The 55,538-nt window shown below is 34.5% G+C and overlaps 7 protein-coding genes across 7 annotated transcripts; all 7 read left to right on the forward strand.

Annotated features, from left to right (window-relative positions):
- Positions 1 to 5,611: 5,611 nt before the first annotated feature.
- LOC109804841 (wings apart-like protein 1) lies at positions 5,612 to 14,845 on the forward strand. The gene is made up of 13 exons (XM_020366720.3): positions 5,612 to 6,356; positions 7,554 to 7,653; positions 7,777 to 8,113; positions 8,736 to 8,848; positions 9,413 to 9,541; positions 9,715 to 9,808; positions 9,951 to 10,061; positions 11,144 to 11,712; positions 12,069 to 12,331; positions 13,128 to 13,278; positions 13,978 to 14,075; positions 14,161 to 14,242; positions 14,461 to 14,845. The coding sequence occupies exons 1-13, from the start codon at positions 5,932 to 5,934 to the stop codon at positions 14,542 to 14,544; spliced, it is 2,556 nt and encodes an 851-aa protein (XP_020222309.1). The 5' UTR covers positions 5,612 to 5,931; the 3' UTR covers positions 14,545 to 14,845.
- Positions 14,846 to 16,137: 1,292 nt separating this feature from the next.
- LOC109804678 (cytochrome P450 736A117) lies at positions 16,138 to 18,885 on the forward strand. Its single transcript, XM_020366509.3, has 2 exons — positions 16,138 to 17,447; positions 18,058 to 18,885. Exons 1-2 carry the CDS (start codon positions 16,563 to 16,565, stop codon positions 18,667 to 18,669), a joined length of 1,497 nt encoding a protein of 498 aa, XP_020222098.1. The 5' UTR covers positions 16,138 to 16,562; the 3' UTR covers positions 18,670 to 18,885.
- Positions 18,886 to 30,276: 11,391 nt separating this feature from the next.
- LOC145955107 (UPF0481 protein At3g47200-like) lies at positions 30,277 to 31,939 on the forward strand. Its single transcript, XM_083069809.1, has 2 exons — positions 30,277 to 31,269; positions 31,859 to 31,939. Exons 1-2 carry the CDS (start codon positions 30,277 to 30,279, stop codon positions 31,937 to 31,939), a joined length of 1,074 nt encoding a protein of 357 aa, XP_082925935.1.
- Positions 31,940 to 32,796: 857 nt separating this feature from the next.
- Positions 32,797 to 35,231, forward strand: LOC109810477 (epoxide hydrolase 2). Its single transcript, XM_020373951.3, has 5 exons — positions 32,797 to 32,980; positions 33,055 to 33,269; positions 33,985 to 34,152; positions 34,409 to 34,644; positions 34,790 to 35,231. Exons 1-5 carry the CDS (start codon positions 32,812 to 32,814, stop codon positions 35,034 to 35,036), a joined length of 1,035 nt encoding a protein of 344 aa, XP_020229540.1. The 5' UTR covers positions 32,797 to 32,811; the 3' UTR covers positions 35,037 to 35,231.
- An 11,028-nt stretch (positions 35,232 to 46,259) lies between these two features.
- LOC145955108 (uncharacterized) lies at positions 46,260 to 47,006 on the forward strand. The gene has a single exon (XM_083069811.1). The coding sequence runs from the start codon at positions 46,260 to 46,262 to the stop codon at positions 47,004 to 47,006; it is 747 nt and encodes a 248-aa protein (XP_082925937.1).
- Positions 47,007 to 47,965: 959 nt separating this feature from the next.
- Positions 47,966 to 49,597, forward strand: LOC145955109 (uncharacterized). Its single transcript, XM_083069812.1, has one exon. The coding sequence runs from the start codon at positions 47,966 to 47,968 to the stop codon at positions 49,595 to 49,597; it is 1,632 nt and encodes a 543-aa protein (XP_082925938.1).
- Positions 49,598 to 53,709: 4,112 nt separating this feature from the next.
- On the forward strand, positions 53,710 to 54,868 carry PELPK1 (hydroxyproline-rich glycoprotein family protein). Its single transcript, XM_020373950.3, has one exon. It carries the CDS (start codon positions 53,783 to 53,785, stop codon positions 54,569 to 54,571), a length of 789 nt encoding a protein of 262 aa, XP_020229539.1. The 5' UTR covers positions 53,710 to 53,782; the 3' UTR covers positions 54,572 to 54,868.
- Positions 54,869 to 55,538: the final 670 nt, after the last annotated feature.

Raw genomic sequence — 55,538 nt, forward strand, 5'->3', positions numbered from 1 at the left:
ATTTTTTTTTTCACCCTAATTTTTGCCTAGGATGCCCTTTACGGGTTTTCATCCTAACGGGTTTTTGTATGCAATGTCTTTATTCTTCAATTGAGTTTTGTCTTGTAATTCCCTAAAAAGCAAGGATTCGTCCATTCTTGATCATTCCTCTTATCCCGGCAATTATTGTTTCCGCATGAAAAAGTCTCGATGTTTGAATCGCCAATTTGGGCGTGTGATGCCCCCAATTACTGATAAGTGTTCCCCGATTTGATGTGTCAGGTTTGCATTTGATTACAGTAATTTCCATTATCCGGCTAACACGCACAAATTAGATTTCCCTTTTTATTCTTATTTATTATTTACAAGGAAGGCATGTTATTTATATGAAACATAAAATAGGATGCAAAGACATATGAGAAATTCAACGGATATCATTCTCATTGATTTTTGTTTAGAGAACATTCTTTGCATACTATTATATGTGCCTTCCATTTCTAATGAATGTATGCTAATGTACTATCCTAGGAGATGCATGATATTTATTTTCTGCCTAAATTTTATCATGTTTTTGGCTAAAGGTTATGATGCATGATTTTTTGTATATATTTATTTGTCTTTGTTGTTGTTTTTTTTTTTTTTTTTTTTAAATTAAACTATCCTATATGATGCTTTGAGGTTTAGGTATATAGAAGGGAGTTAAAATTTTTATCATTTTTTTTAATATCTATTTGTTTGTAATTCTTACCTATTTGAAATAAATAAACACAAACAAATGCAACACACATATGCTCAAACAAATGTACACCCACGAACAGTCACGTTTAAATCCTTGGTCTGTGGTCCCTGCAAGAAAAGTGCATTGTATAGGACAATTCTAATCTCACTGGTCTTAAGGCCCCCAAGGTGCCCCCATTATAGGGACTCAGTATCTCTGTCGCCGTCACCTGGCAAACTCTAAGGTCTATCGCAGTATTTCAGGCTAGAGTAACCGGTTATCACCTTGAGTGTGATTTCCGACAAGGCTCGCAGGCTCCAAGGCCAAACTTGGGCCGGTCGTACGTCAACCACTCCCTATGTTTATTACCCTCATGCCCCCGGGTGTAGGGGGAACTGTTGTGTGCAAAGGATTGTGTATAGTTTTATTCAAACAGGTGCAGAATTTAAATAAACAAACAAACAGATATTAAAGCCAAACAAATAAAATAAAGGGGAAAAAATATTTAAATTATTATTTTTATTTTATTTACTTCATCAATTAAATGGGCCTGACCCTCTTTAAACGTCCCTAGTGGAGTCGCCATCTGTCGCAACCCGAAAATTTCCGATCTCGCGGCTAATGGTTTAGACATCCTTTTAAAGATCTCATCAATTAAGGAATGCCCGGACACCAGACTAATCCTTAATTAATGATTTTGAAAAATGGTTCATGGAGTCGCCACCAATGTTTTACTCAAAACATTGGAAAAAGAAAAAGTTTTTAAAAAGAATCCAATAATGGCCTTGATAACCAGAATTGGGTTCGGGGGTCGGTTACGTGTAGGGAAGGTATTAAGCACCCCTACAGCGCCCTAAATCGGTACCCTATGATGAAGTTAACGTAATAAGAAATAATAAATTAAATATTAGTTCCCCTTTTATTAATAATTATTTACATGTTTGAAATTTAAATTATACGATTGACCCTAAAATGTCTACATGATTATTTTTATTATAAATAATATTTATTAAAAATAAGAAATAAACGAGAGAGAAGAAAATTAGCTGAAATACCTCTTGAACGAGCTCTATTAATCTTCAAAGATGGAGATTTGGGTGCTTTTTGGCAACCCTTCACACTACAATGCCTCACAAAAATCTCAAGAAATACAAAGAGAGGGGGAGAGAGAAAAAAAGAGAAATTTCGTGCTCTAGGGAGTCTGGACGAAATTTTGGAGTTCTGAGAAATGAGCCCCAGCAGTCTATTTATAGACTTCAGAAAGGGTCCAGAACGGCCCGTTCCAAAATCGGAACGACCCGTTCTGGATATGGCCGTTGTGTGTTAATTTGTACCCTAGAACGGCCCGTTTTGAAATTGGAACGGCCCGTTCCGGGAACCAGAACGGCCCGTTCCGAAATGAGAATGGCCCGTTCCGAAATGAGAACGGCTCGTTCTGGGTTACAAATTTTAGCCCCCTTTTGATACCTCAAAACGGCCCGTTCCGGTTCAGATTTTTGTAAGCCTTTTTAGGTTTGGAACGGCCCGTTCTAGCCTATTATTTTTAGGCCTTTTGCCTGGTTTGGAACGGCCCGTTCCAGACTAGGTTTTTAGGCCTATTTTGTGACTTAGAACGGGCCGTTCCGATTTTGGAACAGCCCATTCCGGGCCACTTAAACCAATGTATTTGGGCTTTAGGCATTCTGATGTCTTGTCTTGTTGTTTGCATGCTTGGGAGCTCCAATTCTTTGATGATAGATGTCCATATCTTTGTTTGTATGCTCCCAGACGAAATTGGGTGTCTACACTCTCCACACTGAAATTTTGACTGGGGCAAATTGTGGACCAGGATTGATTTCCTTTAGACTTCTTAATATAGAACATCGTCTCAATTTGGAGGAATTCAATGCTATCTTTGGATTTCAAATTGGAGGGGAAAAAAGAAACCCAACATCATTTAATCCATATATGTTTTGGAGGGCTGTAACAGGTCACAGACAATGGTTGGCTGGTAAATGCAATTCGTCTACATTTCGCCACCCTGCCATTAGAATTATGCATAGGTTTATTGCATCTACTATTCTAGGTCGTGGCGACTCAGAGGGAAAGGTACGCCTAACTGATTTACTTTTTATATGGGCAATGATGAAAAATAGGGATGAAAAGATCAACTCTGATGCATATTTGGCTAGACAATTGCAAAGCATTTCAAACACTAGATTTGACAATATTGTCAATGGGGGCTTGATAACTACAATTGCTAAAAATTTGGGCTATAGCGAATTTCTGGACCATTTGCAGGATATCGGAGCTCCTAGAAGGATTAATTTTAATACTTGTTATGCAATGTATTGTATTACTAAGGACAATGATGACAAATTTTATTTCATTGTTAGCCAAACTAGAGTGCACCACTTACTACCAAACCGACAGTATACACTCAAGGATGAAACCACATGGTGTTTCCCCTTGCAGTCATTGACTGATGTACCCGAGCAACAACCTGTTCCTCAGGAGGTAGCACTTGAAGCAGAGGAAGCGGAGACAGAGGACCAACATTTCACCACACAATCATATGTACAGGTAGACAATGCTGATATCCTATCTGTCATTCAGTGTATGGATCGTCGACTACAAGAGATGGATGAACGTCAACAGCACTATAATTATATGCTAGATAAGATGTATAATTGGCACCTTCAGCGTTATTCAGATGATTTTCCTCCTCAGTGATTTCTCTAAATCATATTGTGTTAGCACAAGCAATTTATGTTATGATTTCCTGTTGTTTACTCTTTGAACTATCTTAGCATATATATTTATCTCTTTCAAATTTCAGACCATATGTATTCAAGTCTTTAAAAACTTAGACCTTAATATATCTATGTTTTTATGATTATTAGTATGGTTTGACGTTCATATTTGGTGCATGATAATTTTACTCTTCAAAACCAACTGTTAAATTTCAACTTCAGGCAATGCTTCAATACTAACATTACTAATTGTTGATAATTCTATTGCGATTAAACCAACATTACAAAAATATCCAACAACAACATCCCAAAAGTTGTCATTAATTTATATTAATTAAATTACATTTTAATTTTAAAAATAACTTATATAAATTTGAATTTCACTTTGCATGATTGTGTTAAAAATAATCTATATTAATTGAAATTAATTATATTACATAGTCTAAATAAAATTCATGTTGCTGAATTATTTATGAAAAAATAAACTATGTGAACCAAAACAATATGAACAATCATTATTTTTTTTCTTCAACAATGATGAATATTAACTATTTTTAAAATTTGATTTCTTAATTAATATAAAAAGAGATTCTTATAAAAATTAAATTTTGAATATGAAAATATCTTAAAATCAAATAACAAATTTTATTGTCTTTCTTGAATCAATTAGCAGCACACAAATTCCTCCTCTCAACCATTTTTTTATGTAGTTCGTTGATGCGTCCGATGAATTACAAGAGAACATCTTATACTTCGTATAAATCATGCAAACAAAAAAAAAAAAAACAAAAACTTAGCATGAACACGGAATTCTTTTGAAGGTGAACCTTTTATGAGAGAATCAACATAAGGTAACATATTGTAGAATGAAGCGTGCAACGACGACAATTAAAGGAAGAAAAAACCAAAACCAAAACAAATATATAGACGACTCTTAATATCTTAAATTGCTATTATTATGTATTTTATGAATTCAAATAAAATAAAATTTTTGGTGGTATTGCAAAATATTTTTTATTTATTTATTATATATAATAGACTTATAGGATTTTCACATCAACAAAAATTATACAAATAATAAATTAGATGATAAATAACAATAAATTATGTTTTCTTTTATATATTTAAATATATTTTTAGTTCTTATATGATGAATATGTTTTGATTTTGATATTTATACATTTTTTTTCTTTATTTTCCATCATTTGAAGATTTAAAATTATGATTTTAGTCTATATTATTATGTAATTCTTTTTAACTATTTATGCAATTGAAATATTATGTGATTATTTTAAGTGATATCTATAACTTTATGTGATATTTTATTTGCATGTAAGGTTTTTAATTTTTTTTTATATATCCTTAAAATAAATGTTATATATCTATACTAATATATAAAAGGATATTCTTTCTAATAACTATCTTGGTTTTCACATTTTGTTGACCATTATATTCTTATATTTAAAAAAAAAATATTTTTAATCAAATTCAAGAACTTGAAATTAATGAACTAATTATAATACCAGTTTGATCAATATACTTTTATTACTTAATTTTTATTTTTATTTTATCTTTATCTTTAGTAAAGACACGAAGTGTCTTAATCCCACTAGTTATAATAATAATAAAATAAAAATTATTCAAAAAGTGAGAATAGTTTGAAGAAAAAATATAAATTACTCTATTTTGTCTCCATATAATTTTGACAATTTTATCTTTATAACTATTTCAACTACTCTTTTTTCTCACCATTTTTATTTTTATTTTTCTTTTTTCTACCATTTAAAATCCTTCAAAAACTAGGTAATGGATCACTATACTCCTTGAATGTAAAAAAATAAATTATATCATTTCTGAATAACTATCTACAACTTCTAATATTTATTTGTGTATAATTATTAGAGATACGAATTGCTTCAACCCATCTAATATACTTTAAAATGATTATCAAAGATGAAAAACAATAATTTAAATTTTGGAAGAACTAAAAATAAAAAATATTTATGAAGACAAAAAAAGATTACTTATTTTATAAAGACTAAAATAATGTTGATAAATTTTAAAATAATAAAAATAAGTTTTTTTATAATAATGAAAATCAAAACTTGATGGTGAGAATGAAAATATATATATAAATAGTAGGCAAATAATGTTTTTGGATCACACTACAGACTATACAGAGAAAGGATTTGCGAAATATTTGAAATGGCGAAAGTAACCTCCCAAAGGGTTTACATTTGTAACCGGATAAAATAAACCACACTGGCCCATGGATTCAAAATGAAAATCGCACGGAATTTGATAAGAAGAACAAAACAATTGAAATTGAGGCAACAGCACTTCCGATTCAATTCAATTCAATCGTTGGACTGAAGCAGAGGCAGCTGAAATCCTCCTTCACCTAATTCCAATTTCAATTTCCGAAAAAGCCCCTTTCTTGAAGATGCCCAATTCCTCCTCCACCTAGCCAGCCGCCACCAACCCCATCGATCTCCGCCGAAGATGATCGTCCGCACCTACGGCCGGCGCAAGGGCTCCATTTCGGGAACGTGCTCCTCGCTAAACGACGACGTTTCGCTCTCGCAGGACGACTCCGACCCTCTCTGCGGCTTCGCCTTCTCCTCCTCGCAGGACTCCTCCTCGCACCATTGGCCGCTCTTCGATTCCGAGATCCCCGATTTCGGCGCCGCCGCCGGAGGGAGGGAGTCCAAGCGGCCGAGGCGCGCCGCGCCGGAGGGGATTACGGCCACCTCGACGCTCATGGAGGCGCAGGAGTTCGGGGAGATGATGGAGCACGTCGACGAGGTCAATTTCGCCCTCGACGGCCTCCGCAGGGGCCAGCCTCTGCGGATCAGAAGGGCTAGCTTGCTCTCCCTCTTGTCCATCTGCGCCACCATGCAGCAGAGAAGGCTTCTCAGGACTCAAGGGTGTGTCACTTCTCTTCTTTTCTTTTTGAATCTTTAACGTCTTAATTTGGTCTTTTGAATTCTTTTGTGGGTTGGGTTTCCTTCAAAATTTTGAATTTGGGCCGGGCGGTGTCGTGGGGTGTTTTGTGGGTCGTCGCCGGATGTGTCTGGTTTTTGAATTTCTTGGCGCTGTTGGATTTTGGAGCTTTAAATTTCTTTCTGGATTTGAATTGTTCCGTTTATGATTCTGGTATTAACGTTGCCGTGTGGGTAGATTTCATCGTGAGATCTCTTTTTAAGTAGAAATGTGGCTTGCTTAGATATTTTAGGGTGCTCAGGGATTGCGCTTGTTTATTTCACTTATGGGACTTTGTTGCCGTTTTTTTTTTTTTTTTTTTCATACCCCTTTTGTGTGTGAAATTAATCAATTGCGGACCTCAAGTTTGCTTCCTACTCGAGCTATCCGCCGTGCATGACTTTTCTGCCATTTGATATATAGTTTAAATAATGTAAAATATTCCATATCAGGATTCGCAAGATTATAAAGATTCATGATATTGCTGTTATCGTTTGCCTAAGTATTATGCAATTGACCTAGTATTCAGAGATTAAAAAGATTCATCCGTTGTGAGTGTGGCAGGGTAGTATTTTCTAGAGAAAACCCTCAATTAGGTCTTCCAAAAAAATTAGTTGCGATATTAGTCCCACAAGATTTTTTTTTCTTTTTTTTTTCTGTGAACACTTTAGTACCTCAAAGATTTATTTATTTATTTGTCATAGCTCTAGCCCTTCTAAGATTCTATCGCCAAATTGATCCTTTTATGATTTAATTGCCACCAAATCATTAGTCCCTCATAGTTTCTTTGTACACCTATTTTTTGCCATAGGGATGATATTTTAGATCTGCGAGGAACTAATTTTGTAATAACTGATAAGATTAAATCTTTGAAGGACTAACTTGGTTACAAAATCTTTGGAGGACTAATATGATGAAGACTTAAATCTTAGGGACTTATTTGGTCACCAAAAGGTTTGGAGGACTAATGGAGTGACGAACATAGTGTTTTTGAGGACTAATTTGAGTGTGTATTCCATTTCTGTAAATCTTCATTCAAATTTTATTTTTAAACTGAGTACATGGATTGAACTCACTCTTATATAGGAAATATACAAGTATCGATGTTTAGCTGATAAATCCCAGATTTTTATGCTTTCTAGGCTGGCAAAGACAATAATTGATGCTGTTTTGGGCCTCAGTCTTGATGATTCTCCCAGCAATCTTGCAGCTGCAACCCTTTTTTACATTTTGACCAGTGATGTAAGTCTTCTTTTGTTTGTGGAATTGCAGTCAGAGAATTATGATTATGAATAATAAGAGAAGCATTGGGAAATATAAGCATCACAATAATTGTGTAATTTACTGGGTATGCTTTTGTTTCAGGGCCAAGATGATCACCTCCTTGAATCACCTAGTTGTGTTCAATTTCTAATCAAGTTGTTAAGACCAATTGTCTCCACAACTATTAAAGACAAAGCACCAAAATTTGGCTCTAAACTTCTATCATTGCGTCAGAATGATGACGTGCTAAAAAATATGACGGGAAGATTGGACTCCAGCTCTATGGAAGTTTGTTCTAAAGTTCAAGAAATTCTAGTAAATTGCAAAGAGCTAAAAACATGTCAGAATGACAGTAGGGTGGAGAGACCAGAGTTATGCCCAAAATGGTTAGCATTGTTGACTATGGAGAAGGCTTGTCTGTCTGCCATTTCTCTTGATGGTATTGTAAAGAACATTTATTTCCACAGTATTATAGGCTGAAGATGTTCTTTTCCCTCTATTATATCATGTTCAAAAAAGTAATAAGAGAGAATCAAATCTGCTAACATATACTGATATATACTATCTTTTTAGTAAAGCAATATGCTAAAGAACACATTACTTACAACTTATGAGTTTATGTAACAGTCTTATTCATTTTATTTCTTCCCAGTTTCCAAAGGTGTCATCTTGATTTTGACATGCTAATAAAATTTGAGTTCTCTGCACAGTGGTGCTTAATTTGATGGAATCTGCCTTTTTTTTAATGTAAATTCTAGGGGGTAAATATGTTCTGAATTTTATAGTGGGTATTTTTATGTGAATTTCCATCCCAAATTAATCAAGATTTTACTGTTTTCACCTGTAAATTATGATTTCTGTTGTATTCTTTCTCCATAAAAAGTTATAATTCCTACAAGTAATTTTTGATGCTTCTAGTTGATCAGGAACTAACATCATTAAAATTTGTAATGTTCTGTGGTCCTGCTGACTATATATTCTGTTATGGAACGTCTCTATTGAAACAACTTCAGAGTATTCTTTTCTAACTTTTTTTGGGATGTTATGGGCTTTCTTTTCAGAAACCTCTGGTGCTGTACGTAAGACAGGTGGAAATTTCAAGGAAAAATTAAGGGAGCATGGAGGACTTGATGCAGTCTTTGAAGTCACCATGAATTGTCATTCAGATTTGGAGGTGTGAGCTTGTATGTTAGTTCTCATATATGCTTTACTGTACTTGCAGTAGACATGACGAGACTTTGGCAAAAAGAAATTGACAGAGATGGTCTAAAACAGTAATTTCTGATAGTTTTTTCTTTATCTGACTTGAGATATTGTATTTTGCTGATTCATCACCAATTATTTTATTAGTCTTTTTGGTATGTTCTCAAAATCACGTTTTGTTGATAAAAGAACAATTTTGATAGTAACATGAATGTTTGGGTAATTTTTTAGACTCGATTAATTATGCTATAAGTCAAATAGGGTTTAATAGAAAGATTTTTTTTAGCTTTTCTGTTAAATAGATTCTTGGTGTGGGACTCATAAAAATATTTATATTTATTCTTCAAGAATGATTGTACTTTTTCATTCAAACAAAATCAATTCTTTTTAACCTACTTTTAAAATATCATTCTTAAGCACAAATAATGTTTTAACCTTAATTCTTAGATAATATTTGATCAAATGCCTCTATATTTGCTGCCTCAAATGAGAAATTATAGTAGCAATTGCCTTAAAGCTGTCATTTGTCTTTCAGAATTGGATTAGCAATGGTTCTCTCTCTACCAAAGATTCAAGACATGACAAACAAATGAAGAGCCTAACCTTGCTTCTCAAGTGCTTGAAGATAATGGAAAATGCTACTTTCCTAAGCAACGACAATCAGGTTGACATGTGTTCTTTGCCTGTTTATTTATAAACTTACTTGTTTATTTGGAATTTTACTTGTGTGACTTTCTCCACCTGTATTACATGATGCATAGGTTTGTTGCATTTCTAGCTTGGTGAACTTGTTGATTTATCAATCAATCAATCTTAACATTTACTTTCTCATTATAGACTCATTTGCTTGGAATGAAACGAAAATTGAGTTCTCAGGGCCCCCCAATATCATTTACAGAGCTGATTATAGCTATCATAAAGATCCTTTCAGGTAATGACCACCAAAAGGGATAATTTCTGGCTTTTGCTGCCTTTTTCTTTTTAGTTACTTTATTTTCCTTTAATTTATGTTTTTGATGGTTCTAAGCTTTTCCTCCCTCTTTCATCCCTGCCAAAAATCTTCTAACTTGTAGATCTATGTTTACGTCGGAGTGCCTCTGCTGCATCCAATGATAGCAAGATTTGCGATCCCTTCTCTATGGTCAGTCATGATTCTGAATTGGATCAGCTCAGAGACTATAAAGGTACTAGATTGTTATTATTGGTTGGAGTATGCAGAAATCTGCCAAACCACTGTAGAACATTTATACTCCTCTTTTCACCGAGACAGGATCTATTTGTAGAATTGTCTCCCTCTTTTAGGAGATAACTATTATCTCTTGCTCTGTTTTTATTAACCTTTGGAGATTGATAGGCCCCTATTACTGAGGCATATGGTATTTGCAAAGACATGGGAAGTAAAAGGTTAACATAGCCTTTTGCTTCCCATCTCTTTTAATGAGGCATATGGATGAAGAGGAGAGAACAGTCATTATATGGAATATTCATGTTGTTAAGTCTGGAGCATAACCGAATGCTGGACTGGCAAGGAATAGTGAGAGGTGGGAAATCTGTTGGGGAGAAATGAGAATATAACAGGGAAGGATAGGTGCTACATGTAGGCATGACACTAGATTTATCTGAATGGCCTGGGGATTCTGTACATCTGCAGAACTCTAGATTTATCTTTTAATTTTCACCATTTTGTGTTATTGTATTGTAAGGAGTTAATCTCCCCCTTTTTTTTTTTTATTTATCAGAAATTCAGTTTTTATCAGTAAGAAATGCCATTAGCTTTATTATTGAGCTTCACAGAGTTACTATAAGGGTTTACTGTTAAAAATTGTCATCTCTAAACCCTTGATTAAATTTTGTTGTCTCTGCTGGGAAGAAAATTATTGTTTTAATTCAAAAGAGAGTGAGCATTATTAGGGTTGGATTGCAGATTTTTCAGATTTCTTGTTATGCCTATAATAGTCCACTCTACTGGTTGAAACTGAAGTTTGGAGTCATGGATCTCAGCTGATGATCATGTGTGGACTTTGACACAGAATTTACTCTGTCTAGACTCCAGCATATCTTTCTCATAGGTTGAATGTTTTCATAGAGCAAATTTCTGAGAAAATGTAGTTTTCTGAGAAAATGTTATCAAGATAATTTGTTTCTTCCCATGTATTTGGGTTATGTGCTGTAGTCACATTCTAAACGAATAATTGGTGGTGACTTGCTATTGTAGAAATAAGTTAGTCTTCAGATTTTCTGAATGCTCCTTCATTTGAATTTGTAGAGAATGAGACTCTATCCATCAGTTCCAGTAGAAAGTACCATGGTGCAGAGAGAGCCTCTTCTATTAAGAGTTCTAATGCTTCTCAGATCAGCCGAATATTGACATGTAATCGGTTGGAAAGTTCGCTATCCATTTCTGAGACACCCAGCACTTCAACTACTGATACTCATTCACTAAAGATGAGGGTCAGTTCTTCCACATCTGGGTCTTGTAGTGGTGCATCAAAGAGTTCATATTGTAAAACATCCACGATACAAAATAGTTCCAGGAAGAATGTTCGCTTTATGGAAGGTACCCCAGTTGTAATCTTGGATGATAGCCAAGATCCCTTTGCATTTGACGAGGATGACATTGCACCCTCTAAGTGGGACCTATTATCAGGAAAAAAGAAAAAGTCTCATTCTAAAAAGCATGAGGTAGCAATCAGTGAGTTTGAAAATGAATGTCAATCTCACATCAATGTGATCCAACAAGAATTAAGTAATGGAGACGTCAATTGTTCCAGTTCTGATGTTGGTGATGAAAAAGATTCCAGCCTTCTAACTGACTGCCTTCTTACTGCTGTAAAGGTATTTTATTTGATCTAGTTTGTTCAATGTATCATTTAGATACACTTATTCTCATATTGTTTGGGTAATTGAGTGAAGGTTGAGGTCTGGAGAACTTGCTTCCCTGTTAGACCATTTGAGAGTTTTTGTTTAATGTGTGGTTGCAATCTTGAATTTTCAATGTCACTGTTATATGCTATACTATTCTTTTAGAGAAGTATTTGCTGGATATAATTCTTGTTTTGTTTATATATACTGATAGTCTTATCTGTAAAACTAAAATTTTTTATGTCCTCTTTTTATTAGATCCTATCAGGGTTTTTCTCATGCAGAAGTTAGTTGCAATTTATACACTAACTAATGTTGTCTTATTTTAGGTGCTGATGAATTTGACCAATGACAACCCTGTTGGTTGTAAGCAAATTGCAACCTATGGAGGACTGGAGACCATGTCTATGTTAATTGCTGGTCATTTCCCTGCTTTCAGCTCATCGTTGTCCTTTGCTCAGATAAAAGAAAATGCTGCAGGAACTACAAAAAATCATCAATCTGATAAGCATCTGACTGATCATGAGTTAGATTTCCTTGTTGCTATTTTGGGTCTGCTCGTCAACCTGGTTGAGAAGGATGGTCATAACAGGTAAGTTAAACAACTTCTGGACTGGATAGAGCTGCATTAACTAGAGATTTATTTGTTTTCTTCCTTGAGTGGTTTTTTCCTATTTTAAGCTTTACTTCAAACAATTGAAGGGATCCACTTACGTTTGAAGTAAGTCTTGGGCACTTGTTCCACTTAATAACTTTTTATATGTATGTACGTATGTATTTAGAGAGAAAACTATACAAAATATACATGGATGGTCATGATCGAAAATTAATTAGTCACACGATCATTAAAAAGTTGTCATTTTTATGTTTTAATCCTGACCTTTCATGATAAGATCTAATGGTCAATATTTTTTCTTCTCACTCACTGAAAAAGGTTTTCTCATTTTATGTCTCTTACATCGCCTACCTCAATTTTTTGAGTGCAACTTATATATCTGTTTGTATCTGGATTTTGTGTTTCTGAATCACGCTTTTATTCAGCCTTTTATAATTATAATGTAGAATTAAGATTTGTATCTTCTTTGGTCCTTTTATAAATGTCTTATCATAGTACGCAACTATGAACTATCCTCTTTTTACTAATAAAGTCTAAAATGTAATCCATTTGATTTATTTTATGTTTATTTAATGAATGGAAGAAAGAACATAATGTCTTCTCAATCACTTAAACCTCGTATTATTTTTTGGATTATATATACGATTGACAACATGTTAAGGAGAAACAAATTTCCAAAGAAGCTCTTGGCATTATAATATAAAGTGCATCTCGTTAATATTGTATTTTTTTTTTTCAAAACCCTTTCAAACATGCTGTTGGTTTTCTGCAGATCACGGCTTGCAGCAGCCAGTGTTCTGCTACCTTCCTCATCAGGCTTGCACCAGGAGGTTCGGAAGGATGTTATTCAATTGTTATGCTCCATATTCTTGGCTAACCTGGGTGAAAGTGAAGGAGCTGGGGAAGATAAGCAGTTTGTACTGGTGGGTAGCATGTTCTTAGAAATTTTGTGACAGTTCTTATGTTTATTCACATTTTCTCTCTAAGTGGAAAATATGGCTAATTCTCCCAACTTGTTTACCATATCATGTATGAATAATTATGAAGAGTTGTGTTAGTTACTTTAACTGAAATAGTTGCAAAAGAAAAAGAGAAATGCTAGCAACACCCTACATGACACACTGTTTTAAACACACTGCAATTGGTTGAAATTTAGTGGAAAACACAAAATTTAACGAGTCTCACACCCTATTTAATGACCCTCTCTCGATTGTGTAGTTTTCAACAAATTCTAACTAATGAGAGTGAATGTGTTAAGAAGAGTATATTAGAGTGTTGTTAACAATCCTCAAGAAAAAAAAAATGCCGTCTATTCAAATGAACAAGCAATAGGTAAAGAAAAATGGAAGTTGCAATGTGCTCAACTTGATTGTGCTCTGAAGTGGATAATGCAATTGGATGAATATGAAAACAACTAAGGATTATCTTGAAACTTCCAAGATATTGTTATGTTCTTGTAGGTCTCATCTGATGTATAGTAACCATTGTACTTGTTTAGTTGTTTATCAATACTAGAAACACTTAAATGAAAGTTGGTGTGACTTCAAGACTTTCTGTAGGGGGAAAATATATGAAATTTGATTGCCATTGATGTATCTTGAATATTATGTTTCATCATGCAGAATGATGAGGCAGCTGTTCTACAAGGTGAAAAAGAAGCTGAGAAAATGATTGTGGAAGCGTATTCTGCACTGCTTCTAGCATTTCTTTCCACTGAAAGGTTGATTTCTTATCAATTCTCAATTGTTTGATTCAATTGTTGTGACATATTTTAAGGCTGATAATGTACTTTTCTTGGTCTACAGTAAGAGCATCCGTGCAGCAATTGCTGACAATCTTCCTGACCAGAACTTAGCAAGTCTTGTACCTGTGTTGGACAGATTTGTGGTAATGTAGCTTGGGGCAATTGTTTATACCTTTGGGGATGAAAATGTGAACTTGCTTGACATATTGTTTGTTAGACACTAAAATGTGTTGGGAATGGTAACTGGGGTTTCACCTTAATCATTTTCGATACCTGGGGCACCTTTACCATTTTTGCTTTTGAAACTTTTATACACACAATTGATGGCCTTTTAAACTCATAAATCCGTCTTCAACTGCAGGAATTTCATCTATCATTGAACATGATTTCGCCTGAGACTCATAAAGCTGTTAGTGAGGTCATTGAATCATGTAGAATTCGATGATAGCTCAAAGGGAAAACTCTGTACAGCCACAGCTTAATTTAGGGTTTGTTATTCTGGAGGAAATGGGGACTGCATTACGCCGAGTCTGATCAACTTTTATTCTCTGCTCACAGCGCTTTATACCCTTATTTTTATTTTTATATCACCATGCTGGTGATGATGTTGAGTTGCATGTATACAAAAATCAGTAGTGAGATTCGTATCTAGCATAGTTTGTGTGTAAACAATAGTGGTAATTTTTTTCAATATTCTTGTTTATTCATTCATTTTCTTGTATCGGAAGCTTATATCTTTTGTTTCAGGCCCCCACGTCCATTGTTTCTCTCCATCTTTAAGTCAGCTAAAGCTGGATTAGTTAATCTTGTTTAATTTTAATAGTGGATATTTGTGCATTACATGCCTCGTTCTAAACCAAGTTTTGTCCACATTCAACTTTGGGAATTGTCTCCACAATTTTGAAGTATGTGTCAGTTCTCATAATTGACTTTGTCTCCTGAAAATAATAAGTAGACCTCTTTTCGCCTGTCTATCTATTGAGAAAGTGGTATTAACATATTTTCTCATAAATTTTCAACATCTTTAATTTTTTTTTATTTTTAATAAATCTCAATTATTAAGAATGTCGAAAAGAATGTGTAAATAATGCATTTCCAGCATTTTTCCATGTTTGCTCAAGTGTAAAAAAATATAAAAAAATGTGGCAGTGTGTCAGGTGGATATTAAATGGTTTTCCATCTGAATCACGATAAACCATTATTTTAGGTGGATTAGGCTTCTTCGAGTGATAGTTTCTTTTGTATGTGTAAATTCAGTTTATCACGGGTTATGTGGGTTGATTTATTAGATGTTTTAAAAAAAATAGTTAAAATTAAAATAAAATAATTATGTGTATTAAAATTTAATAATTAATAGATTTCAATTTGATAGGAGAACTAAGATTTCATATTTATAAAATTAAAGAGATTAAATTTCTTTATTTTAAAATAGAGTTTAAAATTACATATTAATAAAAATAAAAAATAAAAATGTCATTTATCCTTTCACAATACAAGCAATGCCTGTTAAGGTCAGAAAAACTAAATGTTACTGCATTAAGTGTAGGTGGGCACAGGATTTGTTGAAATGAAAATATGTTTAAACCGGGATACAATTACAGAGTTGTTTATATAGTTACATCAGATTGAATAGTTAAAAGAATAAGGTCAAATATACCATACATTAGTGGTCCACACCTCTTAGCACAAAACCACAAACTCCACACAAGCTAAGACGTAATACGCTGAACTCTATACTTACAACGGTTCTTGGTTACACATTAGTGGTCCAAATCTCTTAGCACAAAACCACAAGTTACAACGTAATACGATTGAACTCTAAACTTACAACTGTTGTCAGTTAAGAATTTTAAACCATGATAATTAAATATTTTAAAGTTTATGCAATGTTTTATTATAAATTTACTTTTATTTATGTTTTAAAAAATTAAGTTATTCAGCTAAATAATATTTACTTTGTTAGTTTAATAATAATTTGCTATTTACTTTATCCTATCAAAAATTAATTAATTTTAATATCGAGCATTTCGAGCTTGTACACATGTTTTAAAAGTTACTCGATTAGCTATACCAAGGGTGCATATCTCCAAGAATCTCCATGAAAGCATGCATGTGCGCCAAACATGAATACCTCCAAAAGCAACCTGCAAAACACCTAGACTTGCTATAATATTACCAAAATGCTCTCATAATTGACATATATTATAATCAGATTCTGTGTTGCAGATTTGATATCAGCCAATTATATTTGTTTTTAGTTATATAATTGACATATATTATAATCAGATTCTGTGTTGCAGATTTGATATCAACCAATTATATTTGTTTTTAGTTATATAATTGACATATATTATAATCAGATTCTGTGTTGCAGATTTGATATCAACCAATTATATTTGTTTTCAAGTTCTCTTTTCAACAAGAAGACGTTCCATACCCCAAGAAAACTTGCCTTCAATCTCGATGCTTTTCTTCATCCTCTTTCTTCTCTTCCTCCCTCTAATATTCATCATCAAACGTTATTCCAATGCATCAACCACCAAAAACTCACCCCCTTCACCTCCAAGGTTACCCCTACTGGGTAACCTCCACCAACTTGGTTTGTTCCCACACCGCACACTCCACGCTTTGGCTCAAACCTATGGCCCTCTCATGTTGCTTCACTTCGGGAACGTGCCAGTGCTTGTGGTCTCATCTTCTGAGGCAGCACGTGAGGTGATGAAAACCCACGACATTGTCTTCTCAGACAGGCCACAACGTAAGATGAATGACATCCTCTTATACGGTTCCAAAGACCTTGCAAGTTCCACATACGGAGAGTACTGGAGGCAAATAAGGAGCCTCAGTGTGTTGCACCTTCTTAGCACCAAAAGGGTTCAATCCTTTCGTGGTGTGAGGGAGGAGGAAACTGCTAGAATGATGGAGAACGTTAGAAAGTGTTGTTCTGACTCGTTGCATGTGAACTTGACTGACACTTGTGCTGCATTTACCAATGACGTGGCCTGTAGGGTGGCTCTTGGAAGGAGGTACCGTGGAGGAGAAGGGAGGGAGTTTCAGAAGCTGTTGTTGGAGTTTGGGGAGTTGCTTGGTGCTGTGTCTGTAGGGGATTATTTGCCTTGGCTTGATTGGGTGGACAAGGTTAGTGGTTTGTTTGGGAGAGGACATAGAGTGGCTAAACATTTGGATCAGTTTATAAGTGAAGTGATTGAAGAGCATGTTATGAATGGTAGAGATGTTGATGTTGATACTGAGGAGCAAAATGATTTTGTGGATGTTTTGCTTTCAGTGGAGAATAGTAACAGTACTGGCTACCCTGTTGATAGGACTGCAATTAAGGCCTTGATACTTGTGAGTAAGAACATTTTTTTATTGTATTCTGCTTTGGATCTGTGAGGTTTTGATTTTGCACATGTAGTTTTGCTTTTTCCTTACTTATGCCATTAATAGGATCACATGTTTCTCATAGTTGGAATCGATTAAATATGAAAATATGTAGAGTATATTTTGGTTTAGTGCATCTGTAATGTCTTTTATTATTGGACAGTGGTGTATGACCTTTAATTTGAAGTTTGTATATGATAATGAGTTTCCTAGGATGGTGTGTTATTAAGCTTTAACTGATATTGTGGACATAAGGATAGGTTCATAAATTGTGAAAATAAAATAAAGGTCAAGTACAAGAGTTTGCTGCCAAAGATATGCAGCAAGAAAGGAGAGAAAAAGGAAATTAAATATTCACTTTTTATCAATTTTTTTTCTTAGATGAATATGTTTTTCTTATATATACTACTACGTGACTTCCCCATGCATATTTTTTTCATGACTAAATAAGTCATGTGAATTGTTCAATGTTTATGAAGTTTTGTGTATACATAGTATATTGAAACTGAAACGTTTATTGTTAAATCATTGTCGTTTGGTAACTATAAGGTGTCTCATAATTTTTTGTTTTGGTTAGGACATGTTTGTTGCAGGTACAGACACCACACACACAGCCCTGGAGTGGACAATGTCGGAACTGCTAAAGCACCCAACTGTGATGCATAAATTGCAAGATGAGGTGAGAAGTTTGGTTGGTGACAGCACTCACATAACTGAGGATGATTTGGGTCAAATGAACTACTTGAAGGCTGTGATCAAAGAAAGTTTTCGCCTACACCCTCCTGTTCCCTTACTTGTTCCTCGTAAATGCATGGAAGATATCAAAGTGAAGGGGTATGACATTGCAGCTGGCACTCAGGTATTGGTGAATGCTTTTGCAATTGCAAGAGACCCTTCATCTTGGGACCAACCTTTAGAGTTTAAGCCAGAAAGGTTTTTAAGAAGTTCAATAGACTTAAAAGGACATGATTTTGAGCTTATACCATTTGGTGCTGGAAGAAGGGGTTGCCCTGGAATAGTGTTTGCCATGACTACAATTGAGATGGCAATTGCAAACCTTGTCCATCAATTTGATTGGTCATTGCCTGGTGGGGAGGACTTGGACATGTCTGAAACTAATGGCCTTGCTGTTCATAGGAAGTCTCCTCTCATTGCAGTAGCAACTGCATATACATATCAGAGAAATTGATATGTAATGATGACCAGAAAATGATGTTGTAATAAAAGGAATAAAGTTGTCACATATTGTGACACATGACTCTTCTTATCTTGTGGATGCAATTGTGGATTATTGTAATTGTGATACAGATATAAACTACTAATATTGGTTGGCACTAGAGTTTGGCAGTATGTTAATATGTATTTGTTATTATTTGTAGTTGTTATTGAACAATATATTTTGATATGTGCAAGTTTTAATGCATAAATTATTTTTATAAGGTGGGACTGAGGAGGGAATAAAATTGCTTGGGCTTGATAGAAAAACATTTGTAGACTAAGGGAAAAGAAGGATCGGGAATTAATTAAGAACATTGAGGCGTTTAAGGTGTTGGTTTTATGTTTAAAAATTACTCTAATAATAACAAAAGAAAAATCTTTAAATTTGTAATACACTAGTATTTTAGTTTGGACATTGTAAATACTAAATATTTATTATATGTAACTAAAAGTTATAATAAATAATATATGCATGTATTATATTGTAATATATAACTCATATTTAAATTTTATATAAATAAATATTTTTAAATATATAGACTATATTTTTAGATTTATGATAAATAATTTATATCAGTATAACATTATTTTTATTTATTGATAATCTATTTAAAATATTAAAATTTAATTAATGAATAAATAATCATGATAAATAAAAATGAAATACGATAAGAAGTTATTTTTTTTTAAAAAAACTCTCTCATAAAAGAAAGCTTCCTAAAATTGCATAAGATAGTTTCATGTTTATTTTTATAAACCGAGAAAAGATAACAACAAGATTGAGAAGCTACCCTAAATTATTCTTAAGAAGAATAAAGCTAAGGGCAAGAGTGGGGTTATCCCACGTACAAAAGGGTTGGGTTTGGTTAACACCAATCAAAACAAGGAAATGAGCAGCTCTATTAGCCTCTTTGTATACATGAGAAAAAGAAATTAGCTAGTTATATTTTATTAGGCTAAAAGTCTTCATGATTATTTCTGCATGCTGGTGCAAGCTCAGACATTGTTCAGAAATAATGATCTTCATAACTTCAAGGTTGTCAAACTCATAATAGATTTGCTTGAAGCCTTTGTTCCATGCGAGTTCTAACCCATGAACTATGGCAAGTAGTTCAACTTTAATGGGAACACTAGAGCCATCCATCATAGAGAATCTCAAGATCCAATTTGTCTGATGATTTCTAAAAATAGTTAATTCCAATCCGATTTGAAAGGGGTAAGAAGCTACCATCAACATTAAGTTTGCAAAAATCTTGAGGAGAAGGGGTCCATCTAGGGATGTAAAACGGACAAGTTGATGTTTGTTCCCCTTTCTCAACCACACTTGACCATATAATCATGTAACATGTAGACATTATAGAGGAATTTTTCTATATCCTAATGGTCATGCTAAAATATTCTATTGTTACACCATTTCCAAATCCACCTTGAGGTTACAATAAACAAGTAGCACTTTTCCTTCAAAAGTTTCCTTTTCAAATAGGTAGAGGGATAAGGGTATAGGATAGGAAGCCTATTTGAGATAAAATGAAGACATATATATCCAGACTTCCTTTACATGAGGCCAATCCCTAATGTAGTGCAAAATATCTTCACTTACATAAAAGCATGCAAAATATGTTGGTGAGGCTATGAGGTTTCTCTAATGATGAATCAAATTTATACTGGTATAGAATTTTGAAGGATCAACAAGAAGAATATGCAAGTGTATCTACCTTAATGGGTTTGCCGATGACCAAAGTCAAACCCATCTAAAAGCTCTTATCTTAATAGACCATGTAAAAAAGATTTTTTTTTTAGTAAAAAAGTCCATTGGTATTTAATCAAGATTTTATGTCACTTAAAAACAATCCAGTGGTATTCAATCTGGATTTTCAAGATTTTTTAAAGAGTCCATTAAAATTCATTGGTATTCATTTGAGATTTTTAACAACTTAAAAACAATCCATTGGTATTCAAAAATATAATGATTTTAAAGGATTGTTGTGTGTGTAACAGCCCAATTTTCACTGGGCCAAGGGCCCAATTAGGGTGGATCAGTAGCCCGGAACGGGCCGTTGCAAAAGTGTAACGGGCCGTTCCAAATGATGAAAATGAACCCATTTTTAAGTAGCAGAACGAGTCGTTCCAAAGTAGAAAATTTGCCTATTTGGGTTGTTCCAGAACGGGCCGTTCCCAAAGTGAAACGGACCGTTTCGAAATAAGAAAAATGCTTACAATATTTTAGTTGGAACGGGCCGTTCCAGTGGAAAATTTTGTGCATACTTGAAGGTTCCGGAACGGGCCGTTCCGCTTTCAGTACAGGCCGTTCCGGTAGGTGAGCCAGAATTCCTATAAATAGACCCTTATTTCTCTCATTTTCACACACCTTCTCTTCCTTCTCTCTTATGCTCTTCTTTCCTCTTCTTCTTTCTAAAGACCAAGAGGAACTCAGAGGATGAGGTTCTGCTCCAGTTTTTGTCCCGGTCCTTGTTTAAGGAAAGAAAGGAGGAGGTTATGTCCTAGTTCCTATTTATCCAGGTACGGAGAAAATGAGATTATTTATATGTAGGGTTACATGAGGGAATTGGGTAGAGGAAGAACCCTTAGGGTTATGAATAATTTTATAATTATTTCTGTTTGGAAAATTAATTGTCTTATGTGATTCTATATATATTTAGGACTACGAATATATGTTTAATTTGTAAAAATGATGCTCTGGGAGAGAGAACGAAATTATAGAAAAGTGTCTGTAAGTTAGGTTGTGAAAATTGGATGATTTCTGTTTGAGGAATTGAGGATCTCATTAGATTCTGTATGTGTTGAGGATTATAAATATGCTAATAATTTGTAAGAATGATGATCTGGGAAAGAGAACGAAATTGTAGAAAAGTGTCTATGAGCTAGGTTTTGGGACAATTGGGGATTTTACTATTTAGGTTAAAATTATATTAAATTGATAATTCTATTGTTTATTATATTAATTTATGAATGTTATTATTATATTATTTAATAAGAATTGATGATTTAGATGTGAATTGCTTGAGGGATGTGTAAACCCTTATTTTGTTAAACTTATCTGTTGAGTATGTGATATGGAATTGTGTATGTGATATGAAATCGTGATATGAGATGAGATGTTGTATGGATATGATTAAGAATGTGATTGCGATGTGTTTCCTCACACTAATGACTAGGGATGGCACGGCCCCTGGGTAAGTGGTGCTACAGGGAGGGCGTGACCCTAGCATGGTGTGAGATGAGTAAGACAGTTAACACACACCACTTATGTCAATTATGGCAGCCCTGACATAGGGTTAATTGCAAGAGACTGTATGGATTGTAATTGTGGTTCCTCACACTCATGCTTCAGGGACGAGCGTACTCCTGAATGATCAGGGATGATACGAACCCTGGGTAGGTGATGCTTCAGGGACGAGCGTACTCCTGGATGATCAGGGATGATACGAACCCTAGTATGGTGTGGGTTGAGTGAGGCAATTAACCCGTATCACTTGTGTCAGATGTGGCGAGGTCTTGGCATAGTGTTAATTGTAAGATTGACTTGAATTATGGATGTGGAAATGATATTGTTAATCGTAAAATTGTGTGGATTGTGATGGATTGATAAATTATGATACATGCTTGTATATATATGAATTATGATTTCATTATGATGTGGTTGTATGTACTTTGCATGTAGATATTTTCTTTTCTCACCGTATAAATTGTGGATGTTTTAGGTGAGAAAGATCCGGTTACGAGTGACATCTAGAATGCCAACAGTTGAATTGTGGGTATGCTATGATATTGTGACATTGGGGTAGAGGATTTTTAGGACAAATTTTATATGGATTTGGAATTGTAAATATGATTTTGAAAACAATTTGTAAACTTTCAAGTTTTATTTTCAATTATTATGTTGGTTATTGATAAATGAATATGAAGGTTTTATGTGAACCCTTTTACTAACGTTAAAAATTTTATTCTTTAGTTTATTTATATGATTATATTTATATATGTGTTGGGGTAGTAAGGGTGTCACATTTAGTGGTATCAGAGCAGGTCGATTCAATCGGCCGTTAGTTATGAGTCTGCTATGCTTGTTTGATAGAAGAATTATGTAGTGAAATGAATTGTGAGACTTATTGATATGCTGGTATGATGATTGATTATGTTTGTTGTTATTATGTACTATAAATGTTTTGCTTTAGGATAAGGATAATGATATGATGATGATGTTTCTCTTATGTTGTTAGTGTCGTACCTATATATTGTTTTCTCAGAATTCGACTGAAAGACATGATATAGCTTAGTTGATGATTACTCATTGGTTTTGATACTTCTTACTTATGTAAGAAGTAGTGGTTGAATAGTATCGCTCGTGTTGCGAGCACATGTGCCAGTAATAGTGGAGAAGCCTTGTGCTAGCCAACTAGAACTATTAGAACCTTGGGTGTGAGTGATACATTGATTTGTCGAGTGTACTAAGAGTTTACGATTGATGGAATTTCTGACATCTATAGTTGTAGCGGTTGAATCTAAGGTGGTTGTCTCCTTGGTGAGAGATTGAAATGATGGTAATTTCCTTGAGTGTTAGTACTGACATGTTAACCATTTATGGTTTAGGTAGCACGTGAGTTTTATTTTCTAAAGTCTGTTGTGCTAAATATGTGAGTTGTTTTGGTGGGAGGCTTGAATGGGAAGTTGAGGTGTGAGTTTGGAAGAGTTGAGGTATTTTTGCGGCATTAGATATATTGATACACTATTGTTGTTTGGTGTAGAAAATATTTTCACTACAGTTTTGTTGTGACAATATGAGTATCGTATTGACAGAATTAAATTTTTGCGGTCTTCATGAAGAATGTGGCTTTGGATATTATCTTTCCAATGGAACTGGAAAAAGATAAAACGGAGGTCTAGAACTTTAGTTATGACTGCTTTGGTGATCAGAAGTTTTGTTGTAAGCGCTGAATATACTTGAAGTGCTTTTTGAATTTTTAGCTAAGAAGGAGATCTTTTTGGAATCTTATGTCTTCATAAGAGTTGTAGCTTATCCACTTAGCTTTCGTTTGAGATAGGTTTGAAATCATTTGGATGAGTATAACTCTGTGTGTCAGGTAGATATATGCTGTCATGATGTTTTTGGGATTTTAGGCATAACAAGGATAAAAATAGATTTAGTGATGTTTTGAGGTTTGGTCATTGAAAGGTTGATTAAAATGATATGATGCTATGTAGTAAAAATTGGTTCATGTACATGTTATATGGTGTAAACGATGATCAATTCATACATGCTTAGGGATGGTATATGTGAAGGAGGTATTCTAATATGGTTTGATATGCAAGTATGTGGCCTTATGGATCAATTAGTGGATGTTTGTGTGTTAATGAGATTGACCTTAGGATATGATATCATCATATTAGAGTTAAGTGGGAAGATATATCCAATATAGATTTAGACTAGATTATCTAAGTATGAATTTTGATTGTTTGAGGTGTGTGTCTTAGGCCATGTAATTTCTTGCGGAGGTATAATGTAGATCTACCTAAGGTAGAAGTTGTGCTTAAGTGAGAGTTACCTAAGTCAATTAGTAAAATTAGGAGTTTTATTGGGATAATTTATAGGAAATTTATTGAGTAAATTTTTAAGATAGCTGTTCACGGTTTAAACTGCTCTCACTTTTCTCGTCGTTACTATAGGAATCGCTTTTGCCTTCTTTCCTCTGGTTATTAAGATATTTCAGTTCACTAGGTTGTCTCTTGCCTACCCTTGGAATCAGCAGTAGTTCGAAAGATTAATCTATATAAGGAATTCTTGGACTTATGTTTATTTTTAACTACCCAAAACATTTCGTCGCTTACTTCTCTGGGTCACTTACTATTACCTTTGACTGGATTGACTAGGAAAAGAGTTGCCTTTGTATGGGATAACAAATGAGGAGGTAGTTTTCAAACTCTTAAGGAAAGATTGACTAGTGTTAATACTACTAGATTTTAGTAAGACTTTTGTGATATATAGTTATGCTTCTAAAGATATGTTTGGGAGGAGTATTGGCAAGAAGGAAAGGTAGTAGGTTATGATTTTAGGCAATTGAAAATTCATGAGAGGAATTTTCTTATCTATGACCTTGAGTTAGCAGCTTTAATATTTATACTAAGATTTGGAGACACTATGTATATGATTCTAAGCTTGAAGTATTTATTGATCGTTAGAGCCTTAATTATCTGTTGACTGAAGGAGTTAATTATGTGACTAAAGAGATAGTTTAATTTCTAGAGGACTAATATTTCAAACTTAGTTGTTAATTGAGTAAAGCTATTGTGGTGACCGATGTTTTGTGTAGGAAACCTTTATATTTATCTTCCCTTATGATTAGAGAGATGAATCTTTTTGGCTCAAATTAGAGATTTAAGTTTGGCTTATAAGGTTACCCTTAGTAGTGTAAGACTAAGTATGACTTGAGTAACGAATGAATTGTTGAAGAAAATTGGAGAAGCATAATTAGTTGATTCATTTTGGTGACAAGATATAAGGCTATAGGATAAGGTGATGGATAAGAGTATGACTTGGGTGTAGATGGAGTGGTGAAATTAGAGGACTGATATGAATACCGAGTGTACTTACGCTTAGGTGCTTAATCTTTAGAGATGATCATAGAAGTAAAATCAATATTGTGGCAGATGCCTTGATTATGATGACCTCTGGTATATTATTTTTGATGATTTAAGGGTTGGATTTGATTGAAGAATTTAGAGACTAATGCTTTGTGTGTAAGATTATCCTTAGGAGCATTGAATTGATTATGTTGAAAGTGACTAGTGAATTAATGGATGAGAGTAGAGAAGCTTAGGAGTTAGAGCCTTTCTTAGAGAACCAAGTGGAAAAGATTGGTAGGAGTATAGACAACTTTTCTGAGTAGAATCGATGTTGTTTGAGATGCAAGAACAAATTTGGGTACTTAGTAACCTTCAATTAAGAAAGATGATTTTAAAGGAAGGACATTCATTTAGGAGCTATTGAGGTGTATCGGGACCTTAGGAGGATGTATCAGAGTGGTGCAGCGGAAGCATGATGGCCTAAGGTGAAGAGAGGAGTAGAGGAATTGTATACTCGTGATTAGTATGCTAGAAGTCTTTAGGAATTTTTGTAGCATTTAGACGTCCTATTTTGGAAGTGAGATGGTGAGGGGATAGACCTTAATTGTAGGTTTGTCTGAGACGCTTGAGAGATCGATTCTATTTGGGTTTTAGTGGATAGACTCGCCAAGTTTACCTGTCTTACCCTTAGATATTCTTTGATGAAATTGATAGAGTTGTACATCAATAAGGTAGTGAGGTTGCATAAGAATTAGAAAGTAAGAAGCGAGGAGTCTACCATTACAAAACTTTCAGGGACGAAATTTCTTAAAGGAGGGGAGTATTGTAACAGTCCAATTTTCACTAGGCCAAGGGCCCAATTAGGGTGGATCAGTAACCCGGAACGGGCCGTTCCAAAATTGGAACGGGCCGTTCCAAATGACTAAATATACCTAAATGAACCCATTTTTAAGTAGCAGAACAGGCCGTTCCAAAGTAGAAAATTTGCCTATTTGGGTTGTTCCAGAACGGGTCGTTCCCAAAGTGAAACGGGCCGTTCCGGAATAAGAAAAATGCTTAAAATATTTTAGTCGGAACGGGCCGTTCCAGTGGAAAATTTTGTGTATACTTGAAGGTTCCGGAGCGGGCTGTTCTGCTTTCAGTACAGGCCGTTCCGGTAGGTGAGCCAGAATTCCTATAAATAGACCCTCATTTCTCTTATTTTCACACACCTTCTCTTCCTTCTCTCTTATGGTCTTCTTTCCTCTTCTTCTATCTGAAGACCAAGAGCAACTCAGAGGATGAGGTTCTGCCCCAGTTTTTGTCCCGTTCCATGTTTAAGGAAAGAAATGAGGAGGTTATGCCCTAGTTCCTATTTATCCAGGTACGGGGAAAAGGGGATTATTTATATGTAGTGTTACATGAGGGAATTGGGTAGAGGAAGAGCCCTTAGGGTTATGAATAATTTTATAATTATTTCTGTTTGGAGAATTAATTGTCTTATGTGATTTTATATATATTTAGGACTACAAATATATGTTTAATTTGTAAAAATGATGCTCTGGGAGAGAGAACGAAATTATAGAAAAGTGCCTGTAAGTTAGGTTGTGAAAATTGGATGATTTCTGTTTAAGGAATTGAGGATCTCATTAGATTTTGTATGTGTTGAGGATTATAAATATGCTAATAATTTGTAAGAATGATGATCTGGGAAAGAGAACGAAATTGTAGAAAAGTGCCTGTGAGCTAGGTTTTGAGACAATTGGGGATTTTACTATTTAGGTTAAAATTATATTAAATTGATAATCTTATTGTTTATTATATTAATTTATGAATGTTATTATTATATTATTTAATAAGAATTGATGATCTAGATGTGAATTGCTTGAGGGATGTGTAAACCCTTATTTTGTTAAACTTATCTGTTGAGATGTTGTATGGACATGATTAAGAATGTGATTGCGATGTGTTTCCTCACACTAATGACTAGGGATGGCACGACCCCTGGGTAAGTGGTGCTACAGGGAGGGCGTGACCCTAGCATGGTGTTAGATGAGTAAGACAGTTAACACACACCACCTATGTCGATTATGGCAGCCCTGACATAGGGTTAATTGCAAGAGACTGTATGGATTATAATTGTGGTTCCTCACACTCATGCTTCAGGGACGAGCGTACTCCTGAATGATTAGGGATGATACGAACCCTGGGTAGGTGATGCTTCAGGGACGAGCGTACTCCTGGATGATCAGGAATGATACGAACCCTAGTATGGTGTGGGTTGAGTGAGGCAATTAAACCGTATCACTTGTGTCAGATGTGGCGAGGTCTTGGCATAGTGTTAATTGTAAGATTGACTTGAATTATGGATGTGGAAATGATATTGTTAATCGTAAAATTGTGTGGATTGTGATGGATTGATAAATTATGATACATGCTTGTATATATATGAATTATGATTTCATTATGATGTGGTTGTATGTACTTTGCATGTAGATATTTTCTTTTCTCACCGTATAAATTGTGGATGTTTTAGGTGAGGAAGATCCGGTTACGAGTGACATCTAGAATGCCAACAGTTGAATTGTGGGTATGCTCTGATATTGTGACATCAGGACAAAGAATTTTTAGGACATAGATTTTATATGGATTTGGAATTGTAAATATGATTTTGAAAACAATTTGTAAACTTTCAAGTTTTATTTTCAATTATTATGTTGGTTATTGATAAATGAATATGAAAGTTTTATGTGAACCATTTTACCAGCGTTAAAAATTTTATTCTTTAGTTTATTTATATGATTATATTTATATGTGTTGGGGTAGTAAGGGTGTCACAGTGTGAGATGGATTTTGAAGGACTTTCTAGTGTTATTTATAAATACCAAATTCATAAAACAATCTCATCCAAACTCATCGGATTTTGAAGGATTGTTTGAAGTGACTTTTCAAGAATTTTCAAGTGAGTTTTTCATTTTTTTTCCTATGCTCATGTCTTCTCCATTTTTTTCTCTGCTAATAATACTGCACTATTGTTCATTGCTCATATATAATATTGTAGTACTGTTCTTATCTCATTCCCCTATTTTGTGAAACTCCGATATGTAAATAATAGAGTTATTGACTAGCTCTATTTTTTTGTTCGTTCTCTTTAATTGACTTGCTTTATTTTATTCTATGTAGTTGAATTTGTTCCTTTATATAACACAAAAAAATGCTTGATATCATAATCTCTACAATATATATATATATATATATATATATATATATATATATATATATATATATATATATATAAGATGAATTTGTTAGGGTTTCTGTGAGTAGAATGAGATGAAAATGGATCTTAGTTGGGGGAAGAATCCTCTCAGCATAAAAAATGCGATCTCTCTCCTTTCCTTAAGTTTATTACTCTTATCCCTTCTCCTTTTATGACTCAACAATTATTTTATTTTTTTTACTATAAATTTTTCTTTTTATTTTTATATCGTGAAATTATGATTTTTTTATGTTTTAAAAAAAGAAAATTAACATAATACATTGCAATATCTAATTTTTTAGGGTTTAGGATTTATGCCTTCATTAGCTTATTTTTTAAAAGAAAAAATATTGTTAAAATATTTGTTATAATAATTTACATTTATAAATATCATTAAAAATTATCATATAATATATAACTAAAATAAAATATATATATATATATATATATATATTCTCTATATCTAAATGATTATTCTTTAAATAATAATTATAATTATAATAATAATTATTATTATACTAATATTATATATATTACATATGTAATAAGGTAAATAATTTTTTTGTGGATTATGAATTTCCTAATTAACGCTAATTTTTAGCTTCATTTCGAGGTGTAAGAATTTGCAAGTCAGGGTAATGACCCTGAAAATGAGAAAGAATTGTTCAATCTTCGTCATGCGTCTTTAAAGAATGTGATCGAGAAAATATTTTGTATTTTTAAATCAAGGTTCACAATTTTTAAGTCAGCACTTCCATTTTTATTTAAGACACAAGTAGAACTTGTGTTAGTATGTGCAGTAGCACTATATAACTTTCTACATAAAGAATATCTTTCCGATGAATTTTCAATTGAAGCCGTGGATGAACCTTCATCTTCAACGTTACCAGTTAATGAAGATCATACTTTTGAACATATTATTCAAACCCAGGAGCAAGAACGAAAAAACGCTAATGCTTGGAAGACTAGTATAGCTACAAATATGTGAGTGAATGCTATTTAAGAGGATAAGATATTATGGAGAATTATTATTATTATTATTATTTATCTGGACATTATTATTTTTTATTATTTTTTTCTTTGACTCTTTTTAAATTTGAATGTATGAATTTTTTTTAAAATTTTATCAAATGTCAAAAATCTACGAAAATTCTACAAAATCCACAAAATTCCACAGAATCCATTAAAATCCTGATTTAAAAGTCTTGCAAAATCCATTAAAATCTTGATTTTAAGTCTTGTAAATCCTGCAAAATCTTAAAAGTCATGAAAATCCTACAAAATCTTTTAAATTCCGCATGATTTTTTTTAGTTAAAAAAGTCCTTTAAAATCCTAATCCAATACACCCCCCTTATGTTGTGCCTCTAATTTATAAAATTTGTATTTGTATTAGATAGTTCTGGAAAAAACACAAGGAATCTTAGCAAAAATTTTGGAGACCAGCCAACTCTTCAACGATGAGCAGAAAATTTGATGAGAAGCTTGCCCAACTAAAAAAGGCTGAACAAAGATTTTTCAAGAACAGAATTTCAAGTCCCAAGATCCAAAGGGTACCTCTTTTGTTGCGACGTAATGACAGGTTTGTGAAGTATTGTATACCAAAGATGATATCATTTGGTCCCATCCATCATGGTAGTGAAATTCTAAAGGAAGGAGAGCATTATAAACTTCTATAGACATCAAAGTTTGTTGCAAAATACAATGAAAATCGAGATTCGGATGAAGTGACACAAGTTTTGCTTAAAAGAATAGAAGGTAACATGGAAGAATTGAAGAAAGAGTTTGCTGATGACGTGATATTGGAAGGGAAGTATGATGACAATGACCTTGCTTGGATGTTGTTTGTGGATGGTTGTTCTTTGCTTCATTTCATGGAAAATCTTGATATACAGTGTCCAGAAGCACTAAACCTTATGCTTCACCATCTATTGCAAATTCGCACAGAGGCAATTTTGTTGGAAAACCAACTTCCAAGGAGATTACTTGAGATGCTAAGCAGAAAGAAAAGTCCCACGTTGGAATTTTTATTTTTCAATGTTTTTGACTGGGGTGCACAAAAACTTCGTGGCTCAAGAAATGTCATTGTCCAAAATCCTAAACCAATTCATTTACTCGATTATAATCGCTCAATATACCTAAACCAGCAAGATGACGGTGATAAAGACAACAATTTTCAAATAGACCCAAATGCTGGCAAGTGGTATACTTGTAAGAACGTACGAGATCTAAAAAGAGCAGGGATTCGGATGATACCAAATTTGTCAGCAGAAAATCCATTTGCTTGGAATGGAATTCATTTCAAATCTAAGTGGTTTAGTGGGGAATTGAGACTTCCAATATTTCATTTCCATGATAACGAGGCCTATTTTTTTCGGAACCTTATAGCGTATGAGATGTGTCCAGATACTCGTAGCAAATATGAATTTTGCTCGTTCATTTCATTCATGGATTCATTGATTGACAATGCTGAAGATGTGAAGGAGCTGAGATTAAGTGGTATATTTTCAAACTTGCTCAGAAGCGACGAAGACTTGGCCAATCTCTTCAGTGAATTGGGTGTTGATCTGCCAACTAATAATTTTTCTGACTGGTGCCTCTGTAATGCTGTGGCCTTAAGCAAGAAACATATTGCTGTTAAGCAGCAAATTGAAAAGCATTACACAACTAAGTGGAAGACATGGTTGGCTAAAGCTTACAATACTCATTTCAGTACCCCATGGACTATAATTGCCTTTTTTGCTGCATTACTAATTGTAATTCTTACTTTTATCCAAACCTTTTTCACCATAGATCCCAGATGATTCATGAAGCATCTCGTGTATTAGTTTGGAGTGAGCTGTAATTTTTCAGAAACATAATGCGTTTATATGTCCTTTATGATGAATTGTTGATTGGTCCATATAATTTTGTTCTCGTCGTCTGTAGATACTATATGCATTGGAAAAAGTGGACTCTGTAAATTTCAGAAGATAGGTTTAAGACGATAAACAACAACTATGTAAATTTGGTCAACTAAAAAATGGTTACAGATATACTATATTTTTATTACATTATACATTTAATATATTAAACCTTAAATTAAAAAATAGCATGTTTTATTATATTAAAGAAATAATAATAATAATAATAATAATAACAAATCTAAAATAGATATATTAAATTTTTATTTAATTTATTTTTTGCTGTCATATTTATCAGTTCTCACCTTCCAGAATAGAAAAGGAATAATATTTAAACCTCTAAGTCATATGATATGATAGAAATAGAGGGTGCTACACTTAATATGCATAAATAGTTTATTGAGTGATGTTTTTGCTTGTTTTTCTAAATAATTTGTTACAGGTTAACAAATATCTAGAGAACTACCAGAGAGCCCTTAGTGGATTTGAGGCTGTTGCTTTAAAGGATCCAGGTCTCTGTTAGGTCTCTTATTTATTTTCTTTAACAATACATAAAAATTTATATAAGTTTTAATTACGTAAAAATAAATGCTTATAGTATAATACACCTTCTAAAATACCACTAAAAATTTAATGTTGGTTAAAATATTTTTTTTAATCTCCATAATTTCACTTATTTTATTTTTGTCTTTTATAGTTTAAAATAGATATTTTTAGTTCTTATATATATTTCTTTAATTCTTTTTATTCTCTATAATTTAAGATAAATCTTTTTATTCTTTATATTTGTAATTTTTAATCTTTTTAGTCCCTATCATTAACTTTTTTTATAATGTTGTGTGTTTTGTATTAATGTGATAGAGGTATTTAGTTTTGTGTGAATAAAAAAAAATCTTAACAATAAGCGTTGCAAGTGAGGTATCAAACACAAAGTCTAGATAAATCTAATTTAAAATAATTTTAACAAAATAAATTCATCACACTCAAAATTAATACATTTGTCATGTCAATATAAAAGAAAAATAATTTTACAAAAAAAAATTAACAATAAATAATAAAGGAATTAAAAATTACAATTGTAAAGACAAAAAAAATTATCTTAAATTAATTTTTTTTTAAAATTATTTTAAACTATATGAAATAAAAGGTAAGAAAAAAAAGAAGTGAAATTAGGGATTAAAAAGTATTTTACGCATTAATCCGTTATAACTTATTAGAAGAGTTGATCCACACTTAAGCAAGGACAGAAGTTCGAATCACTGTTATCGACAATCGATATTCCAGGAACGAATTAAAAAATATATATATAATGATCAACTAAAAAATGGAGATTAAAGAGTGATTATCAAATATATATATATTCATTTTATAATAGGTATAGATAAGATAGACGCAATGTTAATTGTCAAAAGTAAACTGCTTATAGTCAAGGAATGTGGAAAACTAAGAAGAGGAGCAGAGAGAGTGTTGAGTGCGAGACAGAGAAGCACGCTTATGGAAGGAATCCAACACAAGTTTGTGAACGTGGGTGATCTGAAGCTCCACGTTGCAGATATCGGAAGTGGTGAGAATCGATAATCCTCTGTACCTTCCATGCTCGTATATTATTTGTTCTTTAATTACGTTGCTGTGTTTCAGGACGAAACGCCGTCGTATTCCTGCACGGCTTCCCTGAGATATGGTACTCGTGGCGGCACCAGATGATAGCCCTGGCCGATGTGGGATTCAGAGCCATCTCCTTCGATTACAGAGGCTACGGTCTTTCCGACGCGCCACCCCAACCCGATAAGACCACGTTCTCCGATCTTCTCAATGACCTCCTTGCCATTCTTGACGCTCTTGCTCTTCCCAAGGTACTCTTACTCTCTAACATTCATTTTCAACTCTTTTCACTTTTCTAATGCTGAATTTTCGTCTGCTGCATGTCTTTACTTTTCGTTAATTTTTATATTGTTTTTGGTATGTTTTTCTTATCTACCTCGTGGAATTTCAGATTTTGCACTTGTTTCTAGGATCAAACCAACTAATAAAAGATCGGGGTTGAGTGAATTGGGGAATTTTAGGATCAGCTCATACGGTTTAGACTGGAGTAAGCTCTCAACTTAGTGCTTGAATATAACAAGTGCTGTCATTTGGGCTCTTAACGATTGAGTTAGACTCAAACTCTCAAACTTATATTTTAGAAGATGGTATTTGAGCTTATTCTAACTATTGTTGTTGGCTTATCTGTTATTGGACCATTTACAAATGTGTAGTTCTGTAACATTACGTTTGACATGTTTAGTCTTGAACATGAGGGGTATATTAGAAATCTCATATCAACTAAATAGAATATACAAGTGGGGACAACCCTCGTCTTATCAACCAATTTGGTATGGTTGAATTAGTTTCAAACCTACATTGTAAGATGTAAATTCAACCTAGCCCAATTTTATTTATTTATTTATTTTTTACTTGAGTTGGCTTGGTTGGATAAGGTATAGGCATGATGGGAAGCCTACATGTAATATGTGAATAATTATATGAGTACTCTGTTGCCTAACTGATTCCCCTCTTCAATGCACTTAGGTGTTTCTTGTTGGGAAAGATTTTGGAGCTCGTCCTGCATATCTGTTTTCCATTCTACACCCTGAAAGGGTCTTGGGAGTTGTCACATTGGGAGTTCCATATGTTCGGCCAGGCCCCTCTGTATATCACAAATTACTTCCTGAAGGCTTCTATATTTTGAGATGGCAGGTAATCTTAAAGAACAAAATTTAGATGCAGGTCCTTAGTTTTGATACTCTATTTATTAATGGTTAAAATTTCACCTTCGTAACTTAAAATGATCTTTACCGCAAATCTGTTATACAACTGATACTTTAATTTTGATTGAAGAGCAGCAATAAAAGCATTCGAAAAACTGCATTTTAGTTTTATATGATTTTAAATCATTTGCTCTCAGCTCCATGACCTTTAATATCATCATAACTTAGGTTCTGTCTTATATCAGGAACCTGGAAGGGCAGAAGCTGATTTTGGACGCTTAGATGCAAAGACTGTTGTGCGAAATATTTACATCCTCTTCTCTAGAAGTGAAATACCAATAGCTAATGAAAACCAGGAGATCATGGATTTGGTGGAACCTGATACTCCTCTTCCCTCTTGGTTCACAGAGGAAGATCTTGCAACATACGGAGCCTTGTATGAGAAATCTGGATTCCAAACTGCATTGCAGGTTCCATATAGGTGCATGCATTTTTTCTTCGTTGCCTTTTTCAGTGAAAAGCTATTTCTTACAACTAAACAATGAAAGCAGTGTCTCTTGAACTCTCAGATTTTCTGATCTGATGAATTCTTGTTAATGGTGGGTTGGTTTTGTTTGTATTTGTAGGTCATTAGGTGAAGTGTGTAACTTACCAGATCCTGTGGTTAAAGTTCCAGCATTTCTGATAATGGGTGGCAAGGATTATGTTCTGAAGTTTCCAGGGATTGAGGATTTAACAAAAGGTGAAAAGGCAAAAGAGCTTGTTCCCAATTTGGAGGTTACATTTATCCCTGAGGGAACTCATTTTGTTCAAGAACAGTTTCCCGAACAGGTGAATCAGCTTATTCTTGGCTTCCTTGCCAAGCACACTTGATATTGTACTTTGGCGTGGAAATAGTCATGAATGGTGTACGTGGATTGTGAAGAGTGGGAAATTTAGCCAAAGTGCAATACAAAATGTTTATTTCTGTGTAATATATATCATGTCAGTGTTACACATATGCAGAGTTATAATTCGGCAGCAACGGTGTCTCATGTATAATTTACATATGGCCGAAATTTTACTGAATTAAGGTGCAACTGCAAAAACATCAAAAGTAGTAATATATCATATTAATATGCCATAAAAAACTGATAGGACTCTACCCCTGCAATGAAGTACCCAATGAAAAATAATATATAGTGAATAAACACTCAATTTGGTCCTTAAGTAATGGTAGAGGTAGGGGTGACAAAATAAGTCATGGCGCATGGTTGGTATGTTGGCCTGCCAAAAGATAGCGGGTTAGGCCAAGAATCATAGCTCGCGAGGCCCACCTAATTCTTTGGCTTGTCTAATTTTTTTTCCTTATTTTATTTATTTACTTATTTTTATGTTAAGTTTACATAGCTCCCTACCCCTTCAACAAATAGAACGTGAAAGATTAACTAAAGTTAGAAATAGAAAGTGACAAATAGAATGCTCACCCACGGCTAGGGTTCCTAAAATGGTAAAACATCACGAGTTTGAGCAGTAATAGCGAGCCTCCTTGTGAAATCTCACGGCCATGGTGATTTCACTCTCAGTTCACAACAACAGCGATGGAACAATTGTTTGAGTGAGAGTGGAGAAGGAGCAAAAAGGAGCGCAAGAGCGCTAGTGGTCACTCCCTTCATGTGACACCTTCTTACTAGTGCATCGATCACTTATGGCTGACTGAGGCAAGACATGCCTTCCCTTTTCAAATTATTTAGAGGAAAACTTGGTTTTTGGTTGTCTAATACTCTGATTGAAGATTAGAACTAGGGCTACTCCACAAATTTGACTTTGCTAACTTGTTAAGTGCCCTTTTAATAAAATTGGTTTTTTTTTTCTAATTTTTTTAATGTGGGCCAACGAGGTGGGTCAAGGTTTCAAGCTTGTTTTTGTTTGGTGGCCCAACCCATTTTTGGTAGGTTGATGGTGAGTCGGACCTAAACGGGTTGGTTGGCCAGTTTTGTTATCCTATGTAGAGGTGGTCGATGACGATAGGTTCCTAAAAGATTTTTCTTAGCACTTGGGTCCTTAAATTTTAACTTGGTTATGCAAGTTATTTTTTCGTTATACTTAGTTACTAATTTTATTAATTTTTTGAAAATCAACACTTAAGTGTTAGGTTGACACTTATTCTCTCTCTCAATTGACTGTTCTCTCTCATAATCATTTAATATGAACTATAATGTAAAGTTTTGATACTTTCCAATCAACAATGGATACTTTGTCATGTTTAAATATTCTAGTCATAGATGCTCTAATTAAAATGGAAGATTATTGAGTTTCGTAGGGTTTTTTGTGGTTGAACTTTTTTGTCTCAGTTATCCTTAATTTCTTCATCTATTATGGTTGTAAGTTTAAGATTATAAATCCTAAATTATTGAATTTAGGGTTTAGCAAAATGAGTGATTTTTTGAAAGACCTCAAGTAAGGATGTGTTAATCAAATATGTGTGTTTTTACTATGTTTAATGAATCCCAAAATTCCTTTAGTAGAAGTGAGGAAGAGTTTAGTGGTTATGAGAGTGGATTGGAAGAAATAAGTTATTCAAATATCACTTCAAATATTTTTTAATTAAATCTTATTATGTCACATGTCTAAATCTACTTAGTTTTGAAGCTGTTGCATACCAATTGGGAGAAAATGTGTTAATGAGACAGTTAACTATTAACTGATCATGAGACTAACAAAATTTATAATTGAGTATAAAGAAATAACTAATTTGTATAATATAGTTAAAGTTTAGAGACTTAGGGGGGTGTATTGGATTAGGATTTTAAAGGACTTTTTTAGTTAAAAAAAATCCTGCGGATTTTAAAAGACTTTGCAGGATTTTCATGACTTTTAAGATTTTGCAAGATTCTACAAGACTTAAAATCAGGATTTTAATGGATTCTGCAAGACTTTTAAATTAGGATTTTAATGGATTCTGTGGGATTTTGTGGAGTTTTGACATTTGATAAGATTTAAAAAAAATTATACATTCAAATTTAAAAAGAGTCAAAGATAAAAAAAATAAATAAAAAAAATAATGTCTAGATAAATAATAATAATAATTCTCTATAATATTCTATCCTCTTTTTATAGCATCCACTATCAATTGTAACAATTCATCGGAATCATCCTTAATCCAAGCTTCATAGTTTTCTTTCTCTTTTCATTTTTCTTTATTATTTCCTTGTGAATCTCCCATTTGAATTACTAAAACAATATATGTTAAAAAATAGTTATATAAATAATTACGGATAATAGACAAAATCAATAAAATTATATTATTATTTTTAGAAGCACACCATCATACAAGATCGAATATATTTTTGCTATCCAAATGGATCAAATACCTCAGTTATTATAAAAAAAATGTAAAAACGAAAATATAGAAACATAAGATAATTTTTTATATAAAAAAATTAGTATATTCGATACTGAAAAAATATTTAGATATATAATTTTTTTTATATAAACAGAAGTATTTAGATATAGAGAATATATATATATATATATATGATAATTTTTAACGATATTTATAAATATAAATTATTCTAACAAATATTTTAACAATATTTTCTTTTTTAAAAAATAAGTTAATGAAGGCATAAATCCTAAACCCTAAAAAATTAGATATTGCAATGTCTTATGTTAATTTTCTTTTTTTAAAATATAAAAAATCTTAATTTCATAATATAAAAATAAAAAAGAAAAATTCATAGTAAAAAAAATAAAATAATTGTTGAGTCATAAAAGGAGGAGGGATAAGAGTAACAAATTCAAGGGAAAGAGAGAATTCGCAATTTTTATGCTAAGAGGGTTCTTCCCCCTACTAAGATCCATTTTTATCTCATTCTACTCACAAAAACCCTAACAAATTCATCTTTTATATATATATATATATATATATATATATATATATATATTGTTGAGATTATGATATCAATTTCATCTTTCACCTTTTTCTTTTCTTAACGTGTGTCATAAAAAAAATTACCACTTAAAAGTTAAAATTTCAAGTATTTTTTTTGTGTTATATAAAGGAACAAATTCAACTACATAGAATAAAATAAAGTAAGTCAATTAAAGAGAACGAACAGAAAAATAAAACAAGTCAATGACACTATCATTTACATATTATAGTTTCACAAAATAGGAGAATGGTATGAGAATAGTATTATATATGAGCAATGAACAATAGTGTAGTATTATTAGTAGAGAAAAAATGGAGAAGACAGGAGCATAGAAAAAAATAATGAAAAACTCACTTGAAAATTCTTAAAACACTTGAAAAATCATTTCAAACAATCCTTCAAAATCCGATGGGTTTGGATGGGATTGTTTTATGAATCTGGTATTTATAGATAACACTAGAAAGTCTTTCAAAATCCCTCTCACACAACAATCCTTTAAAATCCTTAAATTTTTGAATACCAATGGATTGTTTTTAAGTTGTAAAAAATCTCAAATGAATACCAGTGGATTTTAATGGACTCTTTAAAAAATCCTAAAAATCCAGATTGAATACCACTGGATTGTTTTTAAGTGACATAAAATCCTGATTGAATACCAATGGACTTTTTTACTCAAAAAAAGTCTTTTAAAATCCTACGAAATCCTAAACCAATACACCCCCCTTAGATGCCACAAAAAATCTTCTAAGAACTTATCGACCACCTCTGTCATCTTTTAGGGACTAAATTAGGTGTTTACTCAATATATAAAAATAACTGAATAGACACAACTTTACTTTTAATATAGTCTTTACTCTCTTTTTTTATTTTTATTCTTTTTATAAATCAATAAGAATTATAATGACATCAACAACAATAGAGTTCATTGTGAAAATTTTACTCAAACTATTATTATACGGTAGATTTGTAGTGTTTAGGTCCATGATAAATATTTATTTTATATAACAAAATTTTATAACAAATAAATGCTTTTAAATATATAAATTTGATTATAATTAGTAATTTATTTGGCGCAATTTACAAGATAAATTTTTATTTTATATGACAAAAATTATAATAAATAAGTACTTTCAAATGTAAAATTTATAATAAATAATTATTCTTAACCATATAAATTATATTTTAATTTTATCTTATCTAATTTATATTGTGATATAATTTATTTTTAACTATTAATACTTTCTTTTAAAAGAATTAAAGTTTAATTTAGAAATGAAGATGAAAATGATAAATTAAAAGATGATAAAAACTTTAGATTTTATAAAAAAAAAGGACTTAATAAAGAAAATCTCAGGTTCAAGAAAGTTATTTGAATATACAGAGAGATATAAAGAGATTATTATTGATAAGATAATTTAAATAAAATTAATTTTATTTAAAAAATGAACATGATTTTTTTTATATATGAGTAGATTTAAGTGATATGCTATTATTAACGATAAAAATGTTATAAAGAAGTTACCAAAAATATCCCGAAGAAAAATATAATAAAAATGCTCTCATTTGATAATGACATCTAAAAAATATTTTGATTCAAGATAATTATTAAAAAGTTAAAACAATATATATATATATATATATATATATATATATATATATATATATATATATATATATATATATATGAGATGAAATCTATTTATTTTAAGAGTAAGTCTAGTTATGTTTACTCTATTCAATAACTCATATTTTACATCAAATTTCAATAATCCAATTATTGAATTAAAAGTTTTTAATGCATTAATCAAGTTTGTAAATTTTTTAAAAATTTAAAAATTATTTGATACTTTATTTTATTAATTAAAATTAACGAAAAAATATTTTATGATTATTCATTAATTGAATTAATGAAATAAAGTATTAAATAATTTTTAATTTTTTAAAAAAATTATAAACTTGATCTATTCTTTAATAATTTTTAATTTAACGATTCAATCGTTAAAATTTAATAAAGAACTTGAGTTATTGAACAGAATAAATTAAGAAAACTTAATATTGGAATAAGTAGAACCCTCTCCCTCTCTCTCTCTCTCTCTCTCTCTCTCTCTATATATATATATATATATATATTTTGTTGAAAATGATATGCCATAACTGGAAAGGATAAGAAATTATGAAAAATTCTGAAAAACATTTAAAAATGACTAAATAATTAACTATCTCTTTAAAGATGAAGATAGATTAAAAGTGATAAAAAAATTTTAAAAAATATCTAAAACATTGTCTTTTTTTTTTCCTAATATAATTTTAAAAAATTATTCTCATTTAATATAATCATTCTAATTTATGCATATAAAATATTATAAATGGAATAACGTAAATCAAATTTAAATAGAATCTAAAAAAACAGCTTATAAAAGTAAAATATTTAAAATGAATTGAATATTTTGAATGCTCAAATGTAGTTTTTCCCCCCTAAAGAACTACGCTGTTATGGACATCCATCCGGAACTTACTCGTTGAGAGTTTATTGGTTTTGTACATCTTTTATGGGATATGTTAATATCTATAATAATGTATAAGGGATACTCACTTTTTTAAAAATAATCACACTTTTGTGTTGTAATTTATTTATTTTTACTAATTTGTATTTAAGCATAAAACAATATATATATATATATATATATATATATATATATATATATATAACTGCTGTCTTTAAAAATAATAACTACTATTTTTTTTATTTTTTAAATTAGAATCATGTTTAAGTTATCTTTAAAGACTAATTAACTCGATTTATCTTTTAACAAAAAATTCAGCTATTATTTGAGTACTTATGCAATGCATCAAAAATATATATAATTCAATAATCATCTATCTACAATCAAAAAGAAAGAAAAAAAAATACAGATGAATGCCAATTTGTTAAATACCTTGATGGAGAATTTTGTTGTCTTAAAAATCATATTTGACTTGAATAGAATTATTTCTAATACAAGATACTTGAAAAAGATATAGATATGAATACCATAAAACTAATTTTCCCCCATCCATTAATCTCAAACAATCAAACATTTCCCTTTTTATACGAAGGTTATTTTCTTGTGAGACTAAACAATTTCATTCTCCATAACTACATTCTTGTTCTCCACAGCATATTCAGAAGGAATGGAAGTACAACGCTATTACTATAGCGTGTCAAGGTTTGGGTTGAATCTGTTATGAAACTTAAATTAGGAGTTATGTTTTTGCTTTAATAATATTAATGGTGTTAATTATGAGAGACATTTAAAATTGTAAACATTGTTTTATCTTTCTGCTATAAATAAGTGTAATATTTCTTTTGGAATATGAATGAGAACATAGAGAGTTTGTTTTGCTCCCAAATTTATGCCTTTTATCATTAACAAAGTGGCATCAGAGTTTGTGTGCGTGAGGTGAGAGTGAGCCGACCTGAGCCGACCTGAGCCGACCTGGTGTACCCAGCCCGAGAGAAGAGAAAAAAATTCTTGTGAGGTGTGTGAGTGGAGCGTATACACTCAAGAGAGATGGCAGGTTTAACTAATGGCATTCCATTACCCAAATTGACTAAAGATGTCAATTACGACAACTGGAAGCTGCAGATGAAGGCCCTTCTCGGCTCCCAAGACAACTGGGATGTGGTTGAGAATAGGTACGAGGAACCGGTGAACACTGAGGGGTATACAAATGCCCAGATGAATGCATTGAAGGTTGTTCGACCAAAGGACAAGGCAGCACAGTATTTACTGTACCAAGCTGTTGACGAGTCGGGCTTTGAGAAGATAGCTAATGCTAAATCTTCAAAAGAAGCATGGGACATACTCGAGAAAGCAAAAAAGGGAGATGAACGCGTGAAGCAAGTTCGGCTTCAAACCCTTAGGGGCGAACTGGAAAACATGAGGATGAAGGAGTCAGAAGGTGTATCCGAGTTCATTACTCGGGTGGAGACTGTGGCGAACAAACTAAACAGGAATAGAGAGAATCTTCCCTCAAGCCGAGTTGTGGAGAAGATCTTAAGGTCATTGACAGATGACTTTGAGAATATAGTGTGTGCAATAGAAGAGTCCAAGGATTTGTCAACGCTCACTGTTGAAGAGCTTACTGGGTCCCTGGAGGCGTACCAGCAGAGGAAAAAGAATAAGAAGGAGAAGGGGGAGTCCCTTGAACAAGCTCTCCAGGCAAAGGCGACAATAAAGGAGGAGAAGGTGCTCTATGCTCAGAATAATAGAGGACGAGGAAGAGGTAGAGGCCTAGGTGGTCGAGGAAGAGGAGGACGAGGTAATGAGTATGTCGGCCAACAGAACTGGCGTGGCCGAGGTCAAACTCAGGGTGGCCGAGGTCAAGCGCGGGGAGGCCGAGGTCAGACCTGGGGTGGCCGATCAAACACAAATAACATTATTGAATGTTATAACTGTGGGAAGTATGGACATGTGGCCAAGGAGTGTTACTCGATAAAATGCTACAATTGTGGAAATCTAGGTCATATTTCCAAAGATTGTAGGTCCGAGAAGAAAAAGGAGGAACCAACCAACTTCCTTGCCGAGGAAGAAGATGAAGGATTGTTGCTGGTGACAACTATTCCAGAAACCGAGATCAAACCGAGCTGTTCTTCCGAGATCAAACCGAGTTGTACTGATAACTCTGTTTGGTACTTGGACACCGGCGCAAGCAATCACATGTGTGTTGACGAGCACTTGTTCAAAATGCATTCAAAGGAGGAGTTCGGATCTGTTTCTTTCGGAGATGCTTCAAAAGTAGCCGTCAAAGGCCGAGGAACGATCCGATATCAACAGAGAAATGGGAAAATCAGAGAGATCAGAGATGTATACTACGTACCTGATCTCAAAAGCAACATATTGAGCATGGGACAGTTAATGGAGAAAGGGTACTCGGTTCTGATGAAGGACCGAGAACTACAACTGAAAGATAAACTCGGGAGACTAGTTGCCCAAGTAGAAATGAAGAAAAATCGCATGTACAAACTTGAGCTGAAAATAGTTCGAGATGAATGCATGCAACTTGATTTGAAGGATGAGGCCATGAAGTGGCATCTGAGGTTTGGTCATCTTCACTTTAGGGGTTTGACCGAGCTGGTGAAAAAGGAGATGGTATTTGGACTTCCTAAAATGGAATTTGAAAATAAATTTTGTGAAGAATGTGTTATCGGGAAGCACGCGAGGACTTCTTTCCCAAGGAGTTCTGAGTACCGAGCAAAGGAGCAACTCGGACTGATCCATACCGATCTATGTGGGCCGATAACTCCAGAATCATTTAGTAGTAAGAAATATTTCGTCTCTTTCATTGATGATTTCTCAAGAAAGACATGGGTTTATTTTTTGAAGGAAAAGTTAGAAGTATTTGAAACCTTCAAGAAATTCAAAGTGATGGTGGAGAAAGAGATGAGTACATTTGTCAAAGCAGTCCGATCTGACCGAGGAGGCGAGTTCACTTCTGTTGAGTTCAACAAATACTGCGAGGAACATGGGATTAAGCGTTTCTTGACTGCCCCATATTCTCCGCAGCAAAATGGTGTAGCGGAACGGAAGAACCGAACTATTCTTGATATGGTTCGATCTATGTTGAAAGGGAAGAATATGCCGAAGAAGTTTTGGGCAGAGGCAGTGCAGTGTGCAGTATATGTGCAAAATAGATGTCCACATGCAAAGCTAGGAGAGAAGACGCCTCAAGAGATCTGGAGTGGCATGAAGCCAAGTGTTTCTCATCTTAGGGTGTTCGGTAGCTTGGCCTATGGGCAAGTACCAAGACAGCAGAGGAAAAAGTTAGAAGATCGAAGCAAGAAGTATATATTTATTGGATATGATGAAAAATCCAAAGCATACAAGTTATTTGATCCTGATAACAAAAAGGTGGTGGTGAGCCGAGATGTTCACGTGGAGGAAACAAAGCAATGGTGTTGGAGTAACTCGGCCGAAGAAGAAACCAGCTCGGACATTGTTGTACCTTCAACAATAACTACGACCGAGCTCTCAGATGAAGAATCCGAGCTATAACAGCCAAGGATGAGAAGCCTGAGGGAAATTTACGACACTACAAGTGAAGTCCATGATGTATGTCTTCTTGCCGACTCTGAAGACTTGAGTTTTGAGAAAGCTGTCCAAGATGAGAAGTGGAGAACAGCTATGGATGAGGAGTTTGAAGCGATTGAACGTAATAAAACTTGGGAATTGACCAACCTTCCTGAAGGAGCTCAGCCCATTGGAGTAAAATGGGTGTACAAAAAGAAGTTGAATGCTGAGGGAGAGGTTGAGCGTTATAAAGCTCGGCTTGTTGTGAAGGGCTATAAACAAAAGGAAGGAGTTGACTATGATGAGGTTTTTGCTCCTGTCACGAGAATGGAGTCAATCCGACTTCTAATCTCGTTAGCTGCTCAGAGACAATGGAAAATTCTACAGATGGATGTGAAGTCATCCTTTCTAAATGGAGTGCTGAAGGAGGAGGTGTATGTTGAGCAACCACTCGGGTACATGAAGAGAGGAGAAGAAAAGAAGGTGCTGAGATTGAGAAAAGCCCTCTACGGGTTGAAGCAAGCTCCTCGTGCTTGGATTGAAAGAATTGATGGGTATTTCAAGAAAAACGGGTATGAGCAATGTCCGTACGAGCATGCCTTATACATAAAGAACTCAGGAAAAGATATGATGGTAGTTGCTCTCTATGTCGACGACCTCATATTCACTGGAAGTAATGCTAAACTGATTAAGGAGTTCAAGGAGATAATGGAAAAGGAGTTCGAGATGACAGACTTAGGCCTGATGAAATATTTTCTTGGCCTAGAAGTGAAGCAATCGGATGAAGGGATTTTTATATCCCAAGAAAGGTATGCACTTGAAATCCTAAAGAAGTTTAAAATGGAGGATTGCAATCCGGTTTCTACTCCAATGGAACCAGGCACAAAACTTTCAAAGTTTGATGGAGGAGATCGAGCTGATTCTGGGAGATATCGGAGCTTAGTCGGAAGTCTGAGGTACCTTACAAGCACGAGACCCGACTTAATGTTGAGTGTTGGGATAACGAGCAGATTCATGGAGGATCCGAGCTACACACATTGAAAGGCCTTGAAGAGAATTTTGAGATATGTACGAGGAAGCCTATCACTTGGTCTTTTCTATTCAAAATCGAACGACTACCGATTAGTGGGTTACTCGGACAGTGATTGGTGTGGAGATGTTGATGATCGGAAGAGTACCTCGGGTTATGTATTTCTACTCGGGAATACGGCTTTTACTTGGCTGTCAAAGAAGCAGCCTATTGTAACTCTGTCGACCTGCGAGGCCGAGTACGTGGCGGCATCTTGGAGTGTATGTCATGCAGTTTGGCTTTCAAATTTACTGAGGCATATGGGAGTGATCCGAGATGAAGCGATTGTGATCCGAGTTGATAACAAGTCGGCAATCGAGTTGGCAAAGAACCCGGTTAATCATGGAAGGAGCAAGCACATCGACGTCCGATTTCATTTCATCCGAGAGCAGATCAGACAAGGAAAAGTCGAGTTGGAGCATGTCGGAAGCCGAGTTCAAGCAGCAGATATATTTACCAAGCCACTGCCAACTACATTGCTGGAGAATTGCAAAAAGCTGATTGGAATGAGAGATGGGAAAAGCATTTAAGTTTAAGGGGGAGATTTGTTATGAAACTTAAATTAGGAGTTATGTTTTTGCTTTAATAATATTAATGGTGTTAATTATGAGAGGCATTTAAAATTGTAAACGTTGTTTTATCTTTCTACTATAAATAAGTGTAATATTTCTTTTGGAATATGAATGAGAACATAGAGAGTTTGTTTTGCTCCCAAATTTATGCCTTTTATCATTAACAAATTTGTTATGAAACTTAAATTAGGAGTTATGTTTTTGCTTTAATAATATTAATGGTGTTAATTATGAGAGGCATTTAAAATTGTAAACGTTGTTTTATCTTTCTGCTATAAATAAGTGTAATATTTCTTTTGGAATATGAATGAGAACATAGAGAGTTTGTTTTGCTCCCAAATTTATGCCTTTTATCATTAACAAAGTGGCATCAGAGCTTGTGTGCGTGAGGTGAGAGAGAGCCGACCTGAGCCGACCTGGTGTACCCAGCCCGAGAGAAGAGAAAAAAATTCTTGTGAGGTGTGTGAGTGGAGCGTATACACTCAAGAGAGATGGCAGGTTTAACTAATGGCATTCCATTACCCAAATTGACTAAAGATGTCAATTACGACAACTGGAAGCTGCAGATGAAGGCCCTTCTCGGCTCCCAAGACAACTGGGATGTGGTTGAGAATAGGTACGAGGAACCGGTGAACACTGAGGGGTATACAAATGCCCAGATGAATGCATTGAAGGTTGTTCGAGCAAAGGACAAGGCATCACTGTATTTACTGTACCGAGCTGTTGACGAGTCGGGCTTTGAGAAGATAGCTAATGCTAAATCTTCAAAAGAAGCATGGGATATACTCGAGAAAGCAAAAAAGGGAGATGAACGCGTGAAGCAAGTTCGGCTTCAAACCCTTAGGGGCGAACTGGAAAACATGAGGATGAAGGAGTCAGAAGGTGTATCCGAGTTCATTACTCGGGTGGAGACTGTGGCGAACAAACTAAACAGGAATGGAGAGAATCTTCCCTCAAGCCGAGTTGTGGAGAAGATCTTAAGGTCGTTGACAGATGACTTTGAGAATATAGTGTGTGCAATGGAAGAGTCCAAGGATTTGTCAACGCTCACTGTTGAAGAGCTTACTGGGTCCCTGGAGGCGTACCAGCTGAGGAAAAAGAATAAGAAGGAGAAAGGGGAGTCCCTTGAACAAGCTCTCCAGGCAAAGGCGACAATAAAGGAGGAGAAGGTGCTTTATGCTCAGAATAATAGAGGACGAGGAAGAGGTAGAGGCCTAGGTGGTCGAGGAAGAGGATGACGAGGTAATGAGTTTTGTGTTGTAATTTATTTATTTTTACTAATTTGTATTTAAGCATAAAACAATATATATATATATATATATATATATATATATATATATATATATATATATAACTGCTGTCTTTAAAAATAATAACTACTATTTTTTTTATTTTTTAAATTAGAATCATGTTTAAGTTATCTTTAAAGACTAATTAATTCGATTTATCTTTTAACAAAAAATTCAGCTATTATTTGAGTACTTATGCAATGCATCAAAAATATATATAATTCAATCAATCATCTATCTACAATCCAAAAGAAAGAAAAAAAATACAGATGAATGCCAATTTGTTAAATACCTTGATGGAGAATTTTGTTGTCTTAAAAATCATATTTGACTTGAAAAGAATAATTTCTAATACAAGATACTTGAAAAAGATATAGATATGAATACCATAAAACTAATTTTCCCCCCATCCATTAATCTCAAACAATCAAACATTTCCCTCTTTATACGAAGGTTATTTTCTTGTGAGACTAAACAATTTCATTCTCCATAACTACATTCTTGTTCTCCACAGCATATTCAGAAGGAATGGAAGTACAACGCTATTACTATAGCGTGTCAAGGTTTGGGTTGAATCTGTTATGAAACTTAAATTAGGAGTTTTATTTTGTTTTAATAATATTAATGGTGTGAATTATGAGAGGCATTTAAAATATGTAAACGTTGTGTTTTTCTTTCAACTACAAATAAGTGTAATTTCATTTGCAACAGGAATGAGAATATAGAGAGTTTGTTTTGCTCCCAAATTTATGCCCTTTTTTCATTAACAAATTGGCATCAGAGCTTGTGTGCGTGAGGTGAGAGTGAGCCGACTTGAGCCGACCTGAGCCGACCTGGTGTACCCAGCCCGAGAGAAGAGAAAAAAATTCTTGTGAGGTGTGTGAGTGGAGCGTATACACTCAAGAGAGATGGCAGGTTTAACTAATGGCATTCCATTACCCGAATTGACTAAAGATGTCAATTACGATAACTGGAAGCTGCAGATGAAGGCCCTTCTCGGCTCCCAAGACAACTGGGATGTGGTTGAGAATGGGTACGAGGAACCGGTGACCACTGAGGGGTATACAAATGGCCAACTGAATGCATTGAAGGTTGCTCGGGCAAAGGACAAGGCAGCACTGTATTTGTTGTACCGAGCTGTTGACGAGTCGGGCTTTGAGAAGATAGCTAATGCTAAATCTTCAAAAGAAGCATGGGACATACTCGAGAAAGCAAAAAAGGGAGATGAACGCGTGAAGCAAGTTCGGCTTCAAACCCTTAGGGGCGAACTGGAAAACATGAGGATGAAGGAGTCAGAAGGAGTATCCGAGTTCATTACTCGGGTGGAGACTGTGGCGAACAAACTAAACAGGAATGGAGAGAATCTTCCCTTAAGCCGAGTTGTGGAGAAGATCTTAAGGTCGTTGACAGATGACTTTGAGAATATAGTGTGTGCAATTGAAGAGTCCAAGGATCTGTCAACGCTCACTGTCGAAGAGCTTACTGGGTCCCTGGAGGCGTATGAGCAGAGAAAGAAGAATAAGAAGGAGAAGGAGGAGTCCCTTGAACAAGCTCTCCAGGCAAAGGCGACAATAAAGGAGGAGAAGGTGCTCTATGCTCAGAATAATAGAGGACGAGGAAAAGGTAGAGGCCTAGGTGGTCGAGGAAGAGGAGGACGAGGTAATGAGTATGTCGGCCAACAGAACTGGCGTGGCCGAGGTCAAACTCAGGGTGGCCGAGGTCAAGCGCGGGGAGGCCGAGGTCAGACCTGGGGTGGCCGATCAAACACAAATAACATTATTGAATGTTATAACTGTGGGAAGTATGGACATGTGGCCAATGAGTGTTACTCGATAAAATGCTACAATTGTGGAAATCTGGGTCATATTTCCAAAGATTGTAGGTCCGAGAAGAAAAAGGAGGAACCAACCAACTTCCTTGCCGAGGAAGAAGATGAAGGATTGTTGCTGGTGACAACTATTCCAGAAACCGAGATCAAACCGAGTTGTTCTTCCGAGATCAAACCGAGTTGTACTGATAACTCTGTTTGGTACTTGGACACCGGTGCAAGCAATCACATGTGTGGTGACGAGCACTTGTTCAAAATGCTTTCAAAGGAGGAGTTCGGATCTGTTTCTTTTGGCGATGCTTCAAAAGTAATTGTTAAAGGCCGAGGAACGATCCGATATCAACAGAGAAATGGGAAAATCGGAGAGATCAGAGATGTATACTACGTACCCGATCTCAAAAGCAACATATTGAGCATGGGACAGTTAATGGAGAAAGGGTACTCGGTTCTGATGAAAGACCGAGAACTACAACTGAAGGATAAACTCGGGAGACTAGTTGCCCAAGTAGAAATGAAGAAAAATCGCATGTACAAACTTGAGCTGAAAATAGTTCGAGATGAATGCATGCAACTTGATTTGGAGGATGAGGCCATGAAGTGGCATCGGAGGTTCGGTCATCTTCACTTTAGGGGTTTGACCGAGCTGGTGAAAAAGGAGATGGTGATTGGACTGCCTAAAATGGAGTTTGGAAGTTCTGTGAAGAATGTGTGATCGAGAAGCACGCGAGGACTTCTTTCCCAAGGAGTTCTGAGTACCGAGCAAAGGAGCAACTCGGACTGATCCATACCGATCTATGTGGACCGATAACTCCAGAATCATTCAGTGGTAAGAAATATTTTGTCTCTTTTATTGATGATTTCTCAAGAAAGACATGGGTTTATTTTTTGAAGGAAAAGTTAGAAGTATTTGAAACCTTCAAGAAATTCAAAGTGATGGTGGAGAAAGAGATGAGTACATTTGTCAAAGCAGTCCGATCTGACCGAGGTGGCGAGTTCACTTCTGTTGAGTTCAACAAATACTGCGAGGAACATGGGATTAAGCGTTTCTTGACTGCCCCATATTCTTCGCAGCAAAATGGTGTAGCGGAACGGAAGAACCGAACTATTCTTGATATGGTTCGATCTATGTTGAAAGGGAAGAATATGCCGAAGAAGTTTTGGGCAGAGGCAGTGCAGTGTGCAGTCTATGTGCAAAATAGATGCCCACATGCAAAGCTAGGAGAGAAGACGCCTTAGGAGATCTGGAGTGGCATGAAGCCAAGTGTTTCTCATCTTAGGGTGTTCGGTAGCTTGGCCTATGGGCAAGTACCAAGACAGCAGAGGACAAAGTTAGAAGATCGAAGCAAGAAGTATATATTTATTGGATATGATGAAAAATCCAAAGCATACAAGTTATTTGATCCTGATAACAAAAAGGTGGTGGTGAGCCGAGATGTTCACGTTGAGGAAACAAAGCAATGGTGTTGGAGTAACTCGGTCGAAGTCGAAACCAGCTCGGACATTGTTGTACCTTCAACAATAACTACGACTGAGCTCTCAGATGAAGAATCCGAGCTACAACAGCCAAGGATGAGAAGTCTGAGGGAAATTTACGACACTACAAGTGAAGTCCATGCTGTATGTCTTCTTGCCGACTCTGAAGACTTGAGTTTTGAGAAAGCTGTCCAAGATGAGAAGTGGAGAACAGCTATGGATGAGGAGTTTGAAGCGATTGAACGTAATAAAACTTGGGAATTGACCAACCTTCCTGAAGGAGCTCGGCCCATTGGAGTGAAATGGGTGTACAAAAAGAAGTTGAATGCTGAGGGAGAAGTTGAGCGTTATAAAGCTCGGCTTGTTGTGAAGGGCTATAAACAAAAGGAAGGAGTTGACTATGATGAGGTTTTTGCTCCTGTCACGAGAATGGAGTCAATCCGACTTCTGATCTCGTTAGCTGCTCAGAGACAATGAAAAATTCTACAGATGGATGTGAAGTCAGCCTTTCTAAATGGAGTGCTGAAGGAGGAGGTGTATGTTGAGCAACCACTCGGGTACATGAAGAGAGGAGAAGAAAAGAAGGTGCTGAGATTGAGAAAAGCCCTCTACGGGTTGAAGCAAGCTCCTCGTGCTTGGAATGAAAGGATCAATGAGTATTTCAAGAAAAACGGGTATGAGCAATGTCCGTACGAGCATGCCTTGTACATAAAGAAATCAGGAAAGGATATGATGGTAGTTGCTCTCTATGTAGACGACCTCATATTCACTGGAAGCAATGCAAAGCTGATTAAGGAGTTCAAGGAGATAATGAAGAAAGAGTTCGAGATGACTGACTTAGACTTGATGAAATATTTTCTTGGCCTAGAAGTGAAGCAATCGGATGAAGGGATTTTTATATCCCAAGAAAGGTATGCACTTGAAATCCTAAAGAAGTTTAAAATGGAGGATTGCAATCCGGTTTCTACTCCAATGGAACCAGGCACAAAACTTTCAAAGTTTGATGGAGGAGATCGAGCTGATTCTGGGAGATATCGGAGCTTAGTCGGAAGTCTGAGGTACCTTACAAGCACGAGACCCGACTTAATGTTGAGTGTTGGGATAACGAGCAGATTCATGGAGGATCCGAGCTACACACATTGGAAGGCCTTGAAGAGAATTTTGAGATATGTACGAGGAAGCCTATCACTTGGTCTTTTCTATTCAAAATCGGACGACTACCGATTTGTGGGTTACTCGGACAGTGATTGGTGTGGAGATGTTGATGATCGGAAGAGTACCTCGGGTTATGTATTTCTACTCGGGAATACGGCTTTTACTTGGCTGTCAAAGAAGCAGCCTATTGTAACTCTGTCGACCTGCGAGGCCGAGTTCGTGGCGGCATCTTGGAGTGTATGTCATGCAGTTTGGCTTTCAAATTTACTGAGGCATATGGGAGTGATCTGAGATGAAGCGATTGTGATCCGAGTTGATAACAAGTCGGCAATCGAGTTGGCAAAGAACCCGGTTAATCATGGAAGGAGTAAGCACATCGACGTCCGATTTCATTTCATCCGAGAGCAGATCAGACAAGGAAAAGTCGAGTTGGAGCATGTCGGAAGCCGAGTTCAAGCAGCAGACATATTTACCAAGCCACTGCCGACTACACTGCTGGAAAATCGCAAAAAGCTGATTGGAATGAGAGATGGGAAAAGTATTTAAGTTTAAGGGGGAGATTTGTTATGAAACTTAAATTAGGAGTTTTATTTTGTTTTAATAATATTAATGGTGTGAATTATGAGAGGCATTTAAAATATGTAAACGTTGTGTTTTTCTTTCAACTACAAATAAGTGTAATTTCATTTGCAACAGGAATGAGAATATAGAGAGTTTGTTTTGCTCCCAAATTTATGCCCTTTTTTCATTAACAGAATCAACCCACAATATTGATGCATGGTGATATTTTCAAGTTCAGCGTCAGAGTTTTATCTCGTTCATTCCACACAGGCACAATAACACCTCTACTACACTGTCCATGTCAATTCATACCCTGCCATAACTTCTTCCATGAGGGTCAAGATTTTCTAGGAACACTCTTGTGCTCACATTTATCCATTCCATCTCTTGAAGAAATAACAGAAGGGGCTGTTTCTGATGTTAGAGAAATGTTTGATTTTGATGTTGATGCTGTTGCTTCTCCTCAACACCATGAAATCTCTTTGTGGTTGGTGATTGTCTTATTCGATGGTGATGGCATGCATGTGTCCATGGAAGAGTCCATGCAGGATTTTAGAATGATTCCGGCCTCCAATGAAACCATGCAGACGTCGTTGAAGAAATCTAAGGTTATGACACGAAGTGAGTCTTGTCCTTTATGTTTGGAAGAATTTGATGTTAATGTTGATTGTTACACCATGCATGCCATGCCAACATGTGTTTCATCAACAATGTATCTTGACATGGCTGAAGACCAGCCATATTTGTCCCTTGTGTCGCTACCCTTTGCCAACCATCAAAAACTAGCAAAAATGTTGTAATTGAGTGGTGAAAATTCTAGAGTCAATTCTGTTATGTTTATGTAATAGGATGACTTCTTTGTTTAGTGACTCTTTTATATTTTGGTTCGTCCATTTGTGGGGGAAATTATGTAAGTTTTAACTCTTTTGTTTTAGTTGTACAACAAGACCATTCTGAAATATAAAACACGTTTAAATTTGCTCACCTGTAAATTAGATGGTTTTCTTTAAGACTTTTTTCCGGAAAGGATTGTTTCAGTATTAATTTTCTCCGCTTGATGTTTCCAAATTTGGGGGCCATAACAACATAATATCTAATAATAAAAATAGAATGAAACTCAAACATTGGCCATAGCTAGCAAGTTAAATATCAAAGGATTTGGAACAAAAGGCTGACTTATATAAGCTTCAGAGATGAGAAACGTGTATCGACATGGTTAATTGTTGGTCATCTAATTTTTTGTTTTTTCTGACATTGATGTTGTCTGGTTATCCGTTTTTGCGCATCTCAAAGATGATAATAATAATTTATTGCAGTTTGTTAGGATTGAAATTGAGTCTGGTTTGTTGACAATGCATAGAAAACTTGCAAGGAACTATTTTCATTGGCAAATATCTCTTGCAATCCTTGGTTTTGTGGTAGCTTTCTCATAAAGAACATTGACTTTCGATATAGGGAATTATTTAATACTTAAATTCAGATAGATCAGTTGACCAACAATAGTTCTGATTATAACATGTGGGTAAGAAGTTGAGCTAACAATATCTGCACCATCCCACCCACTCGCCCTACGTACCCCATGCATACACATCGTTGAGTTACACAATTTTTGTCTATAAAAGTCCCACACAACACTTGCAAAACACATCTCAACACTTACAACGATCTCCAACTCCTACTAATCCTCCTGAGGTTTTTGTATTCAACCATGGGTAACTCCAACATATCAACAATGATTTTTCCGTTTGTGGTTCTCATGTTATTGTCAGCAAGCAGTCACACAACGGTTGCAGGGGCACGCAATCTTCTGGAACCAACATTGCCAAAGCCAGAAGTGCCACAACTTCCTAAACCTGAGTTGCCACCTTTGCCAAAAGTCCCTGAACTACCAAAGCTAGAGTTTCCTAAGATCCCTGAACTTCAGGAACCAACATTGTCAAAACCAGAAGAGCTTCCTAAGATTCCTGAATTGCCTAAGCCCGAGGTGCCTAAAGTTCCTCAGTTGCCAAAACCGGAACTGCCTAAAGTTCCTGAGGTGCCTAAAGTTCCTCAGTTGCCAAAACCAGAACTGCCTAAAGTTCCTGAAGTGCCTAAGGTTCCTGAGCCTCCTAAGGTTCATGAAATGTCTGAGGTACCTGAATTGCCAAAACCTGAGTTGCCTAAGGTTCCTGAATTGCCAAAACCTGAGTTGCCTAAGGTTCCTGAATTGCCAAAACTTGATCAACCTAAAGCACCTGAATTGCCTAAAGTACCTGAGATTCCTAAAGTTCCTGAGTTGCCAAAACCAGAACTTCCTAAAGTCCCAGAAATGCCTAAGGTCCATGAAATGCCTAAAGTACCTGAATTGCCAAAACCTGAGCTGCCTAAGGATCCTGAATTGCCAAAACTGGAGTTGCCTAAAGTCCCTGAATTGCCTAAAGTACCTGAGATTCCTAAGGTCCCTGAATTCCCTAAAGTTCCTGAAGTTCCTAAAGCTTTTCCAACCATCAATCCTTGAGTTTGAATTATCTCTTTGCTGTCTTTGTCCTCTGGTCTTATTTCTCTGCAGTTCAGTGTCTAGTTTACGTTGTTTCATGGATGTGATATGATTTATGTTGATTTTTACTTGTGTGCTGTTATAGCCACTTGAGAGTGAATGTAGTATCGGTTTCTAGTATTTTGAACCTTACCGTAAGTTATGTGAGTTTGAAGTTGTTTAAATTCATTATGGTTATACCACTGCTGTTGATAAACTTATCCGTTCATATGTAGACTTATCAGATTTCTGAGTATAAAATTCTATATTTTGCTTCTATTATAGTTTCTGCCGTAACCTTTTCTTGTTTTAACAAACTCAATAAAAACTCCAAATCCAGCTATCCAATTTTTGTTGACAAATCTTGCTCTTTGCAAAGCAAAGGAAACTGCGATCAGGGGATCATACCACATAAGTTAATATATCAAATTCTTACGTTGAACATTTATATAATCTTAATTCGTTACTGTTATGCCTAGGACAACTGCACCGGTTCACAAGGGCAATATAATGAAAGTATTCTTAAATGAAAACTAATTGGACACAATTAGGATTGAAGACTATATTATTATATTATTTTATAGAAACAATTAAGATCATGAAAGAAATTAAAAGTAATGAAATTATAAATGTTAACAATGCCTAATTTTTATAATAAAATTGTAAAATTATTTGGCTTTTATTTTTGTACTAAGAAAAAAACTTTTACTTGCCTTTTTTTTTTCCATTGCAAAGACATTTGAACTCATTATTTCAAAGAGTGTCCTTTGTATTTTTCATACAACTTTTATTGGATGTTGACACCAACCCTTTGATGACTAAGGGACCCCTCTCTCGTCAAAGGGATATTATGTCTTAATTTTTTCTTTAAAGTTTTAATATTTGGTCACCCTTTAGCAAACTAGATTTAATATCTTAATTTCCTGTAATAAACGAGATCTTTTCACAT

Source organism: Cajanus cajan, chromosome 2 (genome assembly GCF_000230855.2).
Source record: "Cajanus cajan strain Asha chromosome 2, NIPB_CcT2T_4, whole genome shotgun sequence".
In the NCBI taxonomy this organism is placed as follows: Eukaryota; Viridiplantae; Streptophyta; class Magnoliopsida; order Fabales; family Fabaceae; genus Cajanus; species Cajanus cajan.

Excerpts from the sequence above, each read along its gene's own strand:
- LOC109804678 (XM_020366509.3), top strand. The coding sequence starts at position 16,563 with ATGCTTTTCTTCATCCTCTTTCTTCTCTTCCTCCCTCTAATATTCATC. Across the intron at positions 17,448-18,057 it reads CAATTAAGGCCTTGATACTT|GACATGTTTGTTGCAGGTAC; the intron begins GTGAGTAAGAAC and ends TGTTTTGGTTAG.
- LOC109810477 (XM_020373951.3), top strand. The coding sequence starts at position 32,812 with ATGTTAATTGTCAAAAGTAAACTGCTTATAGTCAAGGAATGTGGAAAA. Across the intron at positions 33,270-33,984 it reads ACGCTCTTGCTCTTCCCAAG|GTGTTTCTTGTTGGGAAAGA; the intron begins GTACTCTTACTC and ends CAATGCACTTAG. Across the intron at positions 34,645-34,789 it reads GCATTGCAGGTTCCATATAG|GTCATTAGGTGAAGTGTGTA; the intron begins GTGCATGCATTT and ends TTGTATTTGTAG.
- LOC145955109 (XM_083069812.1), top strand. The coding sequence starts at position 47,966 with ATGGCAGGTTTAACTAATGGCATTCCATTACCCGAATTGACTAAAGAT.
- PELPK1 (XM_020373950.3), top strand. The coding sequence starts at position 53,783 with ATGGGTAACTCCAACATATCAACAATGATTTTTCCGTTTGTGGTTCTC.
- LOC145955108 (XM_083069811.1), top strand. The coding sequence starts at position 46,260 with ATGGCAGGTTTAACTAATGGCATTCCATTACCCAAATTGACTAAAGAT.
- LOC145955107 (XM_083069809.1), top strand. The coding sequence starts at position 30,277 with ATGGAAGAATTGAAGAAAGAGTTTGCTGATGACGTGATATTGGAAGGG. Across the intron at positions 31,270-31,858 it reads TTTTTGCTGCATTACTAATT|GTTAACAAATATCTAGAGAA; the intron begins GTAATTCTTACT and ends AATTTGTTACAG.
- LOC109804841 (XM_020366720.3), top strand. The coding sequence starts at position 5,932 with ATGATCGTCCGCACCTACGGCCGGCGCAAGGGCTCCATTTCGGGAACG. Across the intron at positions 10,062-11,143 it reads TCAGCTCAGAGACTATAAAG|AGAATGAGACTCTATCCATC; the intron begins GTACTAGATTGT and ends TTGAATTTGTAG. Across the intron at positions 14,076-14,160 it reads GCATTTCTTTCCACTGAAAG|TAAGAGCATCCGTGCAGCAA; the intron begins GTTGATTTCTTA and ends CTTGGTCTACAG.